This window comes from Canis lupus, chromosome 23 (assembly GCF_048164855.1).
Source record: "Canis lupus baileyi chromosome 23, mCanLup2.hap1, whole genome shotgun sequence".
In the NCBI taxonomy this organism is placed as follows: Eukaryota; Metazoa; Chordata; class Mammalia; order Carnivora; family Canidae; genus Canis; species Canis lupus.
In genome coordinates, this window is record NC_132860.1 from 23,637,763 (window position 1) to 23,709,851 (window position 72,089).

General features: G+C 36.7%; 5 protein-coding genes and 3 pseudogenes across 11 annotated transcripts; 3 read left to right on the forward strand and 5 right to left on the reverse strand.

Moving 5' to 3' along the window:
• LOC140615293 (olfactory receptor 51A4-like) overlaps positions 1-927 on the reverse strand; it is a 3,248-nt pseudogene extending 2,321 nt beyond the window's left edge.
• A 6,343-nt stretch (positions 928-7,270) lies between these two features.
• LOC140615294 (olfactory receptor 51A4-like) lies at positions 7,271-8,212 on the reverse strand. The gene has a single exon (XM_072795207.1). It carries the CDS (start codon positions 8,210-8,212, stop codon positions 7,271-7,273), a length of 942 nt encoding a protein of 313 aa, XP_072651308.1.
• A 9,698-nt stretch (positions 8,213-17,910) lies between these two features.
• Positions 17,911-18,855, reverse strand: LOC140615534 (olfactory receptor 51G2-like). The gene has a single exon (XM_072795402.1). It carries the CDS (start codon positions 18,850-18,852, stop codon positions 17,911-17,913), a length of 942 nt encoding a protein of 313 aa, XP_072651503.1. The 5' UTR covers positions 18,853-18,855.
• Positions 18,856-31,120: 12,265 nt separating this feature from the next.
• LOC140615535 (olfactory receptor 51L1) lies at positions 31,121-32,844 on the reverse strand. Its single transcript, XM_072795403.1, has one exon. The coding sequence runs from the start codon at positions 32,352-32,354 to the stop codon at positions 31,392-31,394; it is 963 nt and encodes a 320-aa protein (XP_072651504.1). The 5' UTR covers positions 32,355-32,844; the 3' UTR covers positions 31,121-31,391.
• Positions 32,845-32,858: 14 nt separating this feature from the next.
• Positions 32,859-32,968, forward strand: LOC140615652 (U4 spliceosomal RNA; annotated as a pseudogene).
• Positions 32,969-38,746: 5,778 nt separating this feature from the next.
• MMP26 (matrix metallopeptidase 26) lies at positions 38,747-51,360 on the reverse strand. Of its 7 annotated transcripts, none has more exons than XM_072794338.1 (8): positions 51,224-51,360; positions 44,096-44,167; positions 43,599-43,941; positions 41,859-42,064; positions 41,170-41,318; positions 40,451-40,576; positions 39,800-39,961; positions 38,747-39,721 (listed from the first exon to the last, which is right to left on the reverse strand). In XM_072794338.1, exons 3-8 carry the CDS (start codon positions 43,695-43,697, stop codon positions 39,621-39,623), a joined length of 843 nt encoding a protein of 280 aa, XP_072650439.1. In that variant the 5' UTR covers positions 43,698-43,941; positions 44,096-44,167; positions 51,224-51,360; the 3' UTR covers positions 38,747-39,620. The 7 variants fall into 7 exon arrangements, with proteins under 7 accessions (XP_072650439.1, XP_072650444.1, XP_072650440.1 ...); XM_072794336.1 differs by having other exon boundaries at positions 38,751-39,721; positions 41,859-42,079; XM_072794339.1 differs by lacking the exon at positions 40,451-40,576 and having other exon boundaries at positions 38,748-39,721; positions 41,859-42,079.
• A 9,771-nt stretch (positions 51,361-61,131) lies between these two features.
• Positions 61,132-62,037, forward strand: LOC140615295 (olfactory receptor 51A4-like; annotated as a pseudogene).
• An 8,486-nt stretch (positions 62,038-70,523) lies between these two features.
• Positions 70,524-71,360, forward strand: LOC140615296 (olfactory receptor 51A7-like). The gene has a single exon (XM_072795208.1). The coding sequence runs from the start codon at positions 70,524-70,526 to the stop codon at positions 71,358-71,360; it is 837 nt and encodes a 278-aa protein (XP_072651309.1).
• Positions 71,361-72,089: the final 729 nt, after the last annotated feature.

Sequence of the window (72,089 nt, forward strand, 5' to 3'; positions counted from 1 at the left end):
GAACACTTGCCATGAGCATATTGAAGAGAGGTGAGACATGTCAGACAAAGTGATGGACAATGGCAAGGTTGATGATGGGCAAGTAGAAGATGATCACTGCACAGAAATGTGAAACACAAGTATTGAGGACCTTGAGCTGATCCTTTCAGGATGCAATTCCCAGCACAGTCTTGAGGATCAGGATGTAAGACATAGCAATAAGCATAAAGTCTACCACAAGGCAGAGTGCTTCAAAACACCATAGATGACATCAATTCGGTTATCAGAGCAGGCCAACTTCATGACATCCTGATGGAGACAGTAGGAATAGGATAATTGGATTTATTTTTTGCTTTTTAAAAATTTTGTTTATTGATTCATGAGAGACACACAGAGAGAGGCTGAGATATAGACAGAGGGAGAAGCAGGCTCCATGCAGGGAGCCTGACATGGGACTCAATCCTGGGTCTCCAGGATCACACCCTGGGCTGAAAGTGGCACTAAACCGCTGAGCCACCCAGGCTGCCTGGATAATTGGTTTTTATTACAACATTTCAAACTTCTCAAAGTGAAAGGGAAGGGAAGAACCAGGAGGAAACTCTGAAAAAGAAGATCATTCCTATTTTGGCAACTCTGACAATAGTCAGAAAGAAGCTGTATCTCAGAGGGTTGTGGATGGCTAGGAAACAGGCAAGCGACATGATCAGGAGCATTGCGGACTAAAATACTGTGAATCCATGGATGAAGAGTTCCTGGGCAAAGCAGGCATTTGGCAGAAATTTCAGAAGATTGAATAAGAAGATCCTCCCCATGGTAGGTAGAGAAGAGAGGGACAAGCCCAGTCAGACATGGCCAACATGGAAAGGAAGTAATACATACACTCATTCAAGGAAAGCTTTGTCTTGATGACAAAAAGGTGCAGTTTCCCAGAATAACAAAAAGATACATGCTGCAGATGGAAATAGAGATCCAGAGTGTGTGTATATTCCAGCCCTGGCACCCCAACCAAGAGGAAGGTGGTGATTTCAACATATGACTTATTGATAATGAAAATGATACATTTAGAGGGCTCTTCAGTGAAAGAGAGAGAAATGCTGAATTAGTAAAATATGATTATCTGGAAATATCACAGAAAAATAGTAGTTTTTAAAAAGCTTCTTCCAACTTTTTTGACAGAATGAAGCATGTATGTGGCTGCCATATTAAGAAATATACATGCCACTTTGAGCTAGTATCTTCAAATATCCTACTTGGAAAAATTCCTTTTGGCCATATTTTCCCTATAGAGAAACTGAATCTTTATTTGGCATTCAGATGGAGGTCTGAATTCATTTTTTTCTGTAAAATTTTAGTAACCAGTCATCAGTTACCCCCTTTTTTATTTTTATTTATTTATTTATTTATTTATTTATTTATTTGTTACCCCCTTTTTTAATGTGTCAAGTATTTTACTTAAATTCTAGTTAGTTAATATATATTGTAATACTAGTAAGTATTTACCCTTTCTGATGGCTGGATATTATTCCATTGTGTGTGTGTATATATATATATATATATATATATATATATATATATACAATTCATTTGTATATACAAATTCATACAATTTCATATATATATATATATATATATATGAAAATCTAAAGATATAGCTTCTATTTCAGGATGATAACAAAGAAGAACAAATTAAGCCCAAAGTACAAAGGATTAATAATGGCAAGATCAGAAATCAATAAAATATGTATCTGACATAAATAAAATCAAAACAGAAGTCTGGTTCTGTGAAAAGTTTAAGAATATCCATAAAAAACTTAGCAACTCTAAACAAGAGAGAAGAGAGAAAACAAGAAAAGTGTATTAATAATAAAAACAAGAAACAGATTTTACTAACAATATAAAGGATATTCAGAGAATACAATGAATATGATTTTTTAAATATTTTTTACAATAGAGTAGATAACTCAGATGAAATGAACAAATTCTTTGAAAAATACTAATCTCTAAAACAAGAAAACAAAAAGCTGGATAGTTCTTTGTCTGTTAATAGCACTTACTTCATAATTTTTTTTTAAAAGCCCTCAAATCAACTCCAGGCTAAGAGGCCACTCTTCTTATTTATATTAGGCATTTAACAACAACAAAAAATAATACCAATATTATACATACTCTGTTGGATAGAGATTAAACACTTCTCCACTAGTTTAATGTGTGATACCTAACCAGACAATTACAGTACAAGAAACAGTAATTGACGGTTAATATATTCTGTGAATATGGATATCTACAAACATAACAAAAGTAGAGGTAGAATACAGTGATATATATAAAAAAATAATACATTGTGAACAAGTGGAGCTGATCATAGAAATACATACTTTTCCATAATCATGAATATATTTCACACTGACATAGAGGAAAAACTGCATTCCACCTCAATAGATAAAATCCTAATACATTGTCTTCACAAACCTGAGTAAACTAGAAATAAAGGGTACTACCTTGAATTGATAGACATATGTAAAAATGCTAGAGCTGACATTACAATGATTAAATAATGTTGGGCATTTTCTCTCAATGACATGTAAAGTTTATGATGTCCTATCAGTATTCTGTTCAAAATTGCACTAGATATCCAGGATTGTGTAATGTGGAAAGAAGAAAGGAATGAAAAAAATAAAAATTTGAAAGGATAAAGTAAAAATGCCTGTACTCACAAATGATATGATTGTTTAGAAATCTATAAATAGGGGCACCTGGGTGGCTCAGTCGGTTAAGTGCCTGCCTTCAGCTCAGGTCATGATCCCAGGGTTCTGGGATTGAGCCCCAAGTCCGGCTCCCTGCTCAGCAGGGAGCCAGCTTCTCCCTCTCCCTCTGCCACTCCTCCTGCTTGTGCTCTCCCTCTCAAATAAATACATAAAATCTTTTTTAAAAAATAGAAATCTATAAATATTAAGAATAAGTTTTTATTATTTTTAATTTTTTTAATTTAAGCTTTATTTTTTTAAGTTTCTATTTAAATTCCAGTTAACATATAGTGTAATATTAGTTTCAAGTGTACAATATAGTGATTCAGCACTTCCATACAACACCTAACGCTCATCACAAGTGCCCTCCTTAGTCCTCATCACTGATTGCACCCATTCCCCTATTCATTTCCAATCTGGTAACCATCACTTTGTACTCTATAGTTAAGAGTCTGTTTCTTGGTTTGTCTTTTTCTCTTTTTTTTTCCCCTTTGGGTTTGTTTTGTTTCTTATATCCCATATATAAGTGAAATCATATGGCATTCGTCTTCCTCTGACTTATTTTGCTGAGCATTATATTCTCTAGATTGTCTGTCATTGTAAATGGCAAGATTTCATTCTTTTTTAAGGCTAATATTCCATTGTATGTATATACCACATATTTTTTATTCACGCATCAACAGACAATAATAAGTTAGTTTTAAAAAGCCATCCAGCAATATACGAAACTGTGTTCCTACACACTTGAAAAAACAATTTGTATAAATTTAAATAACATTTATGTCAATCAAGGTATTTAATCAGTAAAGTCAAATGTGTAAAAATAAATAAAATAAATACTTTTAAGATACCTGCACCAATAAATTCAAAACATTGCAGAAGATTTCAAGAAGACCTATATAAAAAGAGAGATCAGGTTTATTGATTAGAAAACTGTGTTGCTAACAATTATTCAGAAAGTAGCATTGACTCAGCACAATTCTAATCGAATCCTAGTAGATTTTATTGTGGAAATTGACAAGTTGATTGTAAACTTTATGTGGAAATGCAAAAAGACCTAGAACAGGCAAGACAAGAAAAACATTGAATGAACCACACCATAATACCATAAGATCTCATGATTAATTCTAAAGTTGCATTTATTTAAGAGTGTGGTATTGATACAATGTTGGAGGAATTCATCAAAAGGATGTTACTGACTGGTCCATGAGCTAAACCTGGGTAATTGGAGGCCCCTCAGCACGCCCATTGACCCTCAAATGTACATTCTGTATACTCTTTTCACAGTGGGAGCCCTGAAATTTTCAAGGAAGGAATATATTATTGAGACCATGTGGATGGTATATATGACTGAACCCCATTCAAGCTTCTATATATAATTTTAAGGTTCTGGCAGGCATGTATGGAGATTTACTTGTCTTATGACTACCAAAAACAAGTCTCATATGTTTTCGTGCTTATTAAACCTGCCACGTACCAATCTGGAGGGGTATGTCTTTTTCTTTGTTCTCTGCTTGCCCTCCGTGTATGGGGAGAAGTTTCTATTTTACCTGAGAAATTCCTGAGGTTCAAAACCAACACACAAGAAGAGACAGAGTGACAGTGACAAAATTCAATAGGGAAAGGAAGATCTTTTCAAGAAATGGAGCAATTTGTATATATAAATAAATGAATAAATAGCTTTATCAGAAATTTCAGCTAGATCATAGATCTAACCATTAAATATAAAAGGAAAGAAAACAAGTAGAAGAAAAAAAGTGTTCATGACTTTGAAATAATCAAGGACATAAAAAGACTAGCCCTGAAGTAAAAATAATCACTTATAACAAACAAAAGAGGAGAATTTTGTTCACTGAAAGACACTTTTAAGATGAAAAGACAAACCATCCACGAGGAATAAATATACTTAAACACTCACAGTTCAATTTGCATTTAGGAAAATTAAAATTAGTATCATAATGATACCATTCATAAATTCTATAGCTGCGATAAGAAAACACATCTTTAAGATTATCTATAAGAATTTTATTTATAACAGGAAAAATTTGGAAGCAACTCTAATATCCATCAATAGAATATTAGGTTACAAATAATTTTGTAGTCTGATTTAATTGGCCTGCGATGTTACATTTATTACCAGACTTTAAAAACCTCCCAAGTGATTCTAATGCCTTGCAAAGATTGAAAGGTGGGCTTTCCATGGCTTTTCATGGCTGATAGGTGCTATCAGTTAAAATTATATATATATATATATATATATATATATATATATATATATATATCAGCAAACTTGTCTGTCTTCTTAAATGTAGCATTCTAAAGATAACTTACCACTTTAATGATGAATTGCACTCTCTAGTAAATACACTAATTCCTAATTCTTTGTGTAGAAGTATAATGGATGTATTTTCTAAGAAATCCCAATAAAACTACTACAGGCCACCATTTGAGTTCATTTCTTATGTATTCTTTAATAATTTATTCCTTAAATCGCTTTTTTTTCCCTATTTTTTCTCAATGATGTCAGTCTGCCATCTTTGGCGGGTCTATGAGACAGCTACTGGTTTTATTTGGTTTTCCTTTACTTTATTTAATTTGTTTTGTTCTATTTTTTCCAAATACTATTTCTCCAACCTTCCTAGAAGAAGAAACTACTTCCTTTGTTTATTCCAGTCACAGTGATTATAGTCATGTCATGACTAAGTTTTGCCAATCACACTGAGTTCATATCCATGGGTAGTATGACCAGTCCTGGTTTAAGAGTATCAAGCAATTCATATTTTTCAGCCCTTTCCTTAAGTCTGTAAGTGAAATTCATAATGAAAGTCCATGCTCTTCTTTGTTAGTGGAGGTGTAAAACATGTCCCCACTATCCATTCCTCCAATGTGTGACCATTTACTCATTATATAGGGGGCTTCATTCAGAATAGTGATTGAAGCAAAGAAAGGTTTGATAACGGTAAGAGCAAGAGTTGGTAATGCTAACAATGACTTCTACAACTTAAGGATGATGAAGCTCCCCCAAGTTCCCACAACTTCTATTTCATATCTGTGAGCCATTGCAATGTCTTACCCTAGAATGTTGTTTTGGGGCACCTGGGTGGCTCAGTGATTGAGCTTCTGCCTTTGGCTCAAGTCGTAATCTTAGGGTCTGGGGATCTAGTCTCAGGTAAGGCTCCCTGCAGGGACTCTGCTTCTCCCTCTGCCTATGTCTCTGCCTCTCTCTGTGTGTCTCTCATGAATAAATAAGTAAAATCTTAAAAAAAAAAATGTTGTGTTGTTTAGGATAATATGATATAATACTGTCTCTAGCATGGAGTGTTTATCTTACTAATATAGGCTTTCTAAATTTTAGGATTTAGTGTGGATTAAATAGTAATGCTTATTACATGTGAGAGTAAATTCAGTTAGATAACTTTTAGTGAAGACCTGGCTAGATCTTATCTATATAATGAGATTACTCCACTACTCCACTTATTTTTAGGATTGCTAAGTATATTCATGTTCGCTTTTATTTTAACTTATACCCAAGTAATTAATTTGTAGAAGTGAACTTTGTATTAAACGAGGATTTTCAGTCATACTTTAATGGATCTGTGGCTTTCTTATCATGCTTTATAGTCATGTCTTCAAAATGTTCTAGGATTGCTATGTTTTAACAAACATACAATAAATAGTTCATATGTCCCAGGTACTTTTCTAGATACTGACAGAGATAGAAATTAAAATGCTCTACTTCGGTCACATACACATTGATGCAGGATTTAGACAATTAAGAAATAATACTGCTGTTAAGATGTGAAACTGGCAAAAAGACAGTGCTATACAAACTAATAAGGAACAGCTCACTCAATATGCATACTAAAGAAGATGGTTTATTAAATATATTGCAGAAAATTTAAAATACAAGTTGACAACATATTTGCTCATCTACCACTGTATTTACATTTAGTACATTTTTCACGGTACTTGAAGATAGGAGCATTTTTATGATTTATTTGAATTGCTGATGAAACACACAACTATGCATACATATATCACTTTCCCAACACATAAACACACACATATACACACAAAATAGGTGCTTAGGGGATGCTGATGCTGTGCATGTGCGCGCACGTGTGTGTTTGTGTCTGTGTGAGTGATTAATCTTTCAGTTCACTTTAGTTAGAACTGATCATGCCTGAGTTAGAGTTATGTTTGCTTTTTTCCCAAAGGGACATACTAATTTTCTTTTTTTAAGAATAATAAATCTAACATTTTAATCAAATTAAAATGGCACTTTTGTGGCTATTGTGGATATAATCATATAGCTGGTAATGTGGAGAGGTAAAAGAGTCAAAGGACATAGAAAATGCAATGGTTAATGTATTATAACCCTAAGCCATGTAGGATGTTGTTGCTGCTAAATGAAATCAATAATTTGAAATTTGATGAGCCTATATATGAAATATATTTTTTGTCAATCTCTTTTACTTCACTGTCATTCTTGGATCCCCGCATTTGTGCAAAGTGAGCTGGGCATTCATTGCAGCTGAAGCTTCCCATCAACCTTTTATCTCACATAATTTCATGAGAATCAGATTTCTAATCTGATGACTCTTCACAGAGTACACAAGGGGATTCATTAGAGGGGGAACCAGAAGGAAGGTATCAGCTATGACGACCCTAACAACTGGAGAAACGTTTTTGGCAAAGCGGTGAATAATAGCCAAGGTAATAATAGGCACGTAAAAGATCAGCACAGCACAGATGTGGGAGATGCAAGTGTTGAGGACCTTGAGACAGCCCTTGTGTGAGGTGATGCCCAGAACAATCTTCATGATCAGCATGTAAGACACAGCCATGCATACCAAGTCTAACATAGCTGTTAGAGCCACAAGCAGTCCGTAGATGACATTGACTCTGTTGTCAGAACAGGCCAGTTTCATGACATCCTGATGGAGACAGTAGGAGTGAGATAGAAGGCTTTTCTTACAGAATCTCAGCCTCTTCAGAATAAAGGGGAAAGGGAAGACCAATAAGAGACTTTTTATAGCAGATACAAGGCCAATTTTAAAGACTCTTACACTATTCAGAATGGAGGTGTATTTCAGAGGGTTGCAGATGGCTATCAAGCGATCGATAGACATGATGAAAAGTACTGATGACTCCATGGCTGAGAATCCATGAATGAAGAACTCCTGGGCAAAGCAAGCATCAGGGGAGATTCCAGTGGCATTGAACAAGAAGATTCTCAGCATGGTTGGAAGGGAGGAGATGGACAGTCCCAGGTCAGAAAAGGCCAGCATGGAGAGGAAATAATACATAGGCTCATGCAGAGAGGTCTCTGTTTTTATGAAAAAGAGGATGGTGCAGTTCCCCAGGATGGCAAAGAGGTACATGAGGCAAATGGGGATGGAGACCCAAATGTGAGCATGCTTCATCCCTGGGATCCCAATGAGGAAGAAGGTAGAGATTTCCACTTCAGAAGTGTTAAAGGCTGACATTGCAGTAAAGTGAGATCAGGATGTGGGTCTCAGAAGAGACATCCTACAATGGCAAAAACGAGTTTGCTTAAATGTATATTTGTGTAGTCATTTGTCTAGTCATTCAGGTCAATGGAAATCTTATGATTCCACTTATTCTGCAATAATTCTTAGGATGAAAAGAAAGCATTTTGTAAGATACAGATAGGAATAATATCATGACACATGTAAGCAGGATACAGAAAAAACATGAAAATGTACCTATCCCTCATCAGTAGATGGATATAAATATTCAAAGTGTTTTCCTTAGACTCAGCACGTAAGAAGGAAACAGAAAATTTATCAGCCTCTATTCCAATAGCATATTTTGTTAGATTGTGACACTGTACGAATTTGGAAATTATATGGATTAACATAGGTACAAATCAGGAACATAACACTACAAATGCATGGGCAATTATTTAATATTTAACCTTTAAGAAATTGTATTGTTTTAAAAATGATGGTAAGACAATTGCATATCAATATGCAAAATAATGAACTTAGATCCCTACCTCACACTATATACAAACAAATTATATCAAAATATAAGACTTCTATACAAGAGCTGTAATAGTAAAACCATTTGAAGAAAACAAAGGAGTAAATCTTTCTGAACTTGGGTTAGAAAATGGATTCATATGGCACAAAAAGTATAAACAAAAAAATATATAAATTGGACTTAATCAGATTTTTTTAAAAGTTTGTGATTCAAAGTACACTGTCAAGAAAGTCAACAGACTAACCATAGAATAAGAATATATTTGCAAATCCTATATCTGGACATGCATCCAGAATTTAGGAAGAAACTTAACAATTCAATAATGAAGATGTAAATGATCTTCCACACCATTCATCATCAGGAAAATGCAAGTCAAAGGATTGGAAAGTTATAGTAGAACCATTGTCAATATTTTATTTTTTTAATTTAAACTCAATTTGCCAACATATAGTATAATAAACACCCATTATATCATCCCATCAAGTGCCCTCCCCAGTGCCCATCACCCAGCTACCCCATCCCCCCACCCACCTCCTCTTGTGCAACCCATTGTTTGTTTCCCAGAGTTAGGTGTCATTTGTTGATTATTTTTACATCTAGAAGCTGAACATGATGCTTTCCATAATCATACTTAATGAGGCCACAAATTGGAATTTTAAAATCCATACTGATTGTAAAATTCATCCTGTGATATGATAAGGGTGTAAGAGTTTTAGATCATGAGAAATGTTGCTAGGAAAGCAATGTATTTTTTTTCTACATAGTGAACAGAAAAGTGAAAAAGTGAGACTAAACATTTCTAGTAGCGATCACAGTATAATCCTGGCTAGAGACAGGTGTTAATTACCTGTCTCCTATCTTTCCATGACTAATCTCTTCCTTATGTCAACTTCTTTCAATTTCCAGAATACCATGTTGTTTCAAGTATTTTGCTTTTATGTATCCTAAAAACGTCCTTCTTTTCCTCGCCTGCATTTGTCCAAATCCTGTTAGATATCATGTCCTTTAGAATCCTTTCTTGGACCATTTCTTCACCTTACATTCCAGACAGAGTGCTTTTCTTTGTGACCTTTTGCCTGTTTATCATATGAATATTTATTTGACATTTATTTCACATCTTTGCCTCCTACTTTGCTGATGTCTTTGTGGTCAGGGTATATTTCATGTTTATCTTGATGTTCCTGGATGCTTTCACGCATTTGGTTCTCAGTAAATATTTGTTGGATAAATATAAATGATTGTTCTTAGCTAGAGGCTGAAGGAATGAAGTAAAACGGAGCACCTACCCCACTCCTCTGCAAACCTTGGCTATTATCCAATCTGCATACCTGAGGAATTCTGGAAAGTCAATGTTAATTACAAGTGGAAAGACACTAACTAAAAGGGAACATTTAAGTAAGAGAGATACATTTTAATAGAACATTTAATAGGTGCCTGGTTACCTCTGTGCTGGCATGAAAGCAATTTTATGGAAGATAACTTATTGACATTATTTAAAGAAACTGTAAATATTTCAAAGCTTTAAAGGTACATTGCAGATAAACATAAATTTAACGCACATGATTTGCTTTTATACCAATTCCTGATCACTAGGGAATTAATGCTATCCCTTAAAGTGGTACATAGGTCAATTGTTTATTATGCTGCCTCATTCTTTCTTGTCCTCTCTTGTTCACACATATGTTGCAAAAGTCTTGTAGATTTCTTTTGTAGATAATCAGTATCAAGTTCTGTTATGTTGCCTCTCTTTTCTAAACATGCTTATACCCTCATACTTGCTTTTATATTTTTCTCCATTCCTCTTTTTAAGATTGATTGATTGATTTAAGAGTGAGTGCAAGCCAGGGTAGGAGCAAGATGGGGAGAAAGGATCTCAAGCAGCGCAGAGCCCCATATAATGCTCCATCCCAGGACCCTGACATCATGACCTGAGCTGAACAAAGCCAAAAGTCTGACACTCAATGACTGAGCCACACAGGCACCATGCAGTCCTCTCTTTCTCTTGCACATATTGTTATGTGTGTGTCCACATCTATCTCCTGTACCATTTTCTTATCTCTACCTCACAGTCCATAAATTGCTACACATGCCTGGTGTGTTTCTGTGACCACTTTTGTTGACGTTTTAAATTTTTTCCCCTAGGTTTAATCCCATCTTTTTAGTTAGAATGCCTTGTTTAGTTTAACTTCTGTCTTTATGTCACCAGTCAGCAATTTAGTGATAAATGTATCCACAGAAAAATATAGTTTTGAAGAATATGAATGTGGAATCATACACTAATGGAGAATACACAGGAAGTTCTAAATGCAATTAGCATATGAAAGTATAATAAAAACCGTATAAACAACTGGTTTAACAGTTACTACATTTACATTTGGAAGGTACTCATCAGCAGTTCCAAGGAGGCTATAGGTGTTGCACGGATGTCACAAAATGCCTTTGTGTCAGCACCAGATTTGTCTTTCTGTAATGTCAGTCATTCTACTTCCCTTAAGAAAATCAGAATAACCCAACCTCCCCAAGTCCAATACCTTGACTGAAATGCAAAGCCCTATATTCTCCCCTATTAGGTATACATACTCACACTTCCATTCTCTTGGACTGCCTTACACCCCCACTCAAGTCCTCTGTTGGTATGAGTGGGTTGATTTAGCCCCTAAACACACATATCATAAAGCTCCCTGAATACATATAATTGCTTCAGAAGATGATCTGAAGTGAAAGAGTGCAGTGATCTATGCAAAGCCTTCATTTCTTTAAAGGATCCATATTTTTATATAATAGTGTAACATTTTTATTTTACATAGAGCAACCTAGGGCAGAACTTGACATTTTCAATATTGCAACACTTGTTTTCCTCCTGCTTGAATAGGGGTTGTTTTGTTGTTGTCGTTTATTTGTTTTCATCCTGCCTACCGAGTGAACCCAAATTAACCCAAACTTGAGGTCCAGCGCTGAGTAATGACAGTAATAGTAACTTAGGGCTATTAGTGTTCTCTTGCTGATAATATTTCTGCTTTTCTTCCTTCCTCTAGCTGATGGTATCCCATATAATCATTTTGATATATACTGATATTCAATGAATGAATTAAAAATCTTATCCTCAACTTGGAGGCTTCTATATTAAAATTAAATGATTAAATGGAATTTGTACAAAACCCACTCGCACATGATTAATTAAAATCTATGAACTCATAGATAAAACAGTTTGCCCTTTGCAGTATGAGATGGCATGATCCAATCAGTTTAGGGCCTGAAAAGAGCAAAAAGGTAGAGGGAAGAAGAATTCAGTCCTTCCTGCCTGAATACTTGAGCCAGGACATCAGTCTTATCTTTTCCTGCCTTAGCACCCTGGTGCTCAGGTCTTCAGACTCAGATTGAATTATGCCATCAACCTCCTAAGTTTATAAAAGGCTGACTGAGAGACTTCTCAGTCTCCATATATAATCCTCAGTGGCCAATATATATCCTATTGCTTCTGTTTCTCTGGAAAACTCTAACCAATACAATAATATTAACAAAGTCTTAAGTATATTCTAAGATTTAAGCTGGCATTAAACAATAAAATATTAACATTTTATCAAGGACACATTTTATCCATCTTAATGCTCTTGATTGATGAAATCTAATTGGAACACTAGGGTTTTTGGGTACTTACCAAGATGTGGGCTATTAGATCTACACTTCAGGCTCAGAAATATAAACCAAGAATGAAGCCACTCCAATCCCAGTGTCAGGTACACAGGATTATCATAATACCCCAATACTAGTCCTTCCTCCCTGATGCTTTGTGAGTGGCCTCTTGGGATGATAATACAGAAGGCTACCCTCAGAGGGAATAAAAAGCCCAGCTGAATACTTTAATGAATGCTTAACTGGATTCAAGGAGAGTCAGGTGAATTCCCATAATGCAAATGCTTTAGTCATTTTTTTAGGAAAAAAAAAAAGAGATTATGAGAGTGTACCAGTCCCAGATCCATTATGCTGAATTAATTGCTCCCTTGCCTGTAGTTTCAGAGCATTCTGTTCTTGGCTTTTTCCCAGCAGTTGTCACATTGTATATTCTATGTCATCACGTTATTGATAGTACAGTTAGGTTATTGAGTTTTTTAATTCTTTTTTTAAAAAGATTTTATTTATTTATTTGAGAGACAGAGGAGAGGGAGGAGTAGACTCCCCACTGAGCAGGGTGGAGCTCAGTCCCAGGACCTTAAGATCATGACTTGAGCCAAAGGCAGTTGCTCAACCAGCTAAGCCACCCAGACATCCCTGGGTTTTATTTTATTATTATTTTTTTCATCCCTGGGTTTTAATTCTGAAAGGAACAAACTGTTACTTTTAAAAGATAAGGGAATAGTATTTACTTTTAAAATACTTCCTGATATTGAAAATAAATAATATTGACATGTTTAATACAAAAGTGAGGAATGCCTGGGTGGCTCAGTGGTTGAGCATATGCCTTTGGCTCAAGGTGTGATCCTGGAGTCCCGGGATCGAGTCCCATATCAGGCTCCTTGCATGGAGCCTGCTTCTCCCTCTTCCTGTGTCTCTGCCTCTCTATGTGTGTCTCTCATGAATAAATAATTTTTTTTTTTAAGCACCCTGGTGCTCAGGTCTTCAGACTCAGACTGAATATGCCACCAACTTCCTAAGACCTCCAGCTTATAAATGGCTGATTGAGAGACTTCTGTTGACTGTTGACCTCTCTCTTCCCTCTACACCTATAACCAAGGGTAATATCCATTGACTATTTAAAATGATTGATTCCATGAATCTCTCTCAACATAGACACACACATACACCACACACACAAATTTTGTTTGAAGTAATTTATTTAGAATGGATATATTTCTACATGCACTGTTATTCAGCTATCTTTTTCAATAAATCATATGTAGAAAGTATATCATTGCATACATATGCAGCCACATTATTCCCTTTGGTTGAATGGTAATATATTCCACAAACAGATTTTACTTTTATTTTACGTGTGGATCTCCTATACTGAGGTTTAGGTGATGCACCTAGGGATCACTTTGTGTAGAAAAGGAAGTGTCCTGAGACCGGAAAATAAACAGAACCATTGACAGTGGTGAATTAGGGCTGGTCAGGAGATTGACAGAAAAGGATGAAAGACCAGAGTTCAGGAAGTCTGGGGTGGCAGAATGATGTGGGCATATGTTGTGAAGATCTTTGCACCACATGTTACTGCTCAACAGAGATTAGCCACCATGGAAGAGGAGCCAAGCTGACAGAAGAGCATAATCAGTTATCAGTCATCCTCTGGCTTCAGCCACCACAGTGCTTGCACAATGGCATGTGAAATTGGAGGCCACAGAGGATGCTATACAGTTGCCCAAGGGTCAAACGCTATGGAATCCCACATAACCAAGACTGATCTAGCTACTGCCACTGCTAAATGTCAGACCTTCTAGCAACAGAGACTAACTAATGTCCGGAATTTGATATGGTGCCATTTCTCATGGTCACCAACTAATGACAAGTTGGCTACATCTGTCCTTTCAATCCTGCAACAGGGGGCAGTTTGATCTCACAAAACAGACATGCATTCTGTGTGTGAGATTGTCTCCGTCTGCAGAGCCTCAGCAGCATCACAAAATGTTTCATCCCCTGGCACAGGATTTCATCAAACGTTGTATCAGACCAGGGTACAACTAACGAAGTGAGAGTAGGTTCATGACTATTCAATCCATTGGTTATATCATATACCACAAGTTATTGGCCTAACAGAGCACTCACACAGCTTACAAAAGGCACATATCAGCTCAAACAGCATTCTAGGTGATGGCATCCTCTTGGAGTCAATTTATGCACTGAATCAAAGACCTTCATATGTGCCAGAATCACAATGGGAAGAGAACTTGGGTCATAGGAGATATTGTGCCTTCTGTCCAAACAATGACTGTGTGCTCAGAGGTCCTGGTGGTGGAGATGGAGTGTACTTTTTCCAGCAAGATTTACATTTAATTATAAGCTATGACTACCATCTGGGAATTTGGGGCTCTTGGGCACAAGAACTAGGAAGCAAGAAAGCATACCATATCAGCAGGTGTAATTAACTCTAATCCTCAGGAAAAGTTAAGGTTGCAGTTACTCAAATAAAAATGCCAGTTCATTGAGGTCTGTCTGAAGATCATTATTAATAGACAATGCTCACTCCAGAGCTCTCTTCAGGGTTGGACACAGCTTTGTCAGGGCTACATTGCAATTCCATTTCTCTCTGTCCAACCCTAGTGCCTTATCTTTTCCTTTCAGTAGCATTAAAGATCTTATAAATGCATTATATCCCAAATACCTTCTCAAGGTCTATTTCCAGAGAACACATATTGCCAAACTTTTCTAAGTGTTGTGCTATTTTATACACTCTGAGCAATGTATGAAATTTCAGAAAATTTCGTCCACAGCCTTGATTATTATTTCAGCTTTTTTTTATGTTAGCCTGCCTGAGTAGCCCTATGTATTTCTTCGTGATTTTAATTTGTATTCCTCTAATTTTGGAACACATTTTTACGTTTATTGGCTATTCATATATCTTCCTTGGTGAAGTGGCCATTCAATTCTGTCCATTTTATACTAGGATGTTTGTCTCTTTTTAAAAAGATTTTATTTATTTACTTGAGAGAGAGAGAGAGCAAAGATGGAAAGGGAAAAGCAGACTCCCACTGAGCAGGGAGCTTAATGTGGTACTCGATCCCAGAACTCTGGAATCATGGCCTGAGCTGAAGGCAGACACTTAACCGACTGAGCCACCCAGGCTTCCCTAAGATGTTTATCTTTTAATTAAGTTGTAGAACTTTATTCGACACAAATAATTTGTCATGTATTTTACAATTATTTTCTCCCAGTTTTTGGCTTTTCTATTTTCTAGTACTATGTTTGATGCACAGGATATTTTAATTTCATTAAATCTAACCTATGAATTGCTTCTTCTTAGATAACAGTTTAAGATTATAGTCAAATGCAGGCTAAAAGTAAGTGGTCCAGATTTAAATTTGAATCTATACAAAAAAAGGCAAACATCGGTAAAGGTAATTTCATAATTATGAGAAATAGTTAAGTGCATATCCTCTCTTCTCTTAACTTCCTTAAAAAGCAATTTCATACACTACCACAAATTAAGGAAAATGGAATAGAGTTATATGGGAATAGCAGTTTAAATGTTCCTATATATCACTGTAATTAAGCTAGTATACATCAGAAGATGATTTTGGTAAGGTGATTGTGGTAAGCTCTATTATAATTGCTAAGGAAAATTATAAAAAATATCTAGTGAAAAAGTCATTGAAAAAATTAAGATGCTATGTAGGACAAATATTAATTTAAAGCAAAAGAAAGTAGTAAAGAGAGAACAGAGAAATTTAAAAATAAAATGAGATAGAAAAAAACAAAAAATTAAATGGCAGATATAAATCCAACTCATCATTATCAATAGTACCATTGAAGGTAGTGGACTGAGCAATCGAATCAAACAGAAAAGTTTGTCAGACTAGATGATAAAACATGCCCCAACTATGTGCTTTCTTCAGGTTACATATACAAATGGATTGAAAGTAAAAGAATGGAAAACAAGGTACCATACAAAATGCAACTACAACAAAGCTGGCTGTACTATATCAGGAAAAAATAGACTTTGATACCAAAAAATAAAATAAAATATACTATACATAAAGAGGGTCACTTTATAATGATAAAAGGGAAAGTATAACAATGATAAGCATATACTCACATAATAACAGACCAGCAAAAAATCTGAAGCAAAAAATTGACAGAAACAAAGGGAAGAATAAACAGTTCAAGAATAAAAGCTAGGGGCACCTGGTGGCTCAATAATTGAGCGTCTGCCTTTGGTTCAAGGCAAGATCCCGGGGTCCTGGGATGGAGTCCCACATCAGGCTCTCTGAAGGGAGTCTGCTTCTCCCTTCTCCCTCTTCCTATGTCTCTGCCTCTCTCTGTGTATGTCTCATGAATAAATAAATTAAAACTTTAAAAAATGAAATAAAATAATTAAAATAAAATAAAAGGTGAAGACTTTACTACCCCACTTTCTCACTATCAATAGTTGATAGAACAACTGGACAGAAGATCAACAAGGAGGTAGAAGACTTAATACTACAAACCACTCCACTCAACCATAATATGCATTTTTCTCCAGTGCTTATGGAACATTCTCCAGCATAGACCATATACTAGATCATAAAATAGATAGATATAGATATAGATTTTAAATGATAGAAATAACATAAGCAATGTTCTCTGACCACACAAAAATATGTACAAGAATATACATACTGGCATTATTCATAATAGACAGAGGTGACAACAAACTGAATGTTCATCAATGGTCTGAATGAGAAACAAAATGTATGATATACGTTCCAGTGAGTTTGAGGATCCAGAGTAACTAAGGAAAAGGCTTGACCATGAGATGGCAGTAGCACAGTGAGGTAGGAGAAATAGGGGAAGTCCTATACAGCAGACCTTCCAGGGGTAGTGGTCAGGGCCACCAACCGAAGGGGAAAAGAATGAAGGAACTTCTGATATAGAGGGCAATTGGAGAGAGGACATGTGTTTCTTTTTTTTAATATTTTAATTGTTTATTCATGAGACACAGAGAGAGAGAGAGGCAGAAACACAGGCAGAGGGTAAAGCAGGCTCCACGCAGGGAGCCTGATATGGGACTCAATCCTGGGTCTCCAGGATCATGCCCGGACTGACAGTGGTGCTAAACCACCGAGCCACCCGGGGCTGCCCAGGGCATGTGTTTCTTGACAATATGTTTCAGCAGCATGGAAGGTAGTGTCTGAGCCAGAGAGCCCCGAAGGACAGCAGTGGTTTGGAGTCTTTTTTTTATTATTAATATTATTTTTTATTTTTTAAATTATTTTTTTACAGATTTTATTTATTTATTCATGAGAGACAGAGAGAGAAAGAGGCAAAGACACAGGCAGAGGGAGAAGCAGGCTCCATGCAGGGAGCCTGATGTGGGACTTGATCCCTGGACTCCAGGATCACACCCTGGGCTAAAGGCAGGCACTCAACCACTGAGCCACCCAGGTGTCCCAGTAAAATTTAAATTGAAAATTCTACACTAGTATGAGATACTTTCATAATTATAAAGGAGAAGATGATGAAAAATGTGTTTCAGAGTCTCTTGCACCTAAGCTTTCTGTTGCTTGAATTTCCTGAGGATTCTGTCACGAATCTGCTTGGTCTTGACACTGTAGACAATAGGATTCATGAGGGGTGGAACCAGCAAGTAGACATTGGCCATGAGCACATGGACAATTGGGGAAGCATTCTGCCCATAGCGACGGATCATAGATAGCCCAATCATTGGTGTATAGAAAGTGAGTACAGCACATATGTGGGAGATGCAGGTGTTGAGCGCTTTAATCCTCTCTGTCTTGGAGGCTATACTCAACACTGTGCCAAGGATGAGGATATAGGAGAGGAGGAGAAGCACTGAATCAAGTCCCATGGAGCAAATGACCACCATGAGGCCATAGATGCTGCTGACCCAACGACTGGATACAGTTGTTTTTATCAGATCCTGGTGTAGGCAGAATGGGTAGGAGAGAATATTGACAGGACGATATTGAAGCCTCTTTAGGAGGAAGGAAGCTGGAAAAACCAGAGCCAAGGCCCTTCCAGCAATTGCCAACCCAATCCCAATGATCACACCATTGGTTAGAATGGTCACATAACGCAGGGGCTCTCGGATTGCTACAAAGCGGTCAAAGGCCATGGCCAACAGCACAGCTGACTCAATAATTGAGAAAACATGAATGAAGTACATCTGGACCAGGCAAGCATTAAAGGAGATCTCCCGGGCATGGAACCAGAAGACACTGAACATTGTAGGCAAGGTTGTCGTGGATAGGCCCAGATCAGTCAGTGCCAGCATTGATAGAAAGTAGTACATTGGTTGGTGGAGGGAAGACTCAGTTCTGATGATAACTAGGATGGTAATGTTTCCTACAATTGAGGTGGCATAGACCAAGAAGATGGGGATAGAAATCAAGCTATATCTGCTTTCAAGGCCTGAGAGGCCTGTTAGGAGGAAGCGAGGGTATAGGACAGAGCTATTGAAGACAGACATCACAGTGATGGAGGCACTTTCAGTCTAAGTGGGAAGACGAGAACCTGGAACAATTTGGGTACAGTCAATATTGCAAGAAGTAGCAGTATTCCGAAGCATGTTGCTCTGCATAGATTCTAATATCTCCTTTGCTCATTGTATATAATTACCATCTGTATTTATTATTTGCCCAATTAACCTATTTCATCATTGTACATTTATTGAAAACTTATTTTATAAAAAGAAAACTAGTAGTGCTAAAATGTAGGAAAATTAAAAACTACCTTCAAGTACTTATAACCTAGAAAATGGAGAGATCTAAAATTAAAGTAGTAGTTTAATGTAAATCCCTACAAAACACAAAAAGAGGAACCTAACCTGACCCAGAGATGTCAGGGAAAATTTATTCAAGATGATTCTTGAATTAGGTAGGTCTCGAATGAGAAGTATGAGATAGAGGGAACAAGGGGCTGTGTTGAACATTCTGTGCTGATTGACACCCAGATAAATGCTGAAAAATATTAGCATTACAAGTGTAAATGAATGCAGTTGAGCAAAACAATAGAATAGAGTGGCTTTTCAGATTATTAGGTTATTAGAGAGAAAACTGAATAGAAATGGATTAGAACTTCTGATGGAACTTGTATAAAAATATGAAGAGCTTAGACTTAATCTTCGGGGACACAACATAGTCATTTTAATAAAAAGTAAACAGTATGACCAGATTTATATTATATTGCTGTTAAAGTAGAATTAATGTTAAGAATAGACTAAAGATTTGGCAAAAGAGAAGGCAGGGGAATGCTTTAGAAGACTATCATAGTAATTCAAAAAAAGTGGATGAAAGAAAAATGTGGGATGATAAAGGATAAATAGATATAAATGTTATGCAGGGGAAAAAATACTAGTTGGTGATCATTGGTAGGAATGAGAAAACGAAAATAACCCATGACAAATTCAGTTATTTGGTGGATTTTGGTGTCATCTATTGAAACAAACAAACAAACATTCAAAAGGACATCATGAAAAGTGTGTGAAACTGGCAGATAAGATTAACTTAGGTTAATTAGGATAAATTTGAGGCATGTGTGTCAAGGGGACAGTAGTTTATTGGGTTCAGTAGAGAGTTGTAAAAGGGGAAATTATCCTCAAGAAAATTCGAAGGATGCCTAATACAGAAAAGAGAGAAAAAATTCTTAAAAGAAAAATAAAAACAATAATAACAAAAAAGAACACATGGCATGTTATAAGAAGAGTGTAAGACTTTAGTGCTCAGGGCTTGGGTACCCAATAGATGGAATGCACTGTAGGGAACAAAAGGGGCAGAATTTACCAGAAACTAGAGAAAATGAGGCCTTATAGTAAGAGCCCTAAAGACTAACTATTTAGCAACATGATGGCCACCCAGTTACTTTGGATACTAAACATAAATTTTTCTTTTCACTTAGCATATTTTATATCAGAGTTTCTCTAAATTTCATGTGGCCCCCAACATATCCTGCTCCACTATTACAATTACACTTCATAGTTTTCTCTGGCAGATTTAATAAAAATAAGCAATTCCCTCACTCCCTATAGTGTTCACAGGAGCTTTTCCACTCTGATACTATCTTCCTTCCATTTTAGGAGAAATAATGATGAAGAAAAGAGCTGCTTTACATACCTTCATCCTGTGATGTATATACTATACTATTCATAACATATTAAGCAATTCTGGTCTTTATATACCTCCCTCCTTGTCCTAGCTTTTTATGTCACAAACTTCTGGTCTGTTTCAACATCACTTGAACAATAACTGTTCATGTTGGCACTTGAGTGTGCTTATTTTCTTTTTCCTTGATACCCTTCCTCAAATATTTCAATATCTTCAGAGACTTCATCCTGCCCAGGTATACCAAGTCTTCCCTCTTAGATCACTTTCTCCTACTATTTCATATTAAAGATTCCTCTGACTTAGGATATTCACAATCCATCTTCCATAAATGAATCTATTAGACACAGCACACTGTTCTCAGTGGCTACTCCTCTAGACCCAGAGGAAGTCTGTTGACAACTGTCATTCACTACCTCTATCATTTTGGACAGGTTACTAAACTCTGAGTTTAGTAAAAAACTGGGATCTTTATTACCTTGCTTAAAAGATTACTCAAGAAAATGTATCTAAAGTTCTTGGCACAGAATCTGAGACTTTGGGGCTTAAATGAAGAAAAAGTCTTAAGACCTTTGGGAAATATCTTGGGCTTAAGTGATGCAAAATGTTAGTGGAGATGTTGAAGTATCTACAATCTTAAGCATATCAGCCAAATACAATAGTAATCCTAAGGTGGGTGTGACCTAGATTATCAGTTATCACTTATAAAGATATTACTCCTGAGGGCTTCTCTTGAGAGTTATCTTGCCTAATTCATTTTTTGGCTCATAATATTGCCAAATGTGTAGGATATATGTGAGAGTGTAATAGAGATGGTACTCAAATCACCATGAACATCATCATCATCATCATCATCATCATCATTATTTTTAACAATATAATTTTTAGTTAATATCAGATAGCAACGTTTCAGAGAATAGAGATATCAGTACATGAATTCCCATCATGTGCACTATCTACATCTGGAGATAAATTTACAATGGCATCCCATTCCAGAGCTCTTCTGAGCAGCCTTTGAAGATGATACTCTGGTTCACTTTTGGGGAATGACATTCTATACCTCTAACTTAATCTTCAAACTGTGAATTCACATGAACGATGGCCAGTCTTACCTCTTGACTTATCCTTCTACTTCCTGGATTCTTCAAATATATTAGATATTAATCTCTTGCCTATTTTTCTCACTTCAGAAGCCTTCCTTAGGCATACCTGAGTCCTCAGGTATAGACAGCCATTCACCATGCCACAGATTTGCTGGGTTCTAGCCTGTCAGGCCTAGGGACTCTGTTACAGGTAGAGAAAGCCACTGAACATGGACATAAGAGAAGAATAAAAATCACAATGGCAGATAGCTCTTCAAGAAAGCATAGATGTCCTGAGCAAGGCATTCATTTCTCCTTCAGCAACTCCAGAGCCAAGATAACATGTTTGCTTTCAGCATCTTTGACTCTATCCAGCTAGGTACTTTATCCACACTACACTTCTCGGCTTTAACTTCTCTAAATTCCATTGCTCCTCTTGACTAACCAACCCCTCAGGACCATTTTTGTTGTTGTTGTTTATGTAAATCTCAGAGAGGATAAATGCCACTGGAGATTTTACCCTGCTCAGAGAAAGAAGATGATTATGTGAAATTCCCAAACTGAGAGTACAGATTTGAAGCAACTGAACAGTGCTCCTGGGATCATCTGATGGAGAAAAACAGTGGATTTAGTCAGAATAATGTACTATAAAAAAGACTGTGCTCTGAATAGCCAAAGACAGCAGTTATCTAGTTATTGAATGTTGGTAAAATTATAGTAGTCTCCCCTTACCTGTGGTTTCCAAAAGAAAATATTAGCAAATCTAATCCAGTGATTGCATGCAGACGTGCACACACACACGTACACATACACACACACTATGATTCTTTTGAATTTTTATGATAATACATAATACTAAATAATTTTAGTTTACTAAAGTTTTTTACATAATACTAAATATTTACATAATACTAAATATTAAATTTAGTCAAATACTTTTTTCTTCATCAGTCTGGAAAAACAAATGACTTCCTCCTTTTTCTGTGTTTAATTCAAACATCAAGGTTGTTTTTTTTTTTAAGATTTAAAAAAATTTTTTTGAGAGAGAGCATGAGAGAAAAAGAGATAGAGCACAAGGAGGGAGGCAAAGGCAGAGGTAGAGGGAGAAGCAGGGTGCCCGATGCAGGGTTCAATTCCAGGACACTGAGATCCTGACCTGAGCTGAAGCAGACCCTTAACTGACTGAGCCACCCAGGTACCCCCAAAGTTGTTTTATATGCAAAAATCACCCAATGTAATTCACTATATGTGATATAGTGAAAATAGCGTATATAGAAAATAAATACAGTATATATATATCATAGTGAAGATGTTATATATAATTTAATGAATATAAGATTCATGAAATATATTGAATAAAAGGGAAAATCACTTGAAAATCTAGATTGATGAAGAAAAGATATTTGACTAAATTTAATATTGATAATTTTAATAAAACATATTAAACTAAAAAAAATGAGAACTTTCTCGATCTGATTTTTAAAACAACAATAAATTTGATGTCCAGTTTCTTCTGGTTCCTCATGTGAGAAGCCCAGAGTCACCACTATGTCCTAAGAATTAGGAAAAAATAGACTGAAAATCAACATCTCTTCTTGAATCCATGAGAGAGGAGAGGACACAGAGCAAATTACCCCCACCAAGAATGGCGAGACTGGGAATACAGGGAATTCCTCTACTCTTACAGAGTAGAGGCTCACAAGAAAGATAGCTTCAGAAACCATAACTAGGGTAGAAAAATCAGAACTAAATTAAAAGGTTGCTGGAGGCTCAGTGTGGACAAGTCTGGGAGTTAAAAACCATAGGAGCACCCAACAATGGCAGGGAATTTGGGATAAAATAATCTAAATGATATTTGCCTCCAAGAGCTTTTCAAAGCTCCCACAGAAACATGAGAGAAAAATATTCTCATGCTCCAAGCAGGTAGAGGGGAAAAGGAAACATTTTTGAACTATATCATGACACTCTGTTCCTTTTGAACTATATCATGACACTCTGTTCCTTTTAATAAGGGAAACTAGTCAACCAGAGCCTAACCTGCTAGGATTTTTTAGCACCTGACCAACCTTGGGAAAGAAGACTACCCAACTCCAACCCCCTCTAGCTTTCCATGTGGGAGAAGAAAACACCCAACTCCAGTCCATCCTAGTCATCCTATTTCATCTGAGGGGGGGAGAATTAAAACAAATAAAACAAAACTGAGAAACACTTGTGAAGTTCAAATTCCAGGGAATAGCCTCACAGAAAGACTGAAATTTAATCATAGGACTATAGGATACTTCCCTTCCCCCATATCTTACCACATATTAATAAAGGCCCATTTAGAGCAGTTCCTTTTACCTGGGATATCATGTCCAGCTGTGGGAGTGGAGAAGAACATGCTAAAAGGCTGAAAATACAATTTGAAGAAATTGAGCAAGCATCAGAATTAGGCATGACAGGGATGGTGGAATTATCAGACCAGGAACTTAAAACCCCTATGATAATCAATATGCTAAAGGCGCTAATGGATAGGGACACCTGGGTTGCTCAGTAGTTGAGCATCTGCCTTTGACTCTGGGCATGATTCTGGAGTTCCAGGATCTAATCCCACATCTGGCTCCCTGCTTGGAGCCTGCTTCTCCCTCTGCCTGTGTCTGCCTCTCTCTGTGTCTCTCATGAATAAATAAATAAAATCTTTTTTAAAAAATAAATAAAAAATTAGTAAAAAAGGCTCTAATGGATAAAGTAGAAAATATGCAAGAACAAATGGGAAAGATAAGCAGAGAAATGGAAATACTAAGAAAGAACCAAAAGGAAATGCTAGAGATCAAAAGCACTGTGACACGAAAATAGATGACTTGAAGTGCTTCTTAGTACACCAGACATGGCCGAAACTAGTAGAAGATAATATAAGAGAAAACGTACAAGACCTCGGCTATGGTGATGACTTTTTAAAGATGAGATCAAAATTAAAAATCCATGAAAGAAATATTTGACAAATTGAACTTTATTGAAATTGAAATTTTCTGCTTTATGAAAGATAGTGTCCAGAGAATGAGAAAACAAGCCACAGACAGAGAGAATATTTGCAAAGATGCATCTGGTAAAGAACTGATAGCCAATAATATAAAAAACTCTTAAAATGCAACAATAAGAAAACAAACAACCCAATTAGAAAATGAGGCAAGACCTCGAGAGACAGCTCATCAAGTAAGATATGCAGATGGCAAATAAGTATATGTGACATGCTCTACATCATGTTATCAGGGAAATTAAAATTAAAATAACAATTAGATACCACTACACATCTATAACAAAGGCCAAAATCTGGAATGCTGACAACAGCAAATGTTGCCAAGGATATGAAGCAATAAGAACTATCATTCACTGCCATTGAAAATGCAAAATGGTATAGCCACTTTGGAAGACATTAGCAGTTTCCTTTTTTTTTTTTAATTTATTTTTTATTGGTGTTCAATTTACTAACATACAGAATAACACCCAGTGCCCGTCACCCATTCACTCCCAACCCCCGCCCTCCTCCCCTTCTACCACCCCTAGTTCGTTTCCCAGAGTTAGCAGTCTTTACATTCTGTCTCCCTTTCTGATATTTCCCACACATTTCTTCTCCCTTCCCTTATATTCCCTTTCACTATTATTTATATTCCCCAAATGAATGAGAAGTTTCTTATAAAACTAAATATTCTCTTACCATACAATCCAACAATCATGCTCTTTGGTATTTACTCAAATAAGTTTAATATTATGTCCATATAAAACCTGCACACAGATGTTACAGCAACTTTATTAATTGCCAAAACTTTGGAACCAACTAAGGTGTCCTTCAGTAGGTGAACAGACAAATATTCTTTTTTTTCACTTCAATTTTTTATTTTTATTTCTTTTTTTACATATTTTTAATTGGAGTTCAATTTGCCAACATATACCATAACACCCAGTGCTCATCCCATCAAGTGCCCCCCTCAGTGCCTGTCACTCAGTCACCCCCACCTCCCACCCACCTCCCTTTCCACCACCACTTGTTCGTTTCCCAGAGTTAGGAGTCTCTCATGGTCTGTCTCCCTTTCTGATATTTCCCACTCATTTTTCCCCTTTCCCTTTATTCCTTTTCACTATTTTTTATATTCCCCAAATGAATGAGAACATATAATGTTTGTCCTTCTCTGATTCACTTATTTCACTCAGCATAATACCCTCCAGTTCCATCCATGTCGAAGCAAATGGTGGGTATTTCTTGTTTCTAATGGCTGAGGAATATTCCATTGTATACATAAACCACATCTTCTTTATCCATTCATCTTTCGATGGACACCGAGGTTCCTTCCACATTTTGGCTATTGTGGACATTGCTGCTAGAAACATCGGGGTGCAGGTGTCCCGGCGTTTCACTGCATCTGTATTTTGGGGGTAAATCCCCAGCAGTGAAATTGCTGGGTCGTAGGGCAGGTCTATTTTTAACCCTTTGAGGAACCTCCACACAGTTTTCCAGAGTGGCTGCACCAGTTCACATTCCCACCAACAGTGCAAGAGGATTCCCCTTTCTCCATATCCTCTCCAACATTTCTTGTTTCCTGCCTTGTTAATTTTCCCCATTCTCACTGCTGTGAGGTGGTATCTCATTGTGGTTTTGATTTGTATTTCCCTGATGGCCAGTGATGTGGAGCATTTTCTCATGTGCATGTTGGCCGTGTCTGTGTCTTCCTCTGTGAGATTTCTGTTCATGTCTTTTGCTCATTTCATGACTGGATTGTTTGTTTCTTTGGTGTTGAGTTTAAGAAGTTCTTTATAGATCTTGGATACTAGCCCTTTATCTGATAGGTCATTTGCAAATATCTTCTCCCATTCTGTAGGTTGTCTTTTAGTTTTGTTGACTGTTTCTTTTGCTGTGCAGAAGCTTCTTATCTTGACGAAGTCCCAATAGTTCATTTTTGCTTTTGTTTCTCTTGTCTTCATGATGTATCTTGCAAGAAGTTGCTGTGGCCAAGTTCAAAAACGGTGTTGCCTGTGTTCTTCTCTAGGATTTTGATGGAATCTTGTCTCACATTTAGATCTTTCATCTATTTTGAGTTTATCTTTGTGTATGGTGTAAGAGAATGGTCTAGTTTCATTCTTCCATGTGGATGTCCAATTTTCTCAGCACCATTTATTGGAGAGACTGTCTTTTTTCCAGTGGATAGTCTTTCCTGCTTTGTCGAATATTAGTAAACCATAAAGTTGAGGGTCCACTTCTGGATTCTCTATTCTGTTCCATTGATCTATGTGTCTGTTTTTGTGCCAGTACCACACTGTCTTGATGACCACAGCTTTGTAGTACAACCTGAAATCTGGCATTGTGATGCCCCCAGCTATGGTTTTCTTTTTTAATATTCCCTGGCTATTTGGGGTCTTTTCTGATTCCATACAAATCTTAAGATGATTTGTTCCAACTGTCTGAAGAAAATACATGGTATTTTGATAGGGATTGCATTAAATGTGTAAATTGGCAAGGAAGAAGTCAAACTCTCCCTCTTCGCAGATGACATGATACTGTATATAGAAAACCCAAAAGACTCCACCCTAAGATTGCTAGAACTTATACAGTAATTCGGCAGTGTGGCAGGATACAAAACCAATGCCCAGAAGTCAGTGGCATTTCTATACACTAACAATGAGACTGAAGAAAGAGAAATTAAGGAGTCAATCCATTTACAATTGCACCCAAAAGCATAAGATACCTAGGAATAATCCTAACCAAAGAGGTAAAGGATCTCTATCCTAAAAACTACAGAACACTTTTGAAAGAAATTGAGAAAGACACAAAGAGATGGAAAAATATTCCATGCTCATGGATTGGAAGAATTAATATGGTGAAAATGTCAATGCTACCCAGGGCAATTTACACGTTTAATGCAATCCCTATCAAAATACCATGGACTTTCTTCAGAGAGTTGGAACAAATCATCTTAAGGTTTGTGTGGAATCAGAAAAGACCCCGAATAGCCAGGGGGATATTAAAAAAGAAAACCATAGCTGGGGGCATCACAATGCCAGATTTCAGGTTGTACTACAAAGCTGTGGTCATCAAGACAGTATGGTACTGGCACAAAAACAGACAAATATTCTATGGTAAATCCAGACAAGTGACAATTCAGCATTTAAAATAAATCAGCTATATAGAAAATTAATAATAAGAAAAGTTAAAATTAATAATATAGGTAACTAATATTTGGAAAAATTAATATAGAAAGGTAATAATTAAATACAATCAATAATACAGAAAAAGAAAACATTATTTCTCTGCTTTTGTGACTTCTTTTGATGTCTCTGAGTCCAGAGGTCTTCTGGTTCAATATTTACATTGAATATACTCACCTCTTCTGGCAGAGTAGATTAGGTATTCCAAAATCCACAGGTCAAAACATAATGATTTTTGTAACCCAAATAACAGAGGCTAGGAAAAACAGTAGAGGCTGACTTTTTAAGAAATTATAATTTGAATAAGGTAATTTGACCTAATGCCATTTAAATCTTTGACACAAATAAGCTTAATAAGCAGCAAGAATTTTGTCCCCTGTATATATGAAATTCCTATTCTCAACCTAGCCACATGAGAGCCTCCACAACCCTTTTCTGTCTTTGCTTACACACAATACTAGTAAGTATAGGAATAAGAATTATTATCCTTCTCCTAGGCTCATACACAGACTTTGGCCTTTTCTTAAAACTTAGAATAAAAAATCATGGCTCTCTTCTCTATATTGTTCTATCTTCCTGCAAAAGGATGTTTTTGTGAGAATCTCATTTCATCTTTCATCTTTGTCAAAGGTTTTCTGGAACTTCTCATCTCAGGGTTCTCTAAGAAAGCAGACTTCAAGGTAAAATTTATTATGCAATATACTTCCGGTGGAGAGTCCTTGGGGTAAGCATTTTAAAATGAAAAGGGATAAAGTCAGATTGCCAGAAGGACAAACTGAGCTGTGAGTCAGGTCTGATGCCAGTTTTGGTGAATACCACAGAAAGTTCTCCAGTTAAAATTGCCCAAATGAATTGTTTTACATTAGATTGAGCCAAAAGCCAAATAATAATAATAATAATAATAATAATAATAAAGCCCTTTATGCCTTCTAGCTCAGCGATTGGTTAGGTCATGACCTTGTGCGAGGCTCTTGTCTGCAGCTGAGGGAATCTTTGAAGGGGCTGAAAGTCAAAGGCTCTGTACTGACACACTTCCAGCAGCTGAGGCTACAAATCCTATACTGAAGTGAGATCTGGGCATGCTCATGTCATTACAACTCATTTCAGAACCATGTCTCTTTTGAGGTAATGTTTGGGCAAGTCTCAAGTTTCTCCTGGAGATGGAGGTATATTCCTAGCACATGCTCTTTCTATAGTCTTTCTCTTTCTTCATGCCACCTCCTCCTCCTAGAATACCTTGCCCAGTGGTGTGCTGGTAAATGCTTAACAATCAACTCTCTAGGAAAAAAATTTAAAGCCCTGGTATGTAGTGTTTGCTTATTTCTGTTGTGTAAATATTCCCATTATGACCAATCTCAAACTACCAGTGTTTTATAGAACATAGATTTGGAACAAGATATTGCACAATTGGCATTCATAAGCCAAAGAAGCTAGCTTCAGCACACCACTTTCTTTCATACTTAGTCTAGCTGGCAGGAATGAATTTGACCTACAAGGCACAGCCAAAGTGTAATTACTTCAATCCCAATCTTAAATAACAATATTGTACTATTTACTTATTTCAATGATAGCATCTGTTAACTTTACTAATCCATTTATATGTGTCTCTACTATTAAGCATTAATTATTTAACATTAAGACTATTCATTCTGTATTTTATATATCCACAGTGTTGAAAGCAGTAAGTGCCACAAGAGGTATTTCATGTTTCTTTGTATATTTTTCTTGGATGAGTGAATAGGCCATATCATTTACACTTACAACTATTTTATGAGTACTTATGATGTTTGGACAAGGCCAGCCCCAGGGTGCTGTATTAGTGTAGCTGTCATGACCTCATGCTCAAAAACTTTTCAGTACACCTAAGAAGAAAGTGAATATATATTAAATAATAAAATATCACCAATGAAAGCATATGTGTAAATCATCTTAGTGAAGAAGAAAAATAACAGGTTATTGGCAATAAAGAAATTGATAAAGATTATATTGAAGATCTATACAGATATGTAGAATAAGAGAACATTTTATTAAAAGATAAGGATAGTTACTTTGCACAGTTCCCAACCCAGTCACTGATGAAGACATGAAATTCTGTGCTATTGAATAGGGAATCTACACATTTGCCTAGGTATTTAGACTGTCAGGCTTTCTAGAGCAACTCCCATATGTCTGCCTCAGTATTGGTTATAAATTGAAGAAGCTGATAGATCTAAGGTGGCTAGGGGAGAAAAGACACACCATTGTGCAATGGTGAAGTTAAAACAGTCGGTAGCCAACAGTCACAGTAGAAGTTCAAAGTCTTGTAAAGAACTCAAATTCTAGGGGATCCCTGGGTGGCACAGCGGTTTAGCGCCTGCCTTTGGCCCAGGGCGCAATCCTGGAGACCCAGAATCGAATCCTACGTCGGGCTCCCCACATGGAGCCTGCTTCTCCCTCTGCCTGTGTCTCTGCCTCTCTCTCTCTGTGACTATCATGAATAACTAAATAAAAACTTAAAAAAAAAAAAAGAACTCAAATTCTAGGACATCTGAGTGGCTCAGCTGGTTAAGCAGCCTGCCTTCAGCTCAGGTCATGATTCCTGAGTCTTGGGATTGAGCCCCACCTTGGGTTCCCTGCTCAATGGGGAGTCTGCTTCTTCCTCTCCCTCTGCCTGCTGCTCTGCCTGCTTGTGCGCTCTCTCATGTTCTCTTTCTCTGTGTGTGTGTGTGTGTGTCAAATAATAAATAAATACAATCTTAAAAAAAAAAAGAACTCAAACTCCAAACCTGCCCCAAGAAGTCAGAAATCTTTTCTTTTTTAAAAAAAAGATTTTATTTATTTGTTTTTTATTTATTTATTTATTTATTTATTTATTTATTTATTTATTTTTGAGAGACACACACAGAGAGAGACAGAGACAGAGAGAGAGAGAGAGAGGGAGAGAGACATAGGCAGAGGGAGAAACAGGCTCCATGCAGGAAGATGTATGCAGGACTCGATCCTGGGACTCTAGGATCACGCCCTGAGCTGAATGCAAACGCTCAACTAATGAGCCACCCTGGCATCCTCAGAAATCTCTTCATAAAAATATGACCTTTTGTCATGAGAGACACAATATAAGCAAATGAGAGACAGATTGATTTCTGGATCATCAATGTGAGAAATTATATAAACAGTTGTATTTTATGAAGAAATTATTGGTATTATTGGAATTCATATTAATAATATAATAACATCAACAAATAACATCCAAAGTAATTTTTTTAAAGATTTTATTTATTTATTCATGAAAGACACAGAGAGAGGGAGAAGCAGGCTCCAATGCAGGGAGCCTGATGTGGGACTCAATCCTGGGTCTCCAGGATCACACCCTGGGCCAAAGGGGGCGCTAAACCACTGAGCCACCCGGGCTGCTCAAAAGTAATATTTTTTGACACACATTGTCTTTTATAAGTCTCATAATTATTTTGGGGATAGAAAAGAACATACCACAATTTGGCTATGAAAAACGTGAATCTCCTAAGAGTTGTTAATGAACTGAGATCACATATGTAGGAAGTAAAAGAATTATAAATTTAAGCAGATGATCAAGTCCCAAATATTTTACTTCTCATCTACTCAGACACCTGCCTCGAGATTTTTCAGTGGGAAAACCTGAGGAAAGAGGTTATTTAAAGCCTCCTCCCTAGTCTTAACTTGTGGAAAATTCTTATACGAATCTGCTTTGTCCTGACACTATAGACAATAGGGTTAAGTACTGGGGGGAAAAGCAAGTAAATATCAGCCATGATGATGTGAACTATGGGAGACAGATGTTTCCCAAAGCGATGGACCATTGACACCCCAATAACTGGCACAAAGAAAATGAGCACCACGCAGATATGGGACACACATGTGTTGAGTGCCTTTAGCCGCTCTTCATGAGATGCTATGCCCAGCACAGCATTCAAAATCAGGACATAAGAAAGAAGTATGAAGACTGAATCCATGCCCAGTGTGGTGATGACTACACACAGTCCATAGACACTGCTGATCCTGGCATCTGAACAGGACAATTTGAGAACGTCTTGGTGCAAACAGAAGGCATGGGAAAGGGCATTGACATGGCAGTAGTGATAATGTCTCAGTAGCAAAGGTGTAGGAAGTACAACTCCCATGCTTCTTAGCAAGCAGGCCAAGCCAATCTTGCCTATTACACTGTTGTTAAGGATGGTGGTGTAGTGCAGTGGACGGCAGATAGCAACAAAACGATCGAAGGCCATGGCCAATAGCACCGAAGACTCCAGGAATGTGAATGTGTGGATGAAGAAGAGCTGAGCATAGCAAGCACTTGCCTGGATCTCTCTAGCATCCAGCCATAACACAGCAAGCATGGTGGGAAGTGTGGACATGGACATGCCTAGGTCAGTCAGTGCCAAGATGGAAAGAAAGTAATACATGGGCTGGTGGAGTGAGGACTCTATCCAGATGACAGAGAGGATGGTGACATTACCAATAAATGCTACCAAGTACGCAAGACAGAAAGGGATTGAGAACCAAGAATGAACACACTCCAACCCAGGAAATCCCTTCAGAATAAATATGGGCTCCAGAGTGTTATTGTTATTCCAGACCACCATGGTGACCCTTGGCATATAGTGAAGAATGTTTTCTGTTTTCCCTTTTTATCCCTCAAAGTTATCCCTTGTGAACATAAGCAGTGCAATCAGGATACAGTATATCTTTCCTCCAACCTCACAGAGAAAGGAAGGAGGTACCTCTTATGGTTCTTATATGAGAAACAGTTCCCAGTAGCAAAGAGCACTAACTTCCAGAACAAAAAGTGTGTACCACACAAATCTGGTCATCTCTGACAAGAATGCTGATGAATTTGCACTGAGGACACTAAAAATTGAAGCAACAGAAGAGTAGATAAAGAAATATTTACCAAACCTTATACAAATTAAAACAGAGAAAAGTCAGAATAAATGTCTATGGATTTGCATAAGTTTCCTGTTAGTGATGCTCTTGAGTTCATCATTTGTGGCTTCTGGGCTATCTCTTAATTCATAATTGGGCTATTGCCAAGGACTCAACATAATTTCCCTTCATATTTGCTTTCATTCAACACTTTACCATATTTTAAAATTGAGAATATTAGCTTTGCGCAGTGACAGTATCGTAGCCAATGAGGTTTATCCGAGGCGCGATTATTGCTAAAATTGAGAATATTTAATATTTTAATAATAAAAAATAAATAACACGTTATATTAAAAGGGGACATGTAAAAGAGTAAAGTCCATAATCCTGGCACACTTGCATATTTTTTAGCTTTTTAATATAGCTGTTCTTCCTTAATTCAAATTCCTCACAGTAGGAAGAAAATACATATTATGATAAATATATTGAAAGACCACAATGTAACTATTAAACTCTTTCTATATGCCTTCCCACAAAATAAAACAATATATTTAAATCAGATATTTGTTGGTAATAATGAGTAATACCTACTTCATTTCTGTTGATCTTTTCTTGCATTTTTTTCTTCTCAAAATTATGTTTATAATCTCATTTTTTAAAACACTCAAACTAAATATTAAATATTTTCCCAATTTTATGATCCATTTGCACATCCATGAATCCTTAGCAATACCGGAGATGTAATCTTTAACATCCACCATCAATGCCTCTTAGAAACAACCAAATTCTTTGTCCCTTTGCAAAATAAAATTCTAATATCTGGTTTTACTTTCCCTGAGCAATCTTCACTGTGTTAGCCTCCACTGATGCTGGCCTTGCTATTCCTGGGGCTGATGGCATTGGGTACAGCAGCTAAGCCCTATGGGGTTCTCTGCCCCTTCAGTTCTCTGCTTCCTTATTTTAGCCTTGTCTAATGCCATTGACTATTCTTGAGAAAATTCTTCATGTACCCCATCCTTTTTTTCCTCTCTCTCTTTATAAAGAGAAAGAGAGAGAGAGAGAAGGAGAGAGAACATACATGAGAAGCTAGGGGGAGGAACAGAGGGAGAGGGAGAGAGGGAGAGAGAAAATCCTAAGCAGGCTCCTTGCCCAGTGCTGAACCTGACTTAGGGCTCAGTCTCATGACTCTGAGATCATGACCAGAGCTGAAATCAAGAGTCATAGGCTTAAACAACTGAGTCACCTGAGTGCCCTTACTTACCCCATCCCTTAAAGACAGATATCTCTGCTGCAACATCTCAGGATCTCCCTCATCCTTCCTTGTAGACTCTTATTCTCTGGACTCTTAAAATTCTATACAGATTTCAGGTCCAGCCTGAAGTGAAGATCTTTCTAAATGTAGCCCCAGATTGGTCCATTGGCTCCATTTGTCCAGCACTAACCTTTTATTGCCTCTATTTAATTTTTTTAAAAATTCTTTTTAGGCCTCAAATTTTCACCTCTTGATGGATTTTTATGTGCATTTTATAGTGTAAACACTGAAAGTCCTCAGCCTGAACAATTTATAATTCCAAAGAAAACTTTGGCTTGGCATCTACAAGCTGGGGAACAAAAGGAAATACCAAGCCATCCTCTTCCTGCAGTAGGACAGACTTGCCATTTTCTCCTTTTTCTCCCAGATCCAGGCATCCCATATGTCTAGGAGGGAGACACCTCCCTGGTCCTCTTCTTAAGCCCCAAGTGGTCCAAACCAAGCTTTCACTGGGGCCCTTGTCTTAGAGAAAGCAGGCTGCATCTACCAGGTAGACTACCAGTTCCATGCATTTCTCTTTCTTTACCTCCAAGCAACATTTTTCTCTCTAGTCTACTGAAGTCCATAGCTGACTTTCTTTTTCCTCTTTTCACTCAGAAAACTTTTTTTAAAATTTCTGTTCTAAATCTCAGCTCATGAAAACACTCTAGGCATTAGCACTGAAGTGTATAGCACACATGGGCATGTGCACACACGCACACATCTACTCCCATACACACAAAAAGAGACTGTATGGTGGCCACAAAAGTAGTTTACTTTACTCTATGTCAGGAAATCATCCTATGTTTTCTCTTCACTTTATTTTTTTAATTCTTAGAGAAGTTGCAGAAAATAAAGTGGATCACTGGTATTTTCATATGCCTTTCTCTGTGATCTGAGCCCTCTAAACGCAGGCTGCAAGGTTTAGAAAACTTCAGTTGCAGGCCTGTGCATGTATTTAAAGCTGGAACAGATGGGAGTATCCCTATTTGTGCTCTTTCTCATCCTTCTCTCTCATTGAGCATGCCATGGCTTTCACTTTTTTTTTTCAGTCCCTATATGGTTGTCCTTTCTCTGTCATTTTCTTATGACTCTATTTCTGTTATTAACAATGATTCTTTGGGGTTCTTGACTTATTTGAACACAATTTAGTCACAGTAAATTGAAAAAGAAATAGTCATAAGAGGGGGAGACTGATATCAAGACATTTCAAGGGCAAAGCATGAAGACTTGCATTACACACTCACCTATTCCAAGTAATTAAGGGAGAGGCACTGAGGGTGAGAACCCAGCCTCTCTGGGGTCTTGCTTGGGGTCTTCAAAACTGTCTTCTCCTCACTGACCAGCCTATCTTAAAATCATTGAAAGAAGATATTATGATATGTCATACATTTCAAATTGTCTACCTCTAAAGAAAATGACACTCACTTTCCCCTCCTACATAAATTGTGCATTTTCCTGATGATATTACTCTCTTCAGCCTTTGTATGTTAACACACACTGTGCCAAAATCTACCTACTGTTTATTGGTAATTTAAAAATTACACTTACCTGAAATTTACACATAAGGTAATCACATCAATATAACGTCTAATCATGCAATCAGGAGCCAGTTTCCCAAAGGATCCAGTTTCATTGTGGTTTTTCTCTGCCTAGACTTTCCTCTGCTGGCGGTAAAAGAATATTCTCTTTCTGTTTCTATCTCTGGGGCTTTCTCTCTCTCTGCCATTTAATTTGCTTTCTAAGCATCTTTATCCTTTCTAATCTTCCCCCTGCTGCCAGTTTCTTCTATTTTGCTTCACCTAAATTTATGTTGTTTCACAAAAAAAGATGTAACTAGATCTTTTTCCAGTCCTTTTATTGCTTCTCATGTATCTGCTTTTAGTTCTGTCTTTGGTTTATCTCTCACCTAAGAAGAACTCCCTACTCTTTCTGAAGGTCACTCCTGTACTGATAACTAACAGATGCTACTGTTTTGATTCTCCATGAACCTCAGGTCCTGAAAAACTTTGATTCCATGAATAGTGAGGCTTGAATATTCTACCTCCCTATAAATACTCCTGGTTTCTCCTAGGATAGAAACTGGGAGTGATGTCAGAATCTGATGGGTCCCCAGAGATTAAATAAACAACCCTAATCACAGCTGTGCCAAGAACATATGATTATGATCCTGAAAATTGTATAAATGGATCCCTCCTTCTCTCTACCACTCCCAGTCCTCTCTTTCAAATGTTACAGTTTTCTCTTCTTGAATGAGCATACGCACAACTACTCCAACCCAGAAGGATACTGAAACTTCAGTTTCATTAGGGGCATCCACATAGAACTGTGGTAATTAAGTGCAGAGAGGCCCCTCTTTTATAAGGTATTTACAACTTCTCACCAAATAGGATGTTCATCGGTTGTGTACTTAATATTCTTTTATTAAACAACAATAGGATTCAAGTCCTCATACTAAATTCTGTAAAGGCAAAAACCATTCATCACTACTTCCACTGTGCTTAATATATAGCATGGCTTCCTATTACATTCTTTTTTTTTTAAGATTTTATTTATTTATTCATGAGAGAAACAGAGAGAGGCAGAGACATAGGCAGAGGGAGAAGCAGGCTCCCCAAGGGGACCCCGATGTGGGACTTGATCTCAGGACCCTAGGATCATGCCCTGCACCAAAGGCAGATGCTTGACCACTGAGCCAACCAGGCACCCCTTTTTTAGTTTATTACTTGGCTATCCACCTTTTTGCATTTACTTATAAATTTGTCTACAGCTTATCAATTTCCACTAAGCTATATATTGGGATTTTCATTGTGAATTTTGGGAGAATTAAAATTTTTAGGTTACCAATTCAAGAACACAGACTTCATTAAGGTAGTCATTTTTTCTCAATATTTTTTTATACTTTTAAAATATGATTTATATGATTCATATTATTTTCTTTTATTATCCTATTAAAGTGATTAATTATATTGATTGATTTTTAAATATCAACTTCACATTTCTAGAATAAACCCAAATTGGACATGTTACTTTACCTTCCCTAATTTATTGCCAGGTTTAATTTGTTAATGTTCTGTTTAGGATTTTTACATCTATGTTCATCAGTAAGCATGCCCTGAAATTTTTCTTACTTATAATGCTTTTGTCATATTTTGCAATAAGATTATGCAGAGCTTAGGAATAAGCTAGGAAAGTCATTTTTTTTTCCAATTGGGAGATTTTGCATATGATTTGCATGATGTCTTTATTAAATGGCTATCCAGGGGTAGATTTTACATATAGTTTTGATAGATAACAGTTAAAAGAAGGTTCAGATTTTCTTTGTCAGTTTTGGAGCTCCTTGTGAAGAAATATAATTTTAGGTTATATTTTTAAACATTTACATGGCTACCTAGATTTTCTATTTCTCCCTTTGCCTATTTTCATAAGCTATGATTAACTAAGAATGTATGTTTTAGGTGTATATTTTTATATCTATTAACTAAAAGTTATTCATTATGCATCTTTATGATATTTCAATGTCTTCAGGAGCATCCACATATTGTCTTTTCTCATTACTGATGTTGGTTTTATATGCATTCTCTCTTTTATACTTGCCAGTCCATATAGCAGATAAATAATTTCATTGATCTTTAAAAAAATTAATTGTCAGAGGTTAAGTTCTCCAAAAGTAATATTTTTTTAAAGATTTTTTTTGTTTTGTTTATGCATGAGAGACACAGAGGAAGAGGCAGAGACAATAGGCAGAGGGAGAAGCAGCCTCCTTGTGGGGAGCCTGATGCAGAACTTGATCCCAGGACCCCAGGATCACCACCTGAGCCAAAGGCAGATGCTCAACCACTGAGCCACTCAGGCATCCCTTCCAAAAGCATATATTAAGAGAATAGTGAAAGGGATTAAAAGGGAAAGGAGGGAAACTGAGCGGGGGAAAAATTAGAGGGGAAATAAACCATGAGAGACTCCTAACTCTGGGAAACAAAGAATTGCAGAAGGGGAAGAGGGTGGGGGGGATGGTGTGACTGGGTGAAGGACACTAAAGAAGACACTTGATGTATGAGCACTGGGTGTTATACTATATGTTGGCAAATTGAATTTAAATAAATTATTTTTTTACATATTAAGAAATTATATTTGGGATGTAAAATGTAAAGTGTAGGCATCAAGGCAAGGTCACCCCAAAATGTGCCACTTTGGCATATTGATTATTTTATTTTTTAAAGATTTTATTTATTTATTTATTTATTTATTTATTTATTTATTTATCTTTGAGAGAGAGCATGAATGGGGTAGGAGCAGAGAGAGAAGGACAAGCAGACTCTACACGGATCTCAAAACCCCACATGTGGCTCAGTCTTACAATCCTGAGATCATGACCTGAGCCAACACCAAGAGCTGGATGCTCAACCAACTGAGTCATTCAGGTGCCCCAGCATATGAATTATTTTAAATAAAAGTTACTTAAGGAACAACCAGTACAAAAAGAGCTCTCTGAATACCCTCTACCTGTGTCCCTAGAAAGCAGGAAGTATACCCTTATCCTTTGTGAAGGGTGCCTTTCCTATACCAAGTTAAGAGACATTTTATCACCAGAAACCGGGAATTTAGAGCTGAGAAAGATGTATAAACTATCCTTGTTACTTTTTACTAATGTACTGCCTCAGCTCAAATTCTGTTTAGAGTTCTTCACTAATTTGAAGCTCCCAAACATAAAAGTTTTCTTTGTTCTGTCAATTCCTGACAGATTTATATATATATATATATATATATATATATATATATATATATATATATATATATATTTTTTTTTTTGTATAGAAAGTGTAAAAGCTACCTGCTTGGGCATTTCTTTGGGTTTCAATTTTATCATTGTGCCTCCATGTACATGTATTTAATCTTTGTTTTCTGTCTCCTGTTAATCTGTTTCATGTCATTCTTAGACCAGATGGAAGAAATTTATTTTTTTTAAAGATTTTATATATTTATTCTTGAGAGACACACAGAGAGTGGCAGAGACATAGGCAGGGGAGAAGCTCTCCTGCAGGGAGCCTGATGGGGAATTTGGTCCCAGGACCCTGAGATCACAACTTGAGCCAAAGGCAGATACTCAACCACTGAAACACCCAGATGCCCCCAGATGGAAGAAGTTTAAATGGTTGAGAAAAATTGTCCTTCCTCAATAATACCTGAAAACTGTGCTGCCAAGCACTAAAATGGTTTACATTCATTACAGCACTTAGACTTATGACCATAGATAATTACAATGATTTAACAAATGCAAAACTGAGTTATAAGGAAGTTAAATAATTTGCTGAAAGTCTCAGAGCTAATAAGTGGATAGGTCACCATCCTAACACTTGGTTTCTATAGCTGCAAACTTCAATACAGCATAAATTGCATTCCTCAAACACTACCCTTGTAATAACATATAGAAGGTTTATTCCTAATCTTATTTTTTCTTATCTTTTCAGCTAATTTGAGAGTTCCATGCCAAAGTTCTCTGCTAAAGTTCTTCATTCTATTATACTCTTCTCTCTCATCTTGATCACAGTGAGTTAATATAGGAAATGCTGAGACATACTAAATTGTAAGAACAAATTTTTACCCCTAAAAACCATCTTTATTGGGACCCAGAATGTTCTGAACTTTGACTCAGCTGCCTTGATGAGGTTCCATTCTTTAGGGGTCTGTTCAAGCAGTCTCCAAGGATGTGTTAAGGCTTTGAGTTCTTTGTCTTCCCGTGAAGCCACTGAAACCCAGGTTGAATGATTCTTCTGTGCCAGCACTGGGGCATTTCAGATGAACATCTTTCTCCTTATGAGGACAGAAGAAAACAGTAAACTCCAAGTAGAATTTCCTGCCCAGATACCCTCCCTTCCAGCATGCACAGACCATAGAGTTGCTGGATTCTTTTGATATCATCACCATCAAGATGGAAGGTTCTAGGGTCCCGATTCACATATCTAGGGTACATTATGGAGTTCAGACTCTTGGAGTGCAGCAGGCCCAGAGAATGACCTAGCTCATGAATGGCAACCAGGAACAGATTAAACCCTGAAAAGGTACAGACAAAAGTATAAATATTAACTATAAATAAATAAGACAGAAAAAAGAGGGAAGAAAAAAAAGAGAGAACAGAAAAGGAGGAAATAACAAATGTTAGAGACAAGAAAAGGCAAGCAGACAGGGAAGGAATCTAGATGGGAAATAGAATGGCAAAATAGATGGCCAGATAAACTGGAAGTGAGCAAGAAGCATGCAGAAAATTGAGACACTGATGAATGGAAGCAAAGATATAAAGAGAGAAAAGCAAATGTGACAACGTATTTATGATATAGCATCTTTGTTCAGAAATGATCCCACTTTCTCCCACTCAAATAGGAGAACCAATTCCTCAGCCAAATCTTCCCACCTCCCCTGGCCATGCTGAGTTCTTCCCTTTATTCTCTGTACTACATTCTAAGCCTAAAGGAAAACCATCATTACCAAAACCTGTGCTCCCAGAGAGTTCTAGCATTCCTACCAGGTAAGGTCTTTCTTTACCTCTGTATGAAGTTGACCAATGTTCTCCTCTGTCAAAGTGGATAACTCCTGGAGCTCTAGAATTTGGTAAAAAGGCATGACCTAAGACACCACCTGGTCCATCAAAGGGCCAACAATCTCCATGGGCTGTGGATAATGACAGAAGCTATTGTCACAATGAGAGATCAGGGAAAGGGTGGGAGTGGTCTTGGTAAGCCTTAGTGCCTTAGAGTACTGTGCAACTGGATACCGCTAGAGGTATGAGAGGCCTAAGGCACCATCTGTGCAGGAGAATGGTGTGGCAGCAAAAATCTAGCCACTCTCTATCTTCTGTGGAAAAGAAGAGAAGAGGCAGAGATTGAGTGAAGGTTATATGTAACACAAAAACTTCTTCCCAAAATGGAAGGAAAAGGGAGAAGGAAACTTAGACTCTGCAGTTTAATCAACAGGCTGAACAGGATTTAAACAGATTTGAGGGCTACACAACCACCTTTGACAGACAAATGTATAGTTTTTTACTTTTTTACTCTGTTCACACCATGGTGCATCTCCTCTCCTACCTCCTGCTGCATTTTACTAAAAGATGTCTTCTCTGTATTATACACTTATTGATTTCCATTAGGTTTGCCTGATTTTTTTTTTCAAAAGCTAGACTAGATGGACTATATTTTTGTTTATGGATTGAAACCATTTTCCTTTTACATGGGACACCACACCATCCCTCTTATGTTGTTTCTTACCTAAGTCCCAAAAAGAAATCTTGATATCTGCATCTTGACTTTTCACTTGCTGGAAAATCAGAGGGGTCACATTACTCCAGATGGAAACTGCATTTTGCATGATATTTTTCACTGTGGATGGGTTTATATCTCTTGGGTAATTAATAATCCTGAAAGAAGAAATCTTTAAATGGAATAGCTCAGAGTTATGGGAATTATACTACATCTAAAAAAGAATAACTCTGCTTTAGAGCAAAACACTTAATATTTTGGGGTCTCATTTTGCTCATCTGTAAGATGGAGTAAATTCCCAAAGAGTTAAATCTGCACAATATAGGTTCCTAATAATTTAGATATTTATTAGATTTCTGAGAATTTTATCAAATTTCCCACATTCTTATGTAAATTGAAATGTGAGAACCACAGCCTTACAAAGTAATTATGAAAAAAGAATCAATGTGGATTCAATTGAAAAATACACAGCATTCTACATAGGTTAGTATTGCTTGGCTTTGGATGTCTCTAATACACTTCAGATCCCCCATAGAAGAAGTAACTGAGAGAAGGAGCAAAAAATATATGAAAATCCTGTGCTATAAACACCGTCCCCTCCACAAACACACATTTCCAAAAAAAGGATTTAACTAGGCAGAAGTCAGTAGAAGTGCCTCCAGGAAGCACTCATTGCTCCAGGCCCTAACAACAAACACCTGTAGGTCAGAGTGTGCTTATCCCACATAGAACTTCCTGGGAAAGTGGAGTCCTTAGCCCCATCATTTCCTCCACAGTGGGGCTGACGTGACACAACCAGCATCTGCTCATCCTGTAGGACTGTCTCGTTCAGATGGAACTGCTTCAGGCGCTGTATCTTGTCCTCTTGGGTGAAGAGTGGCAACTCCCTCTTGGTCAGGAAAAGCTGATGGAAATAGTTCTGGGTGAGAGACAGGGAAGTGATGTGTACTTAGGATAAGGACAGACTTGCACCTGGGGCAGAGCCTTATTTGAGGTTCTGGGAAGGATGGGGCTTTGTGTCTCTGGCCTTCCTCAACCTCTTGTTGTCAGTTGAATGATGGCAAGTATCCCTGATTCTCCTGTCATGGGGAGACAATAAAAGAAAACCTAGAGAGCCTGTTAAAAATTCTTCAGAAACAAAGCATCCAGTGTCAGGATAGAGAGGCCCAAGAACGGTCGTAAGATATTAGGTGAGACTTGCCTAGGGAAGATGGCATCTGGTCTTTTTTTTTTTTTTAAGATTTTATTTATTCATGAGAGAGAGACACACAGAGAGAGAGAGACAGAGACAGAGACAGAGACAGAGACAGAGACACACACAGCAGAGGGAGAAGCAGGCTCCATGCAGGGAGCCCTACGTGGGACTCGATCCCAGGTCTCCAGGATCACACCCTGGGCTTCAGGCGGCGCTAAATCCCTGCACCACCAGGACTGCCCACATCTGGTTTTTCTGACCCATTGAGGTGTCTTCAGTCAGGACAGAATGAATGATTCCCACGACATAACATCTGTTTCTACATACCCCATTTATTTGCATTTATGCATTCCATTCCATTAAACTATTCTTTTAAAGCTCATTCATTAGCCACTCCCTGTGGTTCATTGACTCATTCAAGTTCTATTGACTTTCTTACCATCTGGTACTGAATTTCAACTTCTGGTGAAAAAGGGACCTTATATTCTAGTCAGGCTATATGTGTATCTATGTTTGAACTCCAGTATTTTCAGAGCAGTATTTATGTCTATTTTTACCTGACCTACACCACAGTTCTTATGCTGGTGCTTGATATGAACTCATGATTAATTTCTGCATTTTTGTAAAAAATTGCATTTTTATGCCTTTATTTTATTGTGGAATTGGCTGGGCACTCAGAGGCACATGATGTAGCACATTTTTCTGGGCTAAGTATGAGCAGTAAATTTTACTCAGTTCCTGAGTAATTATGAAACACACAACTAATGGCAGTTTCAGTTATTTTGATGCTGAAAAGGTCTGAAACATATTCATGGTTTCTTGAGGAATTTGAAAGTGTGTAATAGACAATTTGGGAAGTTTCTCAGTCCATAGGAAGGACAAATTTATTAGTCCATTTAAATCACTTTTCCTGGTTGTTCACCACCTGCCAGACTCAGAGATAGAGACCCTGGGTGTTCATTCTATGCCATTCCAGAAGGCTAAGAGTCAGGGAGAAGAGCACTGCAGTTAAACTATCTACTAGGCACCATAAGCACAGTACTTTAGGGGCCTAAAAATGATTTCATTATTTCTAAAATCAGAAGAAAAAACACTTATAGTTTGAAGAAAATGAAAAATGGTTTAATATGTAATTTTAATGTATGAGTTTCTACCATGTGGTAACTGTTTAGATATAACACATAATGGAAGAAGAGTCCATAATAGTAATAATGTGATAAGATGGTCCAGTTAACACACCTACCTTAACAAAGTCCAGTCCTTTAAGGTCTGTAGCAGGGGGTACTGGAAAGGCCAGGCACCAAGGCAGGAAAACAGTAACCTTTAAGATGGCAGCCTGCATGGCGAATGCTCATTTCTCCCCTTGCCTGAATTCATGAACCTAACATTGATCATGGAGCCTTTATAGCCATGCCAGCCACATCCAGTGACTCATGATACTAGTCTGCCCTTTCTTTGCACTGGTTAGTGTTGTCATTGTCCTTTCTGAACTGAAGGCATAGTGGTCAGCATGACGACAGCAGCCATAGGATTTATTTTCCCATTCATTTCATGCTTGATGGCCCTCGGGATACCTGGTCACAGCCCTGGCAGAGGAAATACTGACATATATCAGGTTATAGGGGACATTGACATTTAAAAGGGAGGAAAAAAAACCTCCAAGAAACAGGAAACAAAAGAACAATTTATTACAGCTTTACACATAGAATAATTTCTTTACTAGTCACAGACAAATATTACCTTGCTCCAGAAGCTGAAGAGAGAGAAGATTGTGAAATTGTGGAAGATAGTAGTGTCCACTGTAGTGAAAATCTAGATCAGAATATGAAAAATCTCTGAGACCGATATAGAAGAGTTATAGGAACACACAGAATGATAAAGTTGCTAAAAATACGTTTAAGAAAATAATTCAATTAATAATAAATTGAGACCAACTCAGAGATTTACAAACACAGCAAAACATTTCTATTGATAGCCTTTGAAATCCACAAATATGAGTATGAATATTAACTCTTCTACCTATAAGCTGATCTGCTTTAACAAGTTATTTAATACTGTGAAGCTCCTGTCTTTTTATCTGTAAATTAAGAAACTAAAAATATTACAGAAACTTAGCACTGAGCTTGGTAACAGTAAACCACAATTGATAAAAGCTGTTTTACAATTACTATTACATTCACACACACACACACACAAAAAAAAAAAAAAAAAAAAAAAAAAAAAAAAAAAAATTGAAGCAGAAACAAAGGCCTGGAGACACGGAGAGAATGATTCAAACACCACGCTCCATGGAGTACCTTCTGAGTGCCCAGACCTGAAACTGCTTCCAATGAGGAAGACAAAGTGAATGGATGCGTTTCCATTTCTTGGCCTCAGGAGCTCATCCTTTGACAATCACAGGAATTCCTGCTATACTTGCTCCTCCAAGGATTGCACCTCTCTCCCTCCTATTCCTGACAGTTTCCCCAGATAAACCAAAGGGACAAAATGGTTCTGCAAATAGGATAGAGAATGGATTGGGCAAGTAGAGGTGTTCACCTCCAAAACTCTAGGTCCCTACCTCTATATCAATTCCTTCAGGCAGCTGATTTTAATCAAATTTCTTTCTTCTTATGGGGAGTGTCTACTCCCTAAACGTGATATTATCCAGTCATTGTCCCTGCAAACGCAGGCTCAATAAATCAAATTGGTTTGCCTTCTCCTGTGGCCTGAAAACATGCCCTTCTAGGGTAATGAAACTTCCATTGATGCTCCTTTGTAGGATTATAGCCTTCTGCTCCATATCCCCATCCCTATCTTCTTCATGGCTAGGAAAGATACCATATTTGATTGAGGTTTCTCTGCCTTGGAAATATTTGGCACTGAGGAGTGGTGAGAGAGAGGTGTGAGGACTGTGCCAACCATGATCTTGGCATAAGACCAGGTCCACAATTTCATTAAATGTTAACTTGATGGCAAAATGTGATAGAAGCCAGAGTTCTGGGCCTTGGGCCTACAGTTAAAACAAAAATCAAATAACGGGTTTTAAGGATGGAAGTTGAGGATCATATAAGAACTTATAAAACAATTATTGAGTATCTATTATAAAATAAGTCTATATTTTATGCTTTTGATGAGGATTACTACAATTTTATAGGTAAAAGATGGGACTTGAAAATAAGAGATAACATACTAATATCATGCAGTTAAGGAATAAAGTTAGTTTCAAATTCAACACTGAAATGTTCCATCAACAAGGGTGAACAAAATTATATATAGATGACAGATAATCAATTGATTGATTGATAATAGGTAGATAGAAGATAGGTACATAGATAATAGATGATAGATAGATAATAAATAAATAGATGATAGATAGATAGATAGATAGATAGATAGATAGATAGATAGATAATAGACAGTTGGATACATAGATAGCAGACCACTACCCAGGAACAACAGGAAACCAATTACTGACACATGTAACAAAACAGGCAACATCAAAAACATTACCTTGAGCTAAAGATGTGTGATTATAGCTACATTTATGTGAAGTTCAAGAAAAGGCAAAACTAATTTATGGAGGAAAAGCTGAGCAGAGATTTCTTTTGTGGAAGGGAGGGAGGATTGATGGTAAAACACACATACAAGGGAACTTTCTCAAGTGATGACACCTATTTCTTAACTAGAATCTGGGTAATACAGGTGGATTCACTTTTCAAACTTGCTAAAGTATATTTAGTTATCTGTGCACATGCTAATTATACCTTCCTAAAAATAAGTATTATTGAGGTGCCTGGGGTGCCTTAGCTCAGTTGGCTAAGTGTCTGCCTTTGGCTCAGGTCGATCTCAGGGTCCTGGGATAGAGTCCTGCCTGGGGCTCTCTGCTCAGCAGGGATTCTGCTTCTCCCTCTGTCCTTCCCCCTGCTTGTTCTCTCTCTTTCTCTCTCTTTCTCTCTCTCTCTCTCCCTCTTAAATAAATAAATAAATAAAATCTTAAAAAATAATTATTTTTTAAATAAATAAGAGAAATGAATGATACAGGACTATATTATAAATGGCAATATCTGTGGTTATATGAGGACATATATAATTATGTTGATTTTTTTAATGTGGAAATGTTAACACTAGTTTACATTCTAAAAAAAGGAAGCTATATTCTAAAGATATGAGTAAAAATAATGAATAATCCAATATAAGAATTAATAAGATTGAAGATATTTGTGGTAAATTTGGAAAAGAGAATACTCTAAATCTGGAAAGGCAAGGTGGAGTTAAGACTGTCTATGGACCAGAGGTGTTTATTGTTAGGTAGGTATAAAGTAAAGACAGATTATTTCTTATGGCCTCTTTCAAATTGTAAAATATGACTGTTCACTGAAAGCTCCCAGTGACATAAGTCTTAATCTTCATTTCCAAGATGAATAAACTATAGTTTAGGAAATAATACAAACCTCTCCATAGAAATAGTAAAATTCATAAGGTTTGCATCTCTATATGGTTAACTCTAAAGCAAATTCTATCGAATGGACATGCAGCTTTTCTTTACTGGCAGATATCCATCATTATACAATCAACACAGACTCGTTTCTTCAACCAGAATAAATTCACAACCTTGGGGCCAAAGCTCAGGGGAGTCACAATGATGGAAATAATGCCTAACTGTCAAAAATTACTAGTTTTCCAAAATACATTGCAACACTGAAAAAAGAAGCACAAAACTTTTTGAATCTCTTATGTCTCCTCAGTTCTCTGAAATACCTCTTTTTTAATCCCTCCCACTCATCAATTCCCAAAATGCTCCTCCATATATTCCTTATATGTTCTTCAGCCCTCGTTTTTCATTACTTTCCTGTCCCCCAGAGTTTGGCTTCTCCATCTCCAAGAAGTGAGAAGTCAAGTCCTCTCCAACCCTTGATAGGACATGATTAGAGTCCCCCATAAAAGGTAGTTCTTCAGTTACTCTGACTTGTTCTTAAAATTCTGGTGTAGAATTCTTAATAAATGGAATCCTCCTGTGTTTAGATCATTAAACTACACCATAGATTCATTAAGGATGGACTTTCCCAATTTGCATTGATGTATGTAGCACAATCTTTGGAACCTAGAAGGAACTTACTGTTTGTTAGATGAATAAATGTGTTCAGTGAAAGAAACTCATAGCTACTAATGAGATTAGAAGTAAGTTGTATCTGTTTTGCTAGCAGTAAATGGGAGCACATAACTCAAGTTTCTTGACCTAGGGCAGATAAAAATTACAATAATTTATTGAGCACATATGCTATGTCAAGCATGTACTATCTTGCTTCATTGATGCAACCACTTTTGAAGTAGGAGTTTTATTACTTTCTTCTTAGAGTTAAGGAAGTAAGGCCTTCTCATCATTTGACCATCATTTGAGCAGTCATAATTCTCAAAGTGATGTATGGAAGTTCTAAAAAGAGAGAGAGAGAGAGAACCTTACTCTGAAGGCAGAACAGTTAATCACTGAAGTGGAATGCCAATTTTGGAGAGATCATTCCCTCACTTGTGCTACATGTCATTGCAATGCTGTTTCTGGCATGCCCAGTGTGTAACATACAATCTGACAGGGCAGACTCAGATGAGTAGCCATCTGTAAGACTGACCCAGTACTCAAGTAAATGAGTGCTGGATGCTGAGGCCTCACTTACCTAAGAAAGCAAATGAGTGACTTATTAACAATTCAGCCAAAGACAAGGAAGTATAGCAGTGTTTCTCAAAATGTGACATAAATATGGACCATTTGAAAATGTTGTTAAAGATAAAGATTCTGATTAACTAGGTCTTAGATGGTCCTAATATGTTTGTAAGTTTTTATTTTAATTCCGATTAGTTTACAGTTTTATAATAGTTTCAAGGATATAATATAGTGAGTCAACAATTCCATACATCACCTGGTCTTCATCAAGACAAGTGCACTCCTTAATCCCCATCACCTATTTAATCCATCTTCCCCCTAACCTCCCTTCTGGTAACCAAAAGTTTGTTCTCTATAGTTAAGTGTCTGTTTCTTGGTTTGCCTCTCTCTCTTTCTCCCTTTGCTCATTTGTTGTGTTTCTTAAATTCCACATATGAATGAAATCATATGATATTTGTCTTTCTCTGACTGACTTATTTCACTTAGGATTATTCTCTCTAGCTCCATCCATGTTGTTGCAAATGGCAAGATTTTATTCTTTTTTTTTCATGGCTGAGTAATAGTCCAGTGTGTGTGTGCATGCGTGTGTGTGTGTGTATACACATAAACTCCACCTTCTTTATCCATTTATCAATCAATGAGGTCCTAATATTTTTAATTTTAACAAGCTCTTAGCTAATGCCAATGGTGCTTATCTAAGGATCATACTTTTTGACTAGTTAGAAGGTAAGAGATTTTGAAAATATAAGGAGTGTAGAACCTGTGAATTCAACCAGAAAGCTTTGAGAATGAATGGTAGATTTTACATTTTATTTTTAAAACTAGAAGCTATGAGAAACAGAAACCCATTTCTCCTCCCCTTCCTACCCATACTTTCATCCTATTATTCATCATTCCAATAGCATCTGATGCCTGGAGCTGAAAAATCTGGCTTATGCCCAAAACTTTTCTCAGAAAAGTACGGATTGTTTTCCAACTCCTTCTGGGTACACCATCTTAGTGTGAGGAGTAAAAGCATTTTGAAAGTATGGGAATGCATGACTTCCATTTCTGTGATTAAGGGAATGAGGTAGGGTAGGGGGATAGAGGGCGTTTTCCAGAGCTGGGAAATTGTTGCCTTTGTTATGACCTGGCAACTCTTTTGGGAAAGAGCAACTCATTATCTTATTCATCTTGATGTAGAAGAAATGTTTCCACAAGAGAACTAGACTTTGGACTTAGACTGAGAAAAGAATTACTAGTAGAGAACATAGGGGACAATCAGAGATGGGAACAAGGGGATTGTACAAGCTCTAAAGAGTTATCAGTATCCCTATGGCAAAATAGAGCAACAAAAATGTTTATCATCATGTTATTTAACTATTATCAATGTATGTTTTCTATCCCAAAACTATTTTGCATTCACATTTATCTTTTCTGTCTGTGAATACCATGTCATTTGTGATGGAAAGGTAAGATGGTCAGAAGGAATAGAGGAATAGCTTAGGTCTTGTATTTAAAAAGTATTGTAGGAAAAAAAAATAAATTAAATAATTAAATTAAAAATAAAAAGTATTATAGGAACTCAGGGTATTATGTCAAATCCTTTTGGTTGGAGTGTAGATTTATACTGATCAAACCTCTTTCATGGATATAAGAATATAGAGAGAAATAGGAAACATTATACAGGGCTTTAAAAGTCATGTAAAAGGGATCCCTGGGTGGCGCAGCGGTTTAGCGCCTGCCTTTGGCCCAGAGCGCGATCCTGGAGACCTGGGATCGAATCCCACATCGGGCTCCCGGTGCATGGAGCCTGCTTCTCTCTCTGCCTCCCTTTCTCTCTCTCTCTCTCTCTCTCTCTCTCTCTCTCTCTCTGTGACTATCATAAATAAATAAAAAAACTTAAAAAAAAAGTCATGTAAAATATTTATACTATTTACATTTTATAAATATACATTTAAATTATCAGTGTTTATTCAGATAAGTATAATAATAATTGTTAAAAAAATAATAATAAGAGCACCTAGCTTGTACTGATTGTTAAGTATCACAAGCTATTTATATGAATTATCTCATTTAATCCTATTTTATTGATTAGGGAATTCAAACTCAAGACAGTTAAGCAATTTATTCAGAGTTAGAGAGCTTTAATTGGCAAAACCTGCAATTTTTACCTATATCACACACTTATGTATGTGTTATAAAAATTGTACATGCTTCACCAAACCAACTGACCACTGATCCTGAGGCAGCTCCATGGCCTGGCTCCAACCTCGTTCAACCATAGTCTCAGGCAGCCCTGACTGGGTGGGGATCTAGGAGGAATTATGCCTGTCCACACAACTAGTAAAAGGCTCACCACCTTAAGCATGACTGGACTCAGAAGCAGCCTGTGATCTGGCTCCAGCCCCACTCAACCCAAATCCCAGAGGCAGTCCTATATGTCCAGGGACCTGGCAGGAGAAGGCCTTTACCTGCCCAAACTAGTCTGTAAGGACTGGAGGAGGTGACAGCCCCTTAAAATATACAGACACCAATGCAAGGCTATAAGGATCATGAAGAATCAAGAAAACGTCATCAACATCAGAAAATAATAAAACACCAGTAACCAACCATAAAGAAATGGAGACTCATGAATTGCTTGATAAGAAATTAAAAAATAATCATTTTAAAGAAACTCAATGAGCAATGATAGAACACAGACAACTAAACAAAACCAGGAAAACAATACCAGAACAAAAAGAAATTCACTAAAGAAATAGAAACCATAAGAAAAGAATCAAAAAGAAACCCTGTGGCTGAAGAATACAATTACTGAGCTGAAAATTCAATAAAGAATTTCAACAGCAAACTTGATAAACAAAAGAAAGTTGAGGATACTCAAAGAAAGATTATTTGAAATTATGCAATTAGACTAACGAAGAAAAGAAAGATGAAAATGGTGAAGAAGTTCTGAAAGAGTTATACAATACCATGAAGAGAACTAATATACATATTATGGAAGTCCTAGAAGGAAAGAAAGAGGCAGAAAACTTATTTAAAGGTATAATGGCTGAACTTCTCAAATCTAAAAAGGTTACTGACATTCATGAATCCCAAGGAAACATAAGTATGTTAAACCCAAAGAAGTTTATACTGAGATATATAATTAAATTATCAAAAGTCAAACACAAAGTAAATTTTAAAACAGCAGGAAAACAGTGAATTATTATACAAGAGAGCCCCTGTAAATCTATCAGTAGATTTCTCACCTTGCAGTCTAGGAGAGAATAGGAGGTTATATTCTAAGTACTGAGAGAGACAAAGCAAAGCTGCAAGCTAGAATGCTTTGTCCAGCAATCTGTCTTTTAAGAATGAGAGATAAAGACTTTCCCAACAAGAACTGAGGGTATTTGTCACCTAGACTTGCCTTATAAGAATCATTTCAAGTTGTTCAGGTTGAAGAACTTAAACTTGAAAAACAAGTTATTCAAGTTGAAGTTCAAGTAGAAGAACTTAAAAAAGTTCTGCAGTTTGAAAAAAAAGACATTAAACAAAGTAAAAAGTAAAAAATCTCACTAATCTTATATATGAAAATAAAAATCTCACTGCTTAAGATAAAGAGAAATAGAATATTGTAATGACAAGGTGCAAATCACTTTTCACACTAGTATATAAATTTAAAGACAAAAATAGTAGGAATAACTATAGCCACAGAAATTTGCTAATGGAGAGCTAATGTAGAAAGAATAAAAAATTGGCATCAATTACATAAAATACACAGGGAAAAGTAAATGTAGGTTATAGAAATATGATTAAACAGTTAATTAAACAGTTATCAGCTTAAAACAGACTGCTGTATCTATGCCTGCTAGGTGTAAGCCCCATGATAAATAGACACGCGCGCGCGTGTGCACACACACACACACCATACGGTAGATACACAAAAAATAAAGAGAAATTAAAAAATATTAAACTGACAGAAAACAATTAAAAATGGAAAGAGTAAATCCTTACCTTACTAAATGTAAGTGGACTAAATTCCTCAACCAAATGCTACAAAGTGGTTGAATCGATAAGCAATATCCAAATGTATGCTATCTATAAGAGACACACTTTAGATTTAAGGACACATATATGATGAATTGTTGTGCCCTAGATTGCGAATCCGAGAAACCACTAAGGAGCCAACAGCGATGCAAGCGCACGAGGGTTTATTAGCATGCTCGAGCTTGGGTCCAAGTGTGCCAGACACAGCAGAGCAGGGACTTGGACCCCGAAGTGGGTTACTGCTGGGTTTTTTATAGGCTGGTCTAGGGGATTTTCAGAAGGGATGGAGGGATTTCTCAAGTTCTGTTTACATTTTGATATGGGGCTTTCAAGGGCATTGAGCTCTGTAATCATTCTAATATGGGACTTTCTACCACAAGTATGGGCTCTGTTGTCTTTCTGATATGGGATTCTCTGCCCGAGGGCAATTCTGAACTCTGTTGTCTTTCTGATATGGGATTACCTGCCGAGGACATTGAGGACATTCTACAGTTTTTCCCATAAAGTTCAGCTCTTATTCACAGGGCCTAAGATGGCTGTACTTGTGCTAATGCTAAAATTTAGGTGGGATGGCCTTAATTTTCCTCGGCCTCCACAGAATATGAAGTAGTGTTGAAAGATACTTCTTGTGAATGCTAACTAAAAGAGGGCAGAGATGGCTATACTTACATCGGACAAAATAGATTTTTACTTCCAGATTATCATAAGAAACATAAAAGGTTATCATATAATAATAAAAGATTCAGTTCAACAGGAAGATATAACAATTACATAAATATAAAGCACCATAAATCACCTAAATATATAAAACAAATATTGATAGATTTGAAGGGAAAAAATTGACAGTAATATAGGAATAAAAGGAGGCTTCAATACCCTACCCACTGCAGTGGACAAAAGGTCAATAAAGAAACAGGAGAAGTAAATGCCATAATAGAAAAAATGGACCTAATAGATAAATACAGAGCATTCCACCCAACTCTTTTTTCTCATGTGCACATGTCACATTCTTCAAGAGATCACATGCTAAGTCACAAAAAAATCTTAACAAATTTAAGAAGATAAAAATCATTCCAAGTATCTTTTCTAAACACAGTGAAACTAGAAATCAATAACAGAAAGAACAGAAAAATTCACAAATACATGGAAGTTAAGGACACTCTTAAACAATTATTAGGTAAAAGAATAAATTTAAAAAGTTACAAAATATCTCCAAATGGAAACAAAAACATATATAACATACCATAACATATGGAATTCAATAAAAGAAGTGCTAAGCAGTAAGTTTGTAGAAATAAACACCTATATTAAAAAAGAAGAAAGCTGTCGAATAAATAACCTAATTTTACAACCCAAGGAACCAGAAAAACAAGCAAACGATAACAAAGCAAAAACAACAACAACAACAAAAAATAAAACCAAACAAACAAACAAACAAAAAAAACAAAGCCCAAAGTTAGCAGATAATTTCTGAGTCAGATATAATTCTTATCTCTGTTCCCATATAGGTAGGATGTTTTGTCCCTTTGAATTCTTTTACAATTTTTAAAAAATCTTTAATTTCCTGTAATTTGAAAATGATAAGCCTAAGTGTATTTTTTAAAAAATATTTATCGTGCTAGATGTACTCTGAGCTTCTTCAGTCTGTGGCTTAGTGTCTGACATTGATTTGATTTTAGGCTTCTCTCTTTTTTCTTAGTCTAGCCAAGGGTTTATCAATTTTGTTTATATTTTTTATTTTTTTTATTTTTTATTTTTTTATTTTATTTTTTTTCAATTTTGTTTATATTTTTTAAAAAGCAATTCTTTGTTTTGTTAATTATAAAATTATTTTTTGGGCAGCCCGGTGACTCAGCGGTTTAGCATCTCCTTCAGAGACCTGGATAGAGTCCCATATCAGGCTCCCTGCAAGGAGCCTGCTTTTCCCTCTGCCTGTGTCTCTGCCTCTCTCTCTCTCTCTCTCTCTCATGAATGAATAAATAAATAAAATCTTTTAAAAAATAAAAATAAATAAATAAAATTATTTTTCCATTTTCCATTTCACTTATCTCAAGTCTAGTCTTTAGTACTTCAGGTTTTGCTAACCCAGCAATAGTTCCCAAAGTGGTTTCTGCTAATGAATCTCTATTCCAGTAAACCGTGACTCCCCGTATTCATTTTTCCATCTCTGCAATCTTGGGTGCAGGGGTTTGTTCTCACCTCTTAGTTCTTCTACAAAAGTTGTTGATTTTTCAGTCACTTTAGGAAGGAAAAGCAATTTCCAAGCTTCCTACCTATGGAGCCAGAAACCAGAAGTTCCTATTCTTCTTCATATGTTTGTATCATTATTTTGAATTCTTTATTGACTATGCTAAACAGTTAAATGATATGCTTATGGTTGTTTTGTTATTCAAAGAAATGTAAGCATATATCTTGACTTCTGGCCTAATAAAAATGAGGATATTTGTATCCACAAAGTTTCCTTCCACTGACTATATTTTTACTTCCAAATTGTTTATTTTGTTTTGTCACCACAGAAAAACCTTTCATACTTTATCCTTAAAAGTTGAAGATGTACAAATAGTTTTAATTTTATGACTATAGGAATATAGATAGTATGTAATTATTGCATACCCATTTGCATAGTGACTTAAATTTTCTTCAGTTTTTTAATTAATTTTAATGTTTGAATTATTTTGCCTTATTCACCTTCTTACATTATTCTAAATTTGCAAGCATAGTACAATTCCTAGGCTTCCACCTATTCCTCTAAATATTGCCCTATTAGAGCTCTCCCCAGTCTTTTTCCAAACTAGACTTAAAACCATCTAGTTTACTGCACAAGTGAACTCCTGGGACTTACTTTAATTACCTTATGGTTTTGCACTGTTTAATAGGGTTCCTGTATTCTTCCCCTATTGGTTTGTTTATTGGAAACCATCCTCAAGTAAGGTCTTAGGTTAAATTAATTACACCTAAGTACTTAGAAAACATCAGTTCCTTTGTCTTCTAAATCCTGTCAAGCTATTGCAATTTTTTTACCCACATCTAATTTTATTTGCTCTGCAGTCAAATTTAAGATGTTCATACATCTTTCTTTAAAATCACTTATTCTATCTTTATCACTACTAATATTTTAAAATTTCACAGCAATAGTTTAATTTTGTTTAAATTCATAATCCTGAGAACGCTTAATCAAAAACCTCCCATTAAACTGATAATATATGACCTCCTGGATTAAGTTTTTTGTTTTTTTTCTGTTTTATCTTTTCTTTTTTATGTTTTCCATACTCATGTTTTGTTTTTGCTGGAGATGTTCTAATATATTCAATATACACCTTGAAACCAAAGCCTTTGACAACCTCCTCCCAAAAAAGAAAATGTGGGACGGACACGGGATTTTTTGCCTTCTGTCCTCACAACTTTGGACTCTTCAGGATTAGAAGTAGTGATTCCCAAAGATGGTGTAGTCTTTGTTAAAACTGCATGGAGCTCAACTTTTTTGTCCATTAGTTCTCTTTCATTCTTTCCCTATAGGTCTTTAATTTGAGAGTACTCTCCAAATAAACTCTGGACACAAATATTCACCTCAGTGATTCAGAGAGAACCTACCTTGTGATACTATCACTAACAAAGACAAATACAAGTGACATAAGATGAAAAATTATTTGCACACACATCACAGTAGAAGGCTATATTCTTTAATATAAAAAGCATTCTCACAAACTAATGAAAATTTTTTAAAAGAGTATGCTAGACTGGCCTCTAAAAATAAAATCAAATGCTCTTGAATAAGAAAAGAAGACTAACATCATTTGTTAAGGTAAAAATTGTATTTGTCAGCAGTAGCAAAACTGAATATGAGAAACAAATTATAGGGAAAAACATAATGGTCTTGGAAAACAAAATGTGGCACTCCTCCAGAGGAACCACATACACACTCCAAAATTTCAGGTGACAAAGGAATCAATTCTGCTTGATGCAATGGATGAAGCTGCCTAGGGAAGGTCTCCTTGGGCATTGAACATAAATGGTTAATTCATATGCATAATGGGAATTTAGCTAAACATTCCTTGAATTCATTCATTTAAGGACTTACTTGTGGGTCTTTTTAGTCCTTCTGGATAATTTGAGCTCTCATCCCCAGAGGCTTTTGTTATGCTAAAAGATATCCAGGAAGAAGGACTAGAATCCTACTGTCATGATCAACCCTTACTACCTGATCAACCTTAACAACTGGATTGGGGTGGCTTCATCCTGCATTCATCTCCTTTTTAAACTAAAAATATTGTTGTGCCCAAGATTGCGAATCCGAGAAACCACCAAGGAGCTGACACCGATGCAAGCACATGAGGGTTTATTAGCAAGCTCGAGCTTGGGTCCAAGTATACCGGACACAACGGAGCAGGGACTTGGACCCCGAAGTGGGTTACAGCTGGGTTTTTTATAGGCTGGTCTAGGGGATTTTCAGAAGGGATGGAAGAATTTCTCAAGTTCTGTTTACATTTTGATATGGGGCTTTCAAGGGCATTGAGCTCTGTTCTCATTCTAATATGGGACTTTCTACCACAGGTGTGGGCTCTGTTGTCTTTCTGATATGGGATTCCCTGCCGAGGACATTGAGGACATTCTGCTGTTTTTCCTATAAAGTTCAGCTCTTATTCACAGGGGCCTAAGATGGCTGTACTTATGCTAATGCTAAACTTGAGGTGGAATGGCCTTGATTTTTCTCGGCCTCCACAGTATAAATGCAATGGCCAACACCTTGGTAAATACCTGATAACCTTCATGATCGTATCAGTCAATAACATTAAGATGTGTACCTTTTCACCTGGTAAAGCTATCATGACTTTGTTGCTTAATGCCTGCTTCAGTCTCTGCATATGCTCAACACCTGAAGCATTCCCGATGACACCATCCTGACTACATTAAACATCACTCTACCTTTAACTTAAAGAAAATGATAAACAACCATATTTAAACAATTTCCATATAAATAGTAAACTTTACTTCAACTACATCCTTTAAGGACATTCTGTGTCTATTACTTAAACTGCATTTTTTAATGTTTTTACAAAGTACAGAATTGGGTTGGAAACAACATACTGGAAACTTTTTCGTACAGTGTTTTACTCTCCTGTAGACTCTAAAAGTGTAACACTTTAAAGCAAATAAAATAGGGTCTCCTGGGTGGCTCAGTGGTTGTGTCTGCCTTTGGCTCTGGGCATGATCCCGGGATCTGGGATTGAGCCCCACATCGTGCTCCCTGGGAGGAGCCTGCTTCTCCCTCTGCCTATGTCTTTGTCCCTCTCTCTGTGTCTCTCATGAATGAATAAAAAAGCAAATAAAATAGCCCTTCCAGAGAGGAATAGCATAAAGATATATATGTATATATATATATATAATTTTCTAAAGATATATACGTATGTATGTATATATTAGTTTTGGAGAAGTAGAGGTTGATAGTGAAGAATAAATAACGTGCTTGTTAAAAACTTTCATACTCCATTTTTCTTGATTTATCAGTAAACAAGTTTTTTTTATTACATTATGAGAACTATATGTCAAAAATAATGCCAAGTTATTGACAACCTATGAAGTTTGGGAGAAACACAATATAATCTATTATATAATCCAAACTTCCTAGGCATTTCTTTCTGTCTCCTAAACATCTCATTTTTAAGAGGAATAAATGTCACTAAAATGTTTAGGGACAATCCAGAGATGGAAGTAGTTTGGGCAGAGGAAAATAAATATAGGAAGTTGGAGGTGGAATTTAGTTCGAAAATCCATTTAGAAAGCAATGAAAGTTTAAGAAGCAACAACAGGCTAGAAACTGCTAGATACTATCCAGGAGGAATCTGAAAGAGGAGTAAATCTCCATACAATCAAGGAAGAAGTGCTTGGAATGAGGTGGAGACATTGATAAGTAAGGCTGATGAAGTAAAAACAGAAGTGGGTGAGTTAAAAGACAAGACAAGCAGAAGAGGGGCTCCAGGCAGCAGCAAAGCAACATTTCTCAAACATCCCATTTAGCTCAGCAAATTTGACAGTAAATATGCTTTGATGCCATCTGTCCTGGAGGGAATAATTTAATAACTGCATTTAACTGTGTGGTTGCACAGACCAAACAAGAAAATTTTGTACAACCCCTATTGGACTAAAACTTCAGCTTTTCATTAAATATTTGTCTTACTCCTTTCAGATTAGTGTTTTTTTTTATATAGAAATTTATTTTTTATTGGTGTTCAATTTGCCAACATATAGTATAACACCCAGTGCTCATCCGGTCAAGTGCCCCGCTCAGTGCCCATCACCTAGTCACCCCATCCCCCACCCACCTCTCCTTCCACTACCCCTTGTTCATTTCCCAGAGTTAGGAGTCTCTCATGTTTTGTAACCCTCTCTGATTTTTCCCACTCATTTTCTCTCCTTTCCCCTATAATCCCTTTCACTATTTTTATATTCCCTGTATGAGTGAAACCATATAACGATTGTCCTACTCTGATTGACTTACTTCACTCAGCGTAATACTCTCCAGTTCCATCCATGTCGAAGCAAATGGTGGGTATTTGTTGTTTCTAATGGCTGAGTAATATTCCATTGTATACATAGACCACATCTTCTTTATCCATTCATCTTTCGATGGACACCGAGGCTCCTTCCACAGTTTAGCTATTGTGGACACTGCTGCTATAAACATCGGGTGCAGGTGTCCTGGCATTTCATTGCATCAGATTAGTGTTAGAAGCAAGTTTGGGGAACTTGAAGACTAGTGTCTAAGGCATAGCCCTTAGTCTAAGGCATAGCCCTCCACTAGTAGCAACATTTCAGTAGCCCTCCAGTTGTGTCAACACAACTGGATGAATATTTAGGCAGATGGATATCACAATAGTATTAGTCACCAAAACTGCATTCTATTCATTGCCTTACTGTCAACTTGTATGAGAGCTTGCCAAACTTTAAAGTGAACAATATCCAAACACTTGCCAGGATTTTTCCTTTAAAAAAAAAAAAAAAAAAAATATATATATATATATATATATATATATATATATGTATGTATATATAATTTATTATATAATTCAAAACTTCCTAAGCATTTCTTTCTAATTGTCTCCTAAACACCTCTTTTTAAGGGGAATAAATGTCACTAAAATGTTTACAGACAACCCAGAGATGGAAGTAGTTTGGGCAGAAGGAAATAAATATAAGAAGTTGGATGTGGGGTTCAGTCCAGTAACTCCATTCTGAAGGCAATGAAAGTTCAAGAAGTAACAGCAGCCTGGAAAAACTGAGGGTGGATTATAGTGACCTGAGTTTGAAATTGTAGGAGACATGAATTGTAGAAAATAAATAGTTAAGAAAAAAGGAAACATGAGCTTTTAAAAATTCTTCATCATGGCAACAGAATTATTGTGACAAACTAGTTGAAGATGTATATAAAGATAAGAATGGGGCAGCCCCGATGGTGCAGTGGTCTAGCGCCGCTTGCAGCCCGGGGTGTGATCCTGGGGACCCGGGATCGAGTCCCACATCGGGCTTCCTGCATGGAGCCTGTTTCTCCCTCTGCCTGTCTCTCTCTCTCTCTCTCTCTCTCTCTCTGAATAAATAAAGTTAAAAAAAAAAAAAAGATAAGAATGAAGGTACTAAGAAATGGCCTACATAGTCCAGATCTAAAGACACCAAAGAAAATAGAATTAGTAAGTAAGAAAGTAGTATTAAAGAATGCATCAAAATGCAACAAAAACAAATAAAGAGTTTGAAGATATGAAGCAATCTAACTAGGAAGTTAGACTGAGAAGTTTCAATATGCAATGATATATATTGCTTGATATATATTGCAATGATATATATTGTTTATATATCAACAAAGATATAAGATCATATATAAGATCAACATTGCTTATATATAAGCAATATATCAATGTTGAAAGTTATAATGGCAGAAGGTATTCAAAATTGAAAAAATACATGACTTTTTAGGTTGAAAATACTAAATTACTAGCAAAATAAGTTAATTGTAAATCTCCACCTGTGTACTGCATGTTGCACTGCAGAACATCAGTGACAAAAAGAACAGCCTAAAGACTTGAGGAGGAAGGGCACATGAGTGGTACAGTTGGTTAAGCATCTGCCTTCAGCTCAAGTCCTGGGATTAAGCCCTTCCTTGGGCTTCATACTCAGTGCTGCATCTACTTCTCCCTGACTCCTCCCCACACACTCGTTCTCTCTCTTTCTCTGTCTCTCAAGTGAAGAAAAAAGACTAGAAGAGATGAAATTCCTAAATAAAAGAAATGAAAGATCATGTGCCAGCAAGAAACAGAAGCACATGAGGAAGTCAATTGAGGAGTGTTTGCTGAGGGATTTCTTTACAGAAGTGTATACACAGTTAGGGGGCAAAAGAAGATGAGGAGGCACTCAGACATATAAGGTAGGAAGGGAAGATAAAAAAAAATAGAATGACCAGCAAAGACAGGCTTATCACAGGCTTCCACAACAAAAATCTGCAGTATTCTACAAGACCAGTAATCATCACAAAAAATAGAAAAATAAGAGAGAATAAATGATCCTATAAATTATTGCAACAATTGCATAAGGATTCTAATTTTTTTTTTTTTTACAAAAGATGTAAAATCTTTCTGGAGAAAATGACCAAATATGTGAGAGACATAAGAGAAGACTTGAAGAAAGGAAAAAAAAATCCATGTCTACATTAGAAGACATTGTGTAAAGATATATTAGTCTCTGAATTTTACGTAAAGTAATTAAAATTTTAACAGTATTTAAGTTATAATGTTTATATTTAAAAGTGAAAGTATCAAATTCTCAAATGGGAAAAGAAGCAGCTATAAAATTATCTTAATTTATCAATCAGTCCTTGTGTAGAACTTATACCTGTTATAACCTAATATCTGTTAGTAAGATTCAATTTTGATATAAATTTGTTTTCCTTTTCTCTCAGTTTTTGTTTTCAGTTGGATATTGATGACTACTCTTCCTATCTTTCTCCATTAAGGTTTATATCTAAGAATTACATGCATATCAATGATTGCAATAGGTAGAGTCAAGTGTCTGAACTAGTATATTTGCAGCACTGCCAGAAGCCTCTCCCCAGCCTCTTTCATCTTGATTCTCTCATTTACCTGGCATGTCCACCTTCAACACCCCTGAAATTAAAATCTCTACCTTCTTCTTGTTTCGGATCCCAGGGCTGGAGCATGCCAACATTTGGGTCTCCATCATCATTTGCTTCATGTACCTCGTTGCCATCCTCGGGAACTGTACCATTCTGTTTTTCATAAAATCAGTCATCTCTGCATGCATCCATGAATTACTTTCTTTCTATGCTGGCTCTCTCTGACCTAGGACTGTCCATCTCTTGCTAAGGATAATCTTGTTCAATTCTCCAAGAATTTCTTCTGATGCTTGCTTTGCCCAAGTATTCACAGACTCTCAGCTATGGAATAATCAATTCGTCTCATCATGCCCTTCAATTGCTTTATTGCCATCTGCCACCCTCTGAGATACACCTCTGACCAGTGCCAGTCACCAGCATTGCTTTTTCTTTCAAAAATGCTTTGTTGATTCTCCCTTTCCCTTTCACTGTAAAACATCTAAGAAACTCTAAGAAGAACCTCCTTTCCCATTCCTATTGCCTCCATCAGGGTATCATAAAGCTGGCCTGCTCTGACAACAAGTAAATGTCATCTATGGCTTATTTGTGGCTGTCACAGGCATCCTAGACTTAACATTTATTTTCGTGTCCTACATTATGATACTGAAAGTAGGATTGAGCATAGCAACACAGGAGCAAAGGCTCAAAGTCCTCGACACCTGTGTTTCTCACATCTGTGCTGTGCTCATATTCTATGTGCCCATATTCTCTCTAGCTGTTATCTACTGGTTTGCCAAACACAGTTCCCCAGTCATCAAGATCCTCATGGCTGATGTTTTCCTGTTGGTACCTCCATTGATGAACCCCATTATATACTGTGTGAAAAGCCAACAGATAAAAAGTATAGTTTTAAGGAAGCTGTGTCAGAAACACAGCTAACAGGAATGTTTAATCACATTGAAAACCCAATCAGCAAATGACACAGAACAAGAAGAACAAATCATTAAGGAATCAGACCGTATATTAATTGCTTTACATTATCATCTTTCAACACGTTTATTAAGATTAAAGAATCAGCCTTGCAAATATGTTCGTTTAGGATTTAGAATTAGGGCTCATATGTAAACATACATCTATTCTGTTTCCATTTTCACCCAGCTTGCTTTAACCAGCCTTATGAGCACAACATATGCTTGCCATTAACATTATACTTAAACTAATACTCTATACATTCATTTCAGAATTAACAGGATACATTTATATGCATAGTGATCAGAAGTGACAGAGGATTGCCTCTTCATTTAAAATAGCCCTCTTTAACTCATAATTTCCACTTTATGAAATATGCTTATGCTCTCATTTCTCTGTGTCTCCTGTGAATAAATAAAAACAATTTTTTTTAAAAAAGACTAATTTTCATTGATGCCTGGGTGGCTCAGGGATTGAGCACCTGCCTTAGGCTCAGGGTGTGATCCCGGAGTTCCAGGATTGAGTCCCACATCGGGCTCCCTGCAGGGAGCCTGCTTCTCCCTCTGCCTGTGTCTCTGCCTCTCTCTGTGTGTGTCTCATGAATAGATAAATAAAATCTTTAAAAAGAAAAAAGACTAATTTTAAAAAAAGATAAAATTATAGCTCTCGTAAAGACATAAATGAATATCCATTAAAATTTTAATTTAATTATTTTTTTTTGGTAGGCTCCACACCCAGCATGGAGCCCAAAGTAAGACTTGAACTCATGATCCTGAGATCAAGACCTGAACTGAGATCAGCAGTCAGATTCTCAACTAACTGACTCACCCAGGTACCCCAGATTTAACTCTCTTTTAATGAAAGTACCAGGCAAATGATACAACCAGTTCAAAGAGGCCCCCATATAAAAATTTCATTTATAGATAGGAATATTGACATTAATTTGCAAATGAGTACAAATAGTTTCTTCCACTTTGTGAGACACATGTCTATTGATCTTCTACCAGACAGAATTTATTTGTGGGTCTACCTACATGAAATACTTTGGTTGCTGTTGGTATTTATCTACAACTTGCAGAGTTGGAAAATAGCTCAAAGGCATTGAAAACACCTAAGTCCACATAATCAGAATCAGATAACCCATAAGAATGTGCTCTAGACAATGTAGCTTTCCACTGAAGCACTATATATAATCTCCCCCATTTAAAATAAAGTATAATTTCAAAGTGAGATGATTCTTGGTCACAAAATAAGGCTTTCATTTGATTTTATCCCACTATTTACACAGATGCAGAAAGAATGGTAACATACCAAATAGGTCTTCTTAAGTTTGCAGGGCTGGAGATTTCTACATAGAATCATATTGGATGTTCAAAAGCTGCTATCATATTCTATATCTAGGATAGGGAACTACAACCAAAAAATTGTCTTCATCAAATTACTCCATTGAGTATCTACTCTTGGGCAATATTTTCTTTTTTTTTTTCCTTTTTTTAAAGATTTTATTTATTTATTCATGAGAGACACAGAGAAAGAGCCAGAGACCTAGGCAGAGGGAGAAACAGGCTCCCCATGCAATCTGATGTGAAACTCGATCCCAGGATTCTGGTATCATAACCTGAGCCAAACCAGGCTCCACTCAACCACTAAGCCACCCAGACATCCCTTAGGCAATAGTTTCTTTTCTTGGACTCCCCAAAACATCCCAGGATCCTGGTCTGTCATAGAAGTGACCTTCCTTACCAGCTTTAAGTTCTATGCCTATATGTCAAGTAAAAGACTAATTTACTTGAGAGGGCTTTGTCAGCACCGATTTTATACAGTCAATTATAGTTATTTAAAAGTCACTAGTCATACTTGATTAAATGAGCAACATTTTTAAGTATGACATTCTAGTGAAGTCCTTGGTTGCATAAACAAGTCTTCAAAGTTATCCTAGGTAAAAAGAGAATAGGTTCTTATTGCACCTATGCAAATACACATTGTCATGAAAAGAAATGACTTGACATGTCAATGAAAGTTTCTGAACCCTGAAGATTCAATGACAATCAGCTACAACCTCAAAATGTTTCATTTCATTTTATAAAAGCAGAGTCTACTGATTTCTTATTGGTTGGAAATAGCTTAAGAGAAAGAAAAATCCTCCTCTATATCTAGAAAATAGAACATAAGCAATATCAACAATATTCCAAACAAACATAATAGGATGTTATCCATCAGTTCGTTCAGTCCTATGCAGTTAATTCTTGTTCTCTTGGATCTTGGTTAACAGTCTCACGAAGCTATCATCTACTGATTGAAAAGATTCCTGGAAACTGCCACTAGACCTACTGGAATAGTCTGAAAGTTTCCCAAGAGTCTGTTCTTTGAAGTTTGAAGTATTTGGTTAATGCCTTTTCCACAAGCTTTGGCTGGGTCCTTCTCTACTGAAGACAAAACTCTGGCCTGTTGCTAATTGCAGAGCTTTCAGGAATGCATCCAACAAAAACTATGTATTGTTTTAAGATATTTAAGCTAATGTAAGAGTGTTACATTTATTTTAAAATGGCCACCTTTAATTTTACTTATGTGATGAGAGTTCATAATACATATAATAAAACTGACAAGTAAATTTGGTTGTTTCCATGAAAAGCAAAACAAGATAATAAAGTTATTATAAAAACAAAAGTATTAAAAAAAGTCTCAAAAAAATAAAAAAATAAATTAAAAAAATGTCTCTAAGGATGATGGTATAGCCTATACATAAGGACAGTGAATGTTATATCTATTGTATATAAATCAATAAACAAAGTTTTTACAATGAAAACAATACAGATATATAACATAATAATCATGGAAAATAATATACATAATATACCAAGGTAACATCAACACTATCTCATGAATATCAAGGAAAGGGATTCGGTGAATCTGGAGTAGGACTAGAAATCTCTACATTTATAAAATTCCACAGTGAAGCCTGAGTGCAGTTGAAAACTACCATCTTTGAAAATGCTAGATGAAAATTAAATTTTCAAAACCTTATCAGTTTGTAGAAGGAAACACATATAAGTTTAAGGGAATAAAGTTCACTGGAGGAGACAGACATATAAAAGGCATAGTTATCCTACACTCTGCAGCTGTTCTGATTATTCACATGATGCCCTTGATCTTTGAAGACAGCAGTATACTCTGCCAGAAGAAGCAGAGGAGGCTTAAGGGGTGTTTTGCTCAAAAGATTAATTCTCATTTACAGGGGGGTTGGATGACTCTCCTGGGGTCCAGTCGCCTTTGAGGTTTCACCTACAGGGAGTTTTCTTTTTCTCTGTGTACCCCCTGATGAGCTGGAATCCCCAGTGTTTTCTGGGCCAATAGGAAAGCAGCAGGAGGCAGGACTAGACTCTGCAGGACAGGCTAGACTGTGGTGCCTATATAGCAGTGAAATTCTGGTGACTGCATGCCACCTCCATTTCTTCTTTACTCTGACATGTGGGTCCAATGACTTACCAACTTACGGGTAAGCTTCCTGATGTTCATAGCTACCACTTGCCTTTGCACCAGCTCAAGCAAAAAAATTCACATAGTATTTATGTGTGTTTGCTGAGTGATTAGGATGGATGCCATTACCCTAACCCTCTAAAAAAGTCCAACAATTCTGTAATGCATAGTAGAAGTCCAGACTCCTAAATGATAGCATTCAATCAAGTGCTAGGCCAGAATCAATGACCGAGCACAGAGAGAAATTTAAAGCCAGGTACTTGAACCTGGCTGGCTCTGAGGTGGCATGTTTGCCGAATGGTCGAGTTATTGCTGTGCATAAATATGAGACCTCTGAGTTTGCAGAGGGCATTGGTAAGAAGATGATTAAGACCATGAGGAGCTATTTTTCCATAGTCTGTCCTAATTCAGCATGCTTCTTCATAGGTTTAAATATCTGTTTTACATTTTCTCTCTCATGATGAATAGAAAGCAGTCTTATGATTCTAACAAAAAACTATGAGTTTACAGATCTTAAGTAATGATGTGAAGGTGACTTTTCACAAATTTCATTTAATCATTTAATTTGTATATAATGGCCCCCAAATTGAGGGTATAACTTTTCATTCATTTAGTTATGTCAGTATAATCAAATGATATCTGCTTATATGAGATCCTGTGAAGCCAGAGGGAGGACAAGGAGTAACAATGATATCACAGAGCACACAACCACATGTGACAAAAACTTACCACTTAAGTATCCTTCTAAGACTCTTACGGTTTTAGCAATTTTTTTGTTTGTTTGTTTTAGCTCTATACTGCATTTTGAGATAGTTTTTGCATAAGATGTGAGATACAAGTCTACCTCCATTCTTTTAGTTGTGGGTATTAAGCCTTGATAGCCCCATTTTTTAAAATAATACTGTTTTTAAAAAGTTAATATTCTTAAATGACTACAAATGCAATTGTATTAAGTGGTGTCCTTCTTTGATTCTATATTTCTTAAAACAGTCTTCAAACTTAAAGGCAGGACTATCCTTAAAAAAAAATTGCTGTACGACAACATAATAATTTGACATTTCTATCCATTACTCAGTGTTTACCACAGTAAGTGTAGTCACCATCTGTCACTATATAGCGTTATTACATTATTATTATCATTATTTTTTTGGGGGGGGGAGAGAGCACACATGTGTGAATGGTGAGGGAGGGGTAGAGGTAGAGAGAGAATTTTGAGCAGGCTCCACGCCCAGCATGGAGCCCCATGCCAGGCACAATCTCATGACCCTGAGATCGTGGTCTGAGCTGAGATTAAGAGTCGGACACCTAACTGACTGAGCCACTTAGGTACTCCCTAAGCATTTTACTTTTTTTTTTTTTAAAGGATTTTGTTTATGTATTCATGAGAGACAGGGGGGGGGGGTGGAGGGAGGGGCGGGCTACATGCAGGGAGCCCGCTGTGGGACTCTCATTGCCCAACACCAGGATCGCTCCTGGGGCGAGGGCAGGTGCTAGATGGCTGAGCCACTCAGGGATCCTCCCCCCACCAGGGGTCCTCCCCCCCACCCGCCCCAAGCATTTTAATTCAACATACTAAACTGGTTTGAAATGATCTTGGAATCCACAATATGCAAATATATTTAAAGGAGAATTTGTTTTATACTTCAGTCTTTCCCAAGATCTGAGTGGACTGTGACTCCATTCATGTCCTTTCTTTTAATTGTTCACTTCTGCTTTGCCCAATTTCTATTGCCAACTTTGCTTGCTTGCTTTTTAAAATATATTTATTTATTCATGAGAGACACACAGAGGGAGGGGCACAGACACAGGCAGAGGGAGAAGCAGGCTCCATGCAGGGAGCCCGATGTGGGACTCAATCCTAGGATTCCAGGATCGTGCCCTGGGCTGAAGGCAGGCACTAAACCGCTGAGCCACCCAGGGATCCCTTTGCTTCCTTTCTTATGGTGAAACTGGGTCTGATGTTTGAGAGCATTACATTTTGCTTCCTTTTCTTTGTCCTCTGCTCTTTTTTCTCTACTCATGAGCTGCTAATTTTCGTCTTTCTCACACCCATGCTTTTGGCTGAGCACTGCATTCAGTACAGTAGCTCTTGTATTTATTTCTTCCTTTATTCTCAGTAGGACAAGAAATCATTTTCTTTCAGGAAATCCATTTATTTGGAGTGAAAGGATAGGTTTCCTGGTAATGTTAACTGGAAGATCTCTCTTCCTCCTCACCAACTACTACCCCCAAGTGAATCCTGTATTTCAGGCTTTTTACTGGCTACAGCTGAGATGCTGAGATCATAGACTACACCAATGGCTTTGGCTATTTCAAATGATCAGTGATCCCTGAGGCTGAAATTTAAAGCAAATCTTTTATGCCTTTACCATCCTCTATGCTAACTCTCAAGGAGGAAAGGCAAAGAAGGAAGGCATTCCATGGTACTATTAATGATTAGTATGGAAAGGAGAACTCTTTATTCTTTATAAACAGTTGGTCTATTTCATTCAAAGAAAAATACATTACGTAGGAATATTAATGATGTGCAAACTCTTTGTGTGTAGAGGGAACTTATGATATATATTTGATCCCCCCCACACTTCTAGTACATTGGGTTCTCAAATATTTGTTGAATGGATGAATGAATGATAATGCTATTATCTTTTTTTCTATGGGATATATTTTCTTGAATATGAAATTCAAGAAGAATTGGTATACCTTATAATTCTTTCATTGTATTTTTCCTTACTTTTATAATGGAAAATTTCAAACATATACAAACATAGAGGAATAGTATGATGAGCTCCCATGTACCTACCACTCAGCTTCAACAATGATCAGCTCTTGTCCAATTTTGTTTTACCTGTATTGTTATCCACTTACTAGACTATTATAAAGTAAATTCCAGTCATCATATTTCATCTTCTAATATTTCAGAATGTAACTGTATTTTTTTCAGAATGTAATTTTAAAGATGAATGTGCTTACCTTTTAAAACATAGTACCTGGGGATCCCTGGGTGGCGCAGCGGTTTAGCGCCTGCCTTTGGCCCAGGGCGCGATCCTGGAGACCCGGGATCAAATCCCACATCGGGCTCCCGGTGCATGGAGCCTGCTGCTCCCTCTGCCTGTGTCTCTGCCTCTCTCTCTCTCTGTGACTATCATACATAAATAAATAAAAATGAAAAAAAAATAAAACATAGTACCATTTATCATAGCTAAAAAGTTAACAGTAATTTATTATGAGCAGATATTTAGAGATCACACTTTTTTTATTTATTATTTATTTATTTATACACACACAGAGGTATATTTTGCACTTTGTTTGAATCAGGGTCCAAATAATATCTATACATTGGAATTGGTTAGTACATCTCTTCAGTATATTTTATTTTATTCCAGTATAGTTAATACACAGTGTTATGGTTTCAGATGTACAATATAGTGATTCAGCATTCCATACATCACCTAGTGCTCATCACAAGTGCGCTCCTTAACCCTTATCACCTGTTTCACTCATCCCCTCACTTTGCTGTGTAAGAGATTTTCATTTTACAATGTAGTTCCAGTAGTTTAATTTTGCTTTTGTTTCCCTTACCTTAGGAGACATATCTAGAAAAATGTCATGGCCAGTGTCAGAGAAAATCACTACCTGTGTTCTCTTCTTGTTTTTTTATGGTTTCAGGTCTCACATTTAGGTCTTTAATCCATTTTGAGTTCATTTTTATGTGTGGTGTTAAAAAGAGGTCCCGTTCATTGTCTTACAGGTTGCTTTCCAGTTTTCCCAGCACAATTTATTGAAGAGACTGTCTTTTCCCCATTGTATATTCTTATCTCCTCTGTCATACATTAGTTGCCCATATAAGAATAGGTTTATTTCGTTTGTATTTTTTAACTTAAAAATCAATACAATTATACCTATCCTCTTTAATTTTTTAAGTTTCTGTGTGTTTCTGTATAGAAGAAGATTAATATTAGACCCTCTTTCACATTCTGCAAAGAAACAAACTAGACTACTTTTCAAAACAACACTTGATTCTTTTAAACTAAACTGTTCTCAGAGTAGCCTGAGTCCTCAGGGTATGTCTTGTTTTTATAATTGTTATTAAAACTTGTTACTTTATTTCTTCTTTTATTACATGCATTTCTATTTTTTGTATATTTTTTATTGGAGTTCGATTTGCCGACATATAGCATAACACCCAGTTCTCATCCCATCAAGTGCCCCCCTCAGATGTCTAATTTGCTGCCCATAGCATCTGTTGCCTGGATGATGGTGCAGCATACAATCATAAGCATAATTTGGGAAGAAAAGTTAAAGAATAGTAACATTTCTCAAGTTTTGTGCAATTTCCAGTTGATCTTATTCAAGGATAAAAGCTGCAATATGATGGCTACATGTAACATTATTGTGATTGGATCTTGATATTTCCCTAGGACTTTAGTCCTGGAATTGCTGTTAACAGTGTTTTTGGCAGAGGGGATTAGTTGGAGCTCTCAGCAATAAAGGTCTATATAATTTAAAAAAAGATTGCTGTACGAAATAGAGGCTATGAAATTTACTGCTACCTTCATGTATGATGAGCTCAAAAAAAGCATTTAAAATATCTATCTACTGGCAATTACTTGTGCAGATTAATATGCATTAATATGTATTCATGTTTCTGTCGATATCCTATCTACATGGGTCATGTTTTTACTCCTAATGATTTAGTTTAAAATAGCTTTAGTCCAAGAATTCTTAAACAAAAAATCTGCTATCCCCAAATTTCATATCAATGTATAAAGTATACACATTTGAACTAATCTGTTTATGCCATTGCAGAAAGGCTTTTCTGAGATCCATATTCTGATCCTCTCACATTCTTATACACAATTAAATGGATCCCCTCACATTCAGTCTTTAACACCTCTGAAGTGGAAATCTCTACCTTCTTTCTCATTGGGATCCCTGGGATGAAGCATGCTCACATTTGGGTTTCCATCCCCATTTGCCTCATGTACCTCCTTGCCATCCTGGGGAACTGCACCATCCTCTTTTTCATAAAAACAGAGACCTCTCTGCATGAGCCTATGTATTATTTCCTCTCCATGCTGGCCTTTTCTGACCTGGGACTGTCCATCTCCTCCCTTCCAACCATGCTGAGAATCTTCTTGTTCAATGTCACTGGAATTTCCCCTGATGCTTGCTTTGCCCAAGAGTTCTTCATTCATGGATTCTCAGCCATGGAGGCATCAGTACTCTTCATCATGTCCATTGATCGCTTGATAGCCATCTGCAACCCTCTGAGATATACTTCCATCCTCACCAGTGCCAGAGTCATTAAAATTGGCCTCATATTTGCTGCATTATGTATTATGTTTGTTCTCCCTTTCCCCTTTATTCTGAAGAGGCTGAAATTCTGTAAGAAAAGTCTTCTATCCCACTCCTACTGCCTCCACCAGGATGTCATGAAGCAGGCCTGTTCTGACAACAGGGTCAATGTCATCTATGGACTATTTGTGGCTCTTATATCTTTATTGTATTTGGTACGCATTGCTGTGTCTTACATGCTCATCTTGAAAATTGTTCTGGGCATTACCTCACACAAGGGCCGCCTCAAGGTCCTCAACACTTGCATTTCCCACATCTGTGCTGTGTTCATCTTCTATGTTCCTATTGTCACCTTGGCTGCCCTTCACCGCTTTGCCAAACATGTTTCCTCAGTTGTTAGGGTCATCATAGCTGATATCTTCCTTTTGGTTCCCCCGTTAATGAATCCCATTGTGTACTCTGTGAAGAGTCAGCAGATTAGAAATCGGATCCTTACAAAACTGTGTGAGAAACAAGGTTGATAAGCAACTTCAGCCACAATAAAGCTCAACTCAGAAATTTCTGAACAACTATAGAAAAGTGAAGATAGTAATGACAGATAGAGACTGAAAACAAAGATACACTGCCTGTATTCAGTGGCCCATCAAATGTCTAGTTATTTTTTTAATTAAGCAGCCACATAATCTAGATTAGATGTTTTAGGAGTGAGGATTGGGGTTATTGTCTTTTTATAGCTAAGTGTCCCATCTCCTTTCTGATTTTTATCTCTCTGTGCAACCTGCTATCTACCAACCTTAGCCATAGCAGTGCAGTCCTATTTAGGATTTTAAATTTTTAAAAAAATATTCTAAACAAAAATAGAAAAAAGTAAAATAACATGTTCATGGCTTTAATTATCTCAGGCATGATCAGCAGTAACTAATATGTGATAGAAGATTAAGCACATACACTCACCCATACAGAGACTCATCATCTCATGAACATCTAGTGTGTGTGTCTGTCACCAGCAATGTATATAAACTATTAAAAACTCCCGAAAGGAGGGGCAAGATGGCAGAAGAGTAGGGTCCCCAAATCACCTGTCCCCACCAAATTACCTAGATAACCTTCAAATCATCCTGAAAATCTACGAATTCGGCCTGAGATTTAAAGAGAGAACAGCTGGAATGCTACAGTGAGAAGAGTTCACGCTTCTATCAAGGTAGGAAGACGGGGAAAAAGAAATAAAGAAACAAAAGGCCTCCAAGGGG

Excerpts from the sequence above, each read along its gene's own strand:
- MMP26 (XM_072794336.1), bottom strand. The coding sequence starts at position 43,697 with ATGCAGGCTGCCATCTTAAAGGTTACTGTTTTCCTGCCTTGGTGCCTG. Across the intron at positions 42,080-43,598 it reads AAGGACTGGACTTTGTTAAG|AACTATTTCCATCAGCTTTT; the intron begins GTAGGTGTGTTA and ends TCTCTCACCCAG. Across the intron at positions 40,577-41,169 it reads GATTTCTTTTTGGGACTTAG|CCCATGGAGATTGTTGGCCC; the intron begins GTAAGAAACAAC and ends CATTATCCACAG.
- LOC140615294 (XM_072795207.1), bottom strand. The coding sequence starts at position 8,212 with ATGTCAGCCTTTAACACTTCTGAAGTGGAAATCTCTACCTTCTTCCTC.
- LOC140615534 (XM_072795402.1), bottom strand. The coding sequence starts at position 18,852 with ATGTCTGTCTTCAATAGCTCTGTCCTATACCCTCGCTTCCTCCTAACA.
- LOC140615535 (XM_072795403.1), bottom strand. The coding sequence starts at position 32,354 with ATGCCAAGGGTCACCATGGTGGTCTGGAATAACAATAACACTCTGGAG.
- LOC140615296 (XM_072795208.1), top strand. The coding sequence starts at position 70,524 with ATGTACCTCCTTGCCATCCTGGGGAACTGCACCATCCTCTTTTTCATA.